At 47.0% G+C, this 71,783-nt stretch overlaps 1 protein-coding gene across 1 annotated transcript; it reads right to left on the reverse strand.

Annotated features, from left to right (window-relative positions):
- Positions 1 to 31,540: 31,540 nt before the first annotated feature.
- Atp1a1 (ATPase Na+/K+ transporting subunit alpha 1) lies at positions 31,541 to 60,466 on the reverse strand. Its single transcript, XM_021195628.2, has 23 exons — positions 60,167 to 60,466; positions 50,628 to 50,738; positions 49,873 to 49,932; positions 47,976 to 48,179; positions 47,385 to 47,498; positions 46,734 to 46,868; positions 46,508 to 46,625; positions 45,839 to 46,107; positions 45,147 to 45,345; positions 44,387 to 44,496; positions 42,412 to 42,546; positions 41,728 to 41,920; positions 40,358 to 40,533; positions 39,326 to 39,462; positions 38,231 to 38,381; positions 37,553 to 37,721; positions 37,275 to 37,429; positions 36,658 to 36,781; positions 35,299 to 35,444; positions 35,043 to 35,173; positions 34,543 to 34,644; positions 32,414 to 32,505; positions 31,541 to 31,908 (listed from the first exon to the last, which is right to left on the reverse strand). Exons 1-23 carry the CDS (start codon positions 60,176 to 60,178, stop codon positions 31,880 to 31,882), a joined length of 3,072 nt encoding a protein of 1,023 aa, XP_021051287.1. The 5' UTR covers positions 60,179 to 60,466; the 3' UTR covers positions 31,541 to 31,879.
- Between the last annotated feature and the right edge of the window lie 11,317 nt (positions 60,467 to 71,783).

Raw genomic sequence — 71,783 nt, forward strand, 5'->3', positions numbered from 1 at the left:
GCAGAGGCCGGGCGTGGTGGCACGCACCTTTAATTCCAGCACTTAGGAGGCAGAGGCAGGTGAATTTCTGAGCTCAAGGCCAGCCTGGTCTACAGAGTGAGTTCCAGGACAACCAGCCAGGACTACACAGAGGAAACCCTGTCTCAAAAAAACCAAAAACCAAAAACCAAAAAACAAACCAAACAAACAAACAAACAAACAAACAAACAAAAAAAGCAGGCTGAGTAAGCCATGTGAAGCAAACCAATGGATAGCACCCCTCCATGGCCTCTGCATCAGCTCCTGCCTCTGGGTTCCTGCCCTGCCTAAGCTCCTGTCCTGACTTCCTCCAGTGATGGACTTTGATCTAAATGTGTAAGCTGGACAAACCCTTTCCTATTCAACTTGCTTGTTGGTCATGGTGTTTTGGTTGCAACAATAGAAACCCTAACTAGGACAAGCTGGTACCAGAGTAATGGGGTATGGCTGTGACAAACATGACTATGTTTGGGGGAGGATTGTGGAAGGACTATTGGAACTTCGGTCTAGAAAAAAACATTGCTAAATGTTTACAACAATCCATGTCTTATCCCCTGTTCATATTTTAGTTCACATTAAAAGACAATGAAAGCCGGGCATGGTGGTGCATGCCTTTAATCCCAGCACTTGGGAGGCAGAGGCAGGCAGATTTCTGAGTTCAAGGCCAGCCTGGTCTACAAAGTGAGTTCCAGGACAACCAGGGCTATACAGAGAAACCCTGTCTCAAAACACCAGAGAGAGAGAGAGAGAGAGAGAGAGAGAGAGAGAGAGAGAGAGAGAGAGAGAGAGAGAGAGAGAGAGAATGAAAATCCAGAGCATTTTCTACTACACGGTACACCCATATGTGCACACACACAAACGCACACACAGGCACGCAAGCACGGTATGCATGACCATTTCAGTTTTGACCCTGGGTGTCCCAAGGGGGCATGCACACAGGGTAGCAAAGGTGAAGAAGTACAAGGAACACCCCAGTTGTCAAGTGGTGAGTCCATTTTAGCTTATAACTAGCCACAGGAAACGCTTCTGGTCCTTTTAAAGCCCTTTGTAAAATCTGCTGTCTAGCTTGCCCGGAGCCGTGGAATGTTTTCTCTCCAGCTGAGCAATAACGAAAGACGGTGAACTCAGGCCGACTGGATGCTCCCACAGGAGCCCTTCTTGGCCGTGGTGTTTACACAGGATGAGATCAGAGGCTCTGCTACTGGCCCAGTGGACAGAGTGTCCAGCAGAGCACTGCAGGGTCTGTGGCATTGGCTATGGAGCCTGGTGGTGGGAAGGTGGTCCATTTAGCTCAGGGGAGAGAGATGGCTTGGGTTTCCTGCCTCAGTGGCTAGAAGCAGCTCTGTGCACAGTGCCATGTGTTCTCAGAAGGGAAGAAAGGAACATACATGCAGTTACGTGCAGGCCCCTTCTCCTCCCTTCATCTGCTCAGCTCATATCTGTGGAGGCTTTGGTAAAATGCTGGCGTGTCTCAGATCTTGTCCTTAAAGAGAACAAGTCTAGGTGGGAGAGAAAGAAATGTCGGCAACTGGACTGCGGATCTGGGGTCTAAAAGCCAGGGAGAAGGACTAGGTGAGACGTAGCAGAAGTTGGAAAGACACAAGGTTGACTGGAAGGGAGGGTATTCACAAAGTCTCCCTGGGGGAAGGGCTGTCTTAGACAACTGGGTATGTGAAACAACTGCACTAATCACAGCATACAGCTTGAGGAATCCTCACAAATCAAAGTAAACCTGGGTAGCCAGCACCAGGGCGGGAAATGATGGCACACGCCTTTAATCACTTGGGATGTAAAGCAGGTAGATCTCAACGCATTCAGGACCAGCCCTACATAGTGAGACCCTTTCTCAAATAAGAGAAAGATGGTGAACTGGGGCCTGATTGATGCTTCCTCAGGAGCCCTTCTTGGCTGTGGTGTCTACACAGGCGGCACCAGTTACTTGTTTACTTGTTATTGGTTACTTGGGTTTTTGTTTGTTTGTTTGTTTGCTGTGGCCAGATGCTTGAGTAGAAGCAACTTAATGGGGGAAGGATTTGTTCTGGGACATGGTTTAAGAGGGGAAACACTTGGTGACGGCAGGAAGGCGTGGCAGCAAGGCCTTGAGGTCACATTGCATCTGCAGTCAGGAAGCGGGGAGAGATGAATGTTGGCGCCTGTGCCTTCTCCTGTTTGCCTTTCTATTCTGTCCAGGGCCCTAGTCCACGGAATGGTGTGGCCTAGTTAAGCCTCTCTGGAAACTAACTCATCAATGACTCATCTCTGCGGGCGTCTCCTAGGTAATGCCAAATCAAGTTGACAATAGTTAACCATCGGTCGGTCACCTCAAGATCATAGGACCCACATCAGAGATTCCAGTGTCAGACATCCTTAGAATCCTTTTAGACTTTAATAGTAAACACAAGTTAAAGCCAGTTCTCGCAGTTACAGGGAGCCATGAGGACTTTCAGCAAGTGTGATGACTCATATCGATTGTCAGCTTGACAGGATCTGGGGTCACTTAGGAGACAATTATCTGAGCATGTCTATGAGGGAGCTTCTAGATTAGGGTATCTGTGATGAGGTGACCCATCCTAACTATGGATAGCTTCCTGAGACGGCCTGGGGCCCAGAGTAAATAAAAAGGAGAAAGTGACCAGATTCGTATTCATCCCTCCACTCCCTGATTTGATGTTACATTGTAAACACAACTTTACCAGCAACCTAAAACTCTTGCTGCCAGGCTTTCCCTACCATGGCCGACTGTGTATCCTTAAACTGCAAACCAAAACAAACCCTTCCTTAAGGTGTTTGCAACAAGAGAAGTAACTAATACCACAAGGCAATGGCAGAGTTTTGAAAAGATGATGTCGGCCGGTCTGTATCCACAATGCCCCCAGGGAGGGATCTTAGGATGTGGTGGTGGCAATCCAGAGATGCCCTGGCCTGAAGCGGTTGAGGAGACCATCGGAGGAGGGAGCTTGGGGAATAAATTAGCTAGACGTGCTGGTTCCTGTCAGATATGGATACTGAGAATGTAGAATGACTCAAGGAAGGTTCCCTGGGCTTCTGGCTTGAGTGGACTCCACAGAGATGAGTGAAATTTGCAGGCAGGAAAAACAAGGTCAAATTTTTGTCTGGTTCACTTATCTATGCTGACACCATGCAGGCACCTCTACAGATCTCGGTAAGAACATTTAAGCATCCAGCAGAAGTTTTTGAAGCACTGCCTATATATCTGATACTGTTCCAAGCATCCAAACCAAAGGGGGACAAAATATGGAAAAACTCACTGTTTCCCAAAAATATGAACCTTTTGCTCTTTACAGATCATTACATATTAATTCAAGGAAACAGTCCTTGTTAGGTTAGCTCCCAGAGATGCAGACATGGGTGGGTCATGTGGAAGGGAAGAAGGAAGAATGGAAATGGGTAGTGGTCTGTGTTATTGTTAGAGTCATACCATGCTCCTTACGGCACCCTTATACACACCATTGTCTACTTTTGTCAGGGCAGGCCTGTTGAGGCAGGGTATTAAGTGCAGCCCTGGCTGTCCTGGATAAGGACCAGCATAGCCTATAAATCACCAAGCTCCACCAGCCTCTGTCTCAGCTTCCAGAGTGCTGGGATAAAAGGTCTCCTCCTCCACCGCACCTAGCATCTTATCCGCATTTTTATAGGAAAAAGAAAAAGGAATCCTCTCAGGAACCAAGTACTTCATCCTGAGGCTCAGAACTCTTAAGTCTCATTGTGTAAGCCTAAAACTGTGTCTCTCTGCACACTAGAGTCAGGACTGTCAATCCCTCATCGTCCTTTGAGGAAGATAGGGCTGTGAGTAGCTTGATTTGGGGCCCAGGGTTGACGAGCAAGCCGAAGACAAAGGCAGAGGTGTTGAGGTAGGTGCTTGTCCTTTGTTTGCCTGTCGCTCTGCTCCCGATGACACACATGCAGCCATAGCCACCCGAGAGGATCCTGTTGTTGAGATGAGGTTCAAAGAGGTCAGCCTTAGGGTTAAGTTTAGCTGTGGACAGTTGTTTAGCCAAAGAGCCAAGGATAAGACACAGCAGGAGAAAAAGGAGAATGAACTGGCTGTTCTATGTTTTGCCCAGATAGACCTTGGGCTGTTTAAAGCACACCAACCTTGACCTTGAATGCTGGATTTACCTTCTTAGGAGTTGGTTTGGTCTTGGGGGAAATCTGCAAGTGAAGTAAAGATAAGCACAGATGTCTTCAGCAACGTGTGATCAACAAAGTTAGAGAGATTTGCTTTGAGGGGGGAGGAATAAAACATCAAGGAAGGACTGAAGGCCCATATTACATCCAGAGAAATCGTTAGCCCGAGTCTCACTCCTAAGGCCTCCAGAGCCTTTCCCAGGAAGAATTAATTGAGCTCCCAAAGGATCCTATTACAGGGGTTGTCAGAACCTGTGCTAAGGAGGATATGAGTGATTGGATTGTCCAAAGGACGGGAACTGAAGTCAGAAAGGATGGAGGGCACACGGGACGAGGCTTAATAACCACAGTGCTGACACCTGCTCTCAGAGGGCCTGGACCTCCTCATCTAAGCAAATGTACTGGACCAACGTGCAGAGCAGGAGGAGGGCATGCCCCCTCCCACCTCCCTTCCCAGGGTGCCCTGTCTCTGCTTTGCCCTTCTCTGATTGGGGGTTCTTGCTGGTCACTAATGCAGCAGGCTCCTGTGTGGATGCTAATCTCTCCCTCTCAAACCCACTGCCAACTAAGGGCAGTTGGAATCCTTAAAGGGAATGTGTCCCTAAAACAAGGCCAAGGAAAAGGCCTACAGGCTGAAATGCAGGAGTGTGACTGCCTGCTGTATATTGTACATACTGGACAGCCAGTCAGGAAATTGGCCTGGAGTGGCTGGTGTGAGCAGGAACTAGAGAAGACAACGGAGAGATAAGGAGATAAGCTAGCTGAGCCTGCTGTGGGGGTACCTTGCTTCCCTCATCTGTGCAAACCTAGTATAGCATCAAAGCACGGGGGGCAAAGTCTAGCTAGGTCTTGTGTCTCTGAGACTTGAGGATGACCTGCTGGCCAAATGGGCCTCTTTCATATGAGGAGCATCCTTTGGCTCTCTTCCTTCTCTCGCAGAACTTCCTGGTGGTAGCCCCAGGGATTAGCTGATGGAAGCTATGTTCATTTGTCTTTCAGTTCTGCATGGACTGTAGAGTAAGCAGCTGGTTGGGGAGTGCATACTGAAACACATCTTGGGACCCCACAACTCCAGGTCCATATAGGGCACCCAAGTAGAACCTTGGAGGAATGTGGCCAGGGAGGGTCTCATGGCTCTGTTTTCATCAGCGTCATCACCACCATAATCAGAAAGGCACATTTCTTCTTTATCGTCATTTTTCTTGTTATTGAACTAGAGGGTCAGTGGATGAAGCCTTTATCAGGGTTTACCATTAAAGACACATGGTTCTCAATAAGAAAGTGCCAAGGAAGGAAAACATAAGGAAATGAAGAACTTACTGACGTTCTCAGGTTTTTGTTTTTGAGACAGGTTCTCACTCTGTATCCCTGACTAGCTTGGAACTCTCTATGTAGACCAGGCTGGCCTCAAACTTACAGAAAAATGCTTACCTCTGCCTCCCAGGTACTGGGATTAAAGGCATATGCCACTCAATTCTAAGTTTTTAAAGCCCAGACTTACAAATCACTTTTTCTGAAGTACCTTCTTGATTTCCAGAGCTGGTCAGGGGGTCCCCATACCAGTCCGAGAGAGCTCTTTGTTTCCTATCAGCAGGACCTACTGCTGGATCATAGAATAATTATCTGTTCAATTGTGCTTCTTGCTGCTAGAGACTCAGTGAGCTCACAGGGGCAAGGCTACCTCACTCTCATGTCACCCCAGCACCCAGTTGAACCTCAGTCAGGATAATCATTAAATGAGCCAACAGCCAAAATTAACATCCACTCTCTCTCAAGTATTGATCACAGGCAACATGACTAGATAGTTTTGTGGATTTGATCAGCAACAATGATGTCTCTGGAGAGCAGCAAGAATCAAGGCTGTGGTGCGAGTAAACATTAAATACCCATTACACCCTGTACAATGTCAGCCCCTTTGTTAGCGTGCAGAATATACCGGATGGGAGGAAGTATGTCCCACATTGATTTAGCTTACAAGGTGATTCCAATTAAAATCAGGGGGATCGGGGAGATGGCTCAGGGGCAAAGTGCTTGCTGGGCATGCATAAGGACCTGAGTTTGGATCCCTAGCACCCAGTAGATACCAGGCATGACAGCACACACCCATAACTCTAGCACTAGTGGTCAGAGACGGGCCGATCCCAGGGAGGCTAGCAGGTCAGCCAGTCTATACATGATAGCAAACTCTAGGTTAGTAAGAAACTCTGCTCCAAGAATAATGAATAAGGTAGAGAAACAATTGTGGGAGAGATGTGGTCTAAGCCCCTGATATCCACATGTACCTGCCCCGGTGAATACACTTGCACACACACACGCATATAACATACACACACACACACACACATGCACACACACACACACATACATGCACGCACGTATGCACACACACACACACATACAGACCTAAACTCATAAAGAGCCTACCGGATGAGTTGGAGCAGGAAGGCAGAGGAGGTTGTGGGGCAACCCTCCCTCAGAGCCACCTCCAAGCAGCCAAGACAGTTATGTTGATGCTCAGGAAACCTAAGCAACGTCTGGAGTACTAGGCCATCCAGGGCCATCCAGCAAGGCCCTGTCTCAGACACCAAGCAACAACAGATTCTATGTGCCAGTGTTTATAACAGCCATATTGATAGCAGTCCAAACCTAGGAACATCTGAGATGTCCTTCAGTGAGTGGTAAAAACAAGCTGTGGCACATCTATGCCATTGAACAACACTCAGCAGGGAGTTCTGGGGTGATTCTGAATATTTCTTTTGGCCATAGTTACTTGAACGGCCAATTCATACACACAAAGACTTGGGCACATCTCCAAAGATTTACACTGGGTCAAAGAAAAACAAAAAAGAAACCCCAAACAATACACAAAATAGAGGGCACATCAGTGCTTGCTAGGAGCTAAGGAACAGCGGGGTGTAGAAGCAGAGGAGGCATGAGGAGGACGTCTTGTGATTTGTAGCACTCTGCTTCTTGGTTGTTTTACAAGATTACCTCTGGGGACATGGGATAGAGGCAGACTCTCTATCATTCTTACTATGATGTGAGATATGTATTATCTCCAAATACAAGTTTAAAAGGCTGCATGTAGAGGCACTTCATTTGTGAGGTGTTCTGGACAAATACCTGAAGATGGAGCACGGATCCAGACTTAGGAGTGGCTTCAGCTGTGACTGCAAAGACATAGTGTGAGGGGACTTTTCTGTGCCAATGGGACATTCTGAGTCTCTCCTAAGTCCATACAGGTATGAAACTCCATAGATCTGCATACCAAAAGAGAGGAAACTTTAATATATAATCATTAAAGGTGAAGAGAAATGTAATGATGTATGTACCTCCTTGATATTTTATATAGCTCGGCTGTACAGTAACCAAACACAGAAGCTGTAACAGCAGGGGCAGCTGTCATTATCACTGTCATTGTCATTGTCATCCTCATGTTTCACTGATTATTTTATTCGAACTTCACGGTAGCCTGTGAGGGAGCGGTTCTCAACTTTCCTAACGCTGTGACCCTTTAATACAGATTCTCATGTTGTGATGACCCCAACCATAAAATTATTTTCATTGCTACTACATAACCATAATTTTTCTATTGTTATGAATCATAATGTAAATGTCTGATGTGTAGAATATCTGATATACAACCCCCAGAGGGGTAGCGACCCACCGGTTGACAACTTCAGTGAGGGGATGAGGGCAGGGACTCTAAACCCCATCTTATCCTGAGATCAGCTCAAGCCTCAGGCTTGGCTACAAGTTTGTTACCTGCTGAGCCATCTCACTGGCTCCGAAAGCCCCATCTTATGGTGAGAACACGAAGGGTTAGAGAGGATAATCTCTCATTCAAGATCTTACAGTGTAAAGTTGTCTTCCTTGGAAGGAGAAGCAAGTTTTCCAGCCGTGACAGCGGATGAACCTAGGAGGCTAGGGGAAGTGGCCATTGTGCTAGTCAAAGGATGTTTTTGTTACATTTAGAAAAAGATGCCCTTCCCAAAGTAGCTGAGCCATCAGTGGTCCTGCCGTGTGACTAAGCGGGATAGCAGGCAACACCCTGGGTGCTTCATCTGTTGCCCTTGGCTTCGGTACATAAAACCATTTGCTTCGGAAACCATCAGTCGGGGTTAGGAGACAGTCTAGTGACAAGTCTTTGGGAATCATGGGAACGGTGGTCTTACCATGGGGCTTCTCCTGCTCTGCAGACACACTAGCAGCTTGGGAGAGTGTCAGAGTATCCCTGTGCCTAGAAGCTCTGTTGCCCCAGAAATCCAACTGGCACCATTCCCAACCCCCTTCAGAACCTGTCACCTCAGTAAGGCTAGCTAGCAGAAAGTTCACTGAGGTTGGGGAGGACATGCTTTGGATGGCCCCTGTCCCTGATTCCCCGAGGTGTGGACCGGCTCTCGAGGCCCCTCAAGCACCTGAGTTCTGAAACTCTGACTTCTGAGAGGCCTAGTCTGCAGCTATCAGGGACCCCTGGGAGCCTCACAGGCAGGGCTGGGGCCAGCTACCCACTCTGTGCTTGGTGACAAGGGGAGCCACAGCCCAAGCAGAGTGGGTACTAGAGGGACTGCTGTATCATCTGATCCACAGCCGCTTGATCGTTTGACAATGTGCGCTGGAGACATGTCCACGAAGAACGTCACTGAGGTGGGGGAAGAATGCGGCCGTTGTCTGGGCCCAGAACACAAAGGCGGGTCTGTGCACACGTGGGCACTCCCGGCCCTGGCTGGATCAGCTGCTCTCGTTTCCTCCTTTGCCATCACAATACAACTACAGAGATACAGCCTGCCCTTCAACCCCCGCCCCAGGAGAACCAGGCAATGGGATTTCTGCCCACTGGGTGCCCGCTGAGCATAACCAGCGACTCCAGCCTCCCAGCCCCCCTTGGCTCCCGGTGAGTCTAGAATTTCCGTTGCCTGCCTCTCCCTGACCTCATTTGCTGTGCCCTCTCAGCTTCCTTTTCTCTTGTCCTCCCAGGCACGCGTGTGAGGGGCAGATCCAGGGCGATCTGGACGCTGCTGATTACCAGGGAGCCAAGGCTGGAAGCTGAGACCTTATCTACTGGGTGGTGGCCAGCTGTGGTGCAGGGTTACTCCAATGCTGGGGAGCAACAGCTGTCCTGGCCTACCATCGTCATCCTAGGACACTAGACAAGGGACATTCTAGTCACAGTCCCTGCCATTGACCAGCATGAGGACAGAGCGAGACTGCCTGAGATGTGGTGGCAGGCACTCAGCATTCCATGCAGCAGCAGCAGTCAGGTCCTTTGGCCCTGTGTGTCTCAGTTTCCCGTTGATAGACATCCAGGAGAATGTTCTGATATGAAGGGCTGTTGAGAGCTGTCTGTGGACCTTGAAGCAGTCTTCGGTGTGGTTAACCCAGGGTAAGCCCTGAAGCAGTAATACATATACCAAACATCAGCACCCAATGTCCTTCATTTGTTCATCAAGGACTGAGTACCTCCTACTTGTCAGACACTTGATAAGTCAGTGAAGGAAAGAGACAAAAATCCCTCCAGCAGGAAGGTAATCTCTCTCCTCCCCTCCCTCCTCCCCTCCTTCCCTCCCCTCCTTCCTCCACTTCCTCCTTCCTCCCATCCCTCCTTCCTCCCTCTCCCATCCCTCATTCCTTTCTTCCTCCTTCCTCACTTCCTCCTCCTCTTCCTGTTTCTCCTTCTTTTCACAGGTTCTTACTTCTAAATGGAGAAAAGTAAAAGCTCTGAGCCATAGTAAATGAAAGGGCCCAGAGTACACGAGAAGGTAGTTGGGGCTTGGGGCTGAGAAAGAGGGCTCTGGCATCAGGAGTCAGAGAAGGCCAGGGTTTAAGCCCCGGACAGTCTTTGGTGATGATGTAAAAGTCTAAAGGAAATGAAGGAGGGTGCCAAGTGGGTTTCTGGGGGAAGAATCTTCTAGGCAGAAGGGATCACTCCTCACTCCCTGGGGAGCAGCTTACCTGTGTACCTGTGGATTGGGAGGAGGGCCATTTCACTGCATAGAAAGCAGGAGAAAGAACTGAAGGATCGGGATAAGGGTATAAAGGGATCCGATAACACGAGACACTTGAAATAATACGTTATGTCTGCACTGAACACCTGACAGAGTGGCTTACATAACAGTGCGGTGAGTGCCAGCAGCTAGGCTTCCTTACAAGGTGCCAAGGTCCTTGACTCCCCTAACAGGTTCTTCTGATTATTCTTGGTGTGTGTGTGTGTGTGTGTGTGTGTGTGTGTGTGTGTGTGTGTGTGTGTGTGTGTGTGTGTGTGTGTGTGTGTGTGTGTGTGTGTGTACTGGGTGCCTTCCCTCTTCCCACCCTTCCCATCACCAAATTAGATCTCAGCCATCTCTTGTCATTTGCTTGCTGGCTTACCTGCAGCGTTCCTGGCGGGCCATGTGAACTGGCAGTCCTGCCCCTTCCCTCACCAACAGAGAACCTGCTGATGTCCTTGTCTCCATCCTCCTACTTGACCCTTCCTGACTGGGCTTTGTTCCTCCTCTTACTTGGCTCTGTCCTGAATTCAGCAAAAACCCAACCCACTCCTTCTCTTAGTGGGTATGTAGGAGGTTCATCCATAAAAACCCAATTCTTGCAAAAATCCAATGGCAACTCCCAGGGCTAGTGATGGTTCTCCTGTTTCTGGTCCTGCTATTTATCATAATTATTTGGAAGAGTAACTTGACGGGTGGATAGTACACAAAGAACTGTAAGGTTACAGATACCCTTTGGTTTGGGAATTTCATGTTTCATGTTTCAGCTAAAGAAAATAAATCCGATTAGAGAATACCCCACACAGGACTGCAGATGTTCAGTTGGTAGAGTGCTCGCCCAGTGTGGAGGAAGTCCCGAGGGATCACCTGCCTCACTCAGGGATCACTCAGGAGGTAGAGGCAGGATGACCAGGAATTCACGATTATTCTTGGCTACTTAGGGAGTTAGAGGCCAGCCTGAGCTACATGAAACTTAGAGAGAGAGAGACAGAGACAGAGACAGACAGAGAGAGAGACAGAGAAGAGAAAGAAAAGAGAGTGGATATTTAGGAAAGAAAAAAAAGGAGTAAAAAGAAAGTGTGAATTTGTTCATGTAAATAAAAATGTGCATCTTAGAAACGTTTATAATATGGAACACAAATGGTAGCAAGGACTATTTAAATATTTGCTAAGAACCAGAAGAACTAGGCATCATTACGTTTTTATAGTATTATTATTTTATCCAATCCTCTCCCTGTCTCTTTAAGAAAAGAACAACAATTACCTAACAGAGAGCTACAACTGCCATGTGTTCATGTAAGGATTCCCTAGAGGAACAGATCGATATATTTTACTATATTAAAAGGGGATCCATTGGACTTGTGGCTATGGGTGAAACCGCGCCATATATTAGATTCAAAGCTTATACAGCCTTCTGGAAATGCCGGCCCAAGCCCTGCAGGCTACTGGCCTCTTTGGTGCTGTAACTGTATCTTTAAAAGGCCATTCCATCATTCTGTCAAACAATCGGCTTCAGGATGGTGGGGAACACAGTAGGGCAAATGAATTCCCTAAGAATGAGCCCACTGACGCACACCCTTGGCTGGAAGGCTGGTTCCCTGGTCAGGAGCAATGTTACTTGGAATGTTGTGACAGGGGATCAGGCATTCATTAAGCCCACAGATCTTCCCATCACGGAGGATTAGAGTGTGTGTGTGTGTGTGTGTGTGTGTGTGTGTGTGTGTGTGTGTGTGTGTGTNNNGGATTAGAGTGTGTGTGTGTGTGTGTGTGTGTGTGTGTGTGTGTGTGTGTGTGTGTGTGTAGTTTTTATATATTTGTTAAAACACCTTTACTGCTGCTCAGGACAAAAGCAAAGATCACCCTCTGTGGAAACTTGGAAATGCAGACATTTACAGAACTTCAGCTGAGGCTTTTTTTCTCACCAGGGAATGGAGTTCAGACAGAGAAAGGAAGAACACAGCGGCCATCTTTGTCGAACTTAGCTACCATCCAGACATTATCTTGTAGTGATTACAGATTGCAGCTATTTCTGGAGAGTCTGTGGCCAGTGCAGGAACTTCATGTATTTGGCTATGTCCCTGGGTGACTTACCACCAGGTCAATGTCAGTCAATGTCCTGGCTACCCAAACTCTTAAGTTCCTCTGGAAATCATTCCTAACTGTGGCAAAATGGTAGCCACTATAAAAATAGGTGAGTGGTAGTGGTTGACTCAGGAAAAGAGTTGACGTGAAATTACGCTTCAGAAGTGAGCTTCATTAAGAGAGACTCTCACAACCACGGGAGCCTTGAGGTGAGAGAATATAATAAAGAGGCAGCATATCATATCTGCGATGTTGTGATGGAACTTGAGAGGGAGACGTGCCCAGAAGGAGCCTGGGAGAGCATAGGAAAATATCTGACAACATCCTTTCACGGTGACAGGACAGGCTGTGTCACAGGAGGCATAGAAGGCAGAACTGTACATAGGGGGTGGGAAGCCACAGCGTGTCACAGATTCCTTATGCCTCAGAGAGAAAATGGCAGAGGGTCATGGCCTGATTCTTTCAGGTGTGGGGATTTGGCTTCTTATAGTGAGACGTTGTGAAGATGGTCCCCCATATAAGTTATGGAGGTCGCCTTTGCCAAACCATTCCACTCACTGACCCCACTGAAAGCAATGACAGCATCTTTACTGAGGATTTGGTTTTGAACAGCAAATCTACTTAAGTATTCCAACTCCCCTGAGCCTTTGAATCTCTTCATCAAAACTAAGCTAGGGGTACTAGACATCTTCAAGTGAACAGCAGGTCAACCTGTATGTCAAAATCAACTGCCAGATGCTCAAATATACTCTTTCCACCTTCTTTTTTTTTAGACAAAAATTATTTATTTATTTATTTATTCTTGTTTATTTTTATTTAATGTACAGATATGATCTGTCTGCATCATGTATTTTTCTGGTACCTGTGGAGGCCAGAAGAGGGTGTTGGATCCTTTGGGATTGGAGTTACAGATGGTTGTGAGCTGCCAGGTGGTGTTGAGAATTAAACCCAGGTCCTCTGGAAAAGCAGCCAGTGTTCTTAACCACCGAGCCATCTCTTGAGCCCCCTGGGCACCTTCTTTTAATTTCATGAGATACAGCACGAAACCTAGGATCTCTGCTTAGTGAGCCATATGGATAAACTCTTCTGGTCTAGTTTTATGTTCTTCTCAACATGGCACCACGCCCTCAAGCCTACTCCTGCCCGCATCCCCCAGGTTTGCATTTGAATGGATTAGGAAACTCATTAAGTTTTTTTGGGTATAGTGCTCCTCCTCATGGACCACACTTCCTATACAGGTTCGGGGGCAAATGTGGGTGGACATGGTTTGGAATCATAGATTAGTGCTACTTTCAACATTGGTCAGCGACGCCTCCCTTTGCAGTGGGCACCAGTTAGTGTGGAGACTCATAACTGGCCTAAAGGAGACATTCTATCGTTTATCCATCGTTGTGAATGGGCCTGGTGCTGTTCTTGTGAACCAATCCCCTAATGAATAACGGAGCCAATCACTGGGTAAGTAGGAGGGTCTTCCAGGTTGAGTGGAGGAAGAGAGGAAGCAGGAGAGAGTTAGGTCCTTTTGGACAGGGATAGCGTGAGGACAAAAGGTAGCTACAAGTGTCTCTCAGTTTCGATGGCAGATCCATCAGGATTCTCATCCCCAACAAACCAACTGAAGAGAGAAGCGAAGAGATTTAGTCAATGTGGACACATTGGGAAGAGTAACAAATAAAGGAGTCCTCAAGTTCATCTTCTAGGTTCTGACATAAGGTTCAGCTTTAAATAGAGGCCAGAAGATTTGGCTAACAAGCAATGGGGGAAGTGTGTATGCGTGTGTGTGTGGGGGGGGGGGAGTCTGGCAGGAAAGGAAGGGAGGAGAGACAGGCAATACCAAGGATGTCAAAATTAATTTAAAGAATTAAACAAAAATGGCACCCTGCCCGTCATTGCCTCAGCATTATGTCAGCTCTGGTCTGGTTGGCAAGGTGCCCTGATAAGTTGTCAGACTGGGCATACTCCCTTCCTGGGGGGCAAGGTCCTCCTCCGACAGTCATCAGGGCTTCAGCCTTTCGCTTTGGGTTCCTGGGGACCCTGTTCTTTAGGTCTGTTGTTTCAGTAGTCTGCTAATTGAAGGAAGGGAGAGAAGGGCACCTCTCTACACGCCCCCCTTTCTTTCCTGCCAGGATGATTACAATGTAACCGTCTGCATCATCTCCGGGGTTCCATGGGACACCTGCACGCAGAGAACCTCTGAAGTGCCTGTCAGTGAAGGCCTGTGCATTTTCCTTAGTCATTGGGCTGTGCTTCCCAGAACTCCACATGGCAACTTTGGAACTCCAGATGTGCTTGTACAGATAGTGTGCCTCTTTACAGTACCCCTCCCCCTTTAAAGCCTTTTCAGCCCATTCATTTTCGTGGGACTGCTGTGTTTACTGGTCACATCTGCATTTGAGTCTCCCTGTATCTTTCCTCAGGTCAGCTCCAACACTATTAAATGGCAGCAGAACTGCCCACCACCCTGAGAGCAAGCTGACTCTGTCCCTCAGTGCCTCAGGACTGTGGAGGGAGTAAGGGAAGCCCAGAGAATCCTCAGCTCCTATGTTCTGTTCAGCTGAGCCTCTAGTGAGCTTTCTTCTTTAGATCGTCTTGCTTTTCTGCTCAACATAAAAACCCTCCAGTCCTTAATAGCTATATTGGTAAGTTGCAGAGAGTAAAATTGGATCTTTGAGAAGAGAACTGTTTTTCTTGTGTATGACTTTCAAAGGTCTGCTGCCCTTTTGCCCAGAGTTCTGTATGGGCAGTGGCAGTTTGTTTTCCAGAGGGACACATCACCTTTGTAATGACAGGCACATGGAGTGGGACTCAAGGCCCTTGGCTGGACACCAGGTGATAGCTAATTTTTGTAGAAGGGAAGATGAAATAAGAAGTCCTTAGACTGCACTGTGTTTGTCTGCCTGTTCTCAAATAAAATTAAATGAAGAATTCCTGCCTTATCTATGGGTTAGTGAAATCGTTCCTGTATTATGAAGAAATAGCTTCATCTCTTAGATCTTCAGTGTTATCCCAGGATTGTTAAGTATCTTTTGATTGTTTACCTTTGGTTGGGGCTGATGGGATGCTTCAGTGGATAAAGGTGCTTGCTGCCAAGCCTTTTGACTTGAGTTCGATCTCCAGACCCTACTTGGTAGAAGGAGAGACTCGACTCCTGCTCAGTTGGTTACTTGTTACTTTATGTTTCTCCTTAGCCTCCATCGGATCCTTAGCTGGCACACAGACATAAGTGTATCCATTCTATAAAGTGAAGCTCTGTTTAGGCCTGAAACTATGTATTCTACTTATATTTACCTGATTAATTACTGACTCTGCAATGAAGATAGTCATTGCAGGACATAGTCTGTGAAGTTTCTTGGATTCTCATTTGCTTAAGAAAACAAATGAAGATCTTAATTCAATTTTTATGCCAGAATGTAGCCTTTGTAAGGCCCTATTACAATCCTCCTGTGTCCTGACCCACTCTCCTCTCAGGCTTGCTGTTGGCTGTCTTTCCCTCTCACTGTCCCTGTCCCTTCCTTCTCGCTCCCTCCTTTCCTCCCTCCCTTCCTCTCTCTTGTCTCTTCTCCTATCTGCAAACCTCTCTTACTATCTCCCCTCTTTCACTTTTTAAAAAGTATTAGATGATGATTTATTTATTTTTAGTTTTTGTATATGGTATTTTGCCTGCCTATATGTCTTATACCATGTGTAGCCTGCAGTGCCCCAGAGGCCAGAAGAGGGTGTCATATCTTCTGGAACAGAAATTCCAGACAGTTGTGAGCTACCATGTGGGTGCTGAGAACTGAGTCAGGTCTTCTACAAGAGCAGCCCGTGCTCTTAACCTCTAGGGTACCTGCCCTTTCCCCACTATCTCCTCTTTGAACTAAGTTCTCCTTTGAAGTTTTCTATCCCACGTGGTATCTGAGCTCTGCTCCAGTCTCCAAGGTTGCTGAGGAGTGAACTTACTTCTGATCCTTTCAAGTCATATTCCATATGTCTTCAAATCTAAGATGTACATGATTGCAGGAGTCTAGAGGCCTTAGAGAGGATTGAGTGAAGATGCAGGATTGTAAGAGTGCAGAGGGTTTGTCAGGGCTTGATGTTAAGGACGTTTTTCAGCGTGACACACTGTGCATCTCAGAATCATGAACTGTATTTGAGTTTTGAAGGGAGTCTTCTTCGGGCGATGCTGCGGTGGCTCCCCTGGTAGAATGATGCACATCGTGGTGGGGAGAAAGGATTGAGTCACAGGGGGCTTTGGCTGTCTATGAGTTTCCCATTATGGCTGAAACAAAAGATTACAAATTTAATGACTTAAAACAACACAAATGCTTCAGTTTGCAGCTTTGTAGGCTAGAACTTTGCCGTGTCTCTCACTGGGCTAAAGTGGAGGTGCTCGCGGGTTTGCTTTTATTTTTATTTTTTAAATGGAAAAGAATTAGATTTCCTGTCTTCTCCTGTATTGGAAGGCCTTCTGTATTTTCTGTGTATAATCTCTCTCTCCTCTGTCAGGGCAGAATGCTGCTTCTCCATGACCCTCCATAGCCATGTCTCTCCCTGACTCTCTTTGCCTCTCTCCTTCCCTCACAGTGACCTTGACGTCTTTATAGCCAGTATAACCTTCCCATTTGAGGATCATCTGATTATCAACTTTAATACCTTAATCCCCATAGCTATGTAATCCTCATATTCACGGGGTCTATTAGAACACAGACATCTTTGGATGTCATCACTGTGTCTGTCAATCCTAAAAATAGAAGTCCCAGTGTGGCAGGGCTTGTGAAAATCAGGGGTGGGAGGAGACATGAAAGAAACCAGTCATAAACTAGCTCCTTCTGAGTTGTGACCTTTTCATGTTGTTTATTAGACAAAGGAGCCAGAGAGCAGCAAATGAGTATTTGCTGTAGGGTTGATATCATGGACATGCAGAAGTGTGTACAGAGAAGGCATTGTCTGTACTGTCAGTGCAAAACAGTCTTCAGAGCATCCCCCTGGGCTCAACAGAACTGGAAGGAAAGGAAAGCTGGAAGTGGTGTGTGTGTGTGTGTGTGTGTGTGTGAGAGAGAGAGAGAGAGAGAGAGAGAGAGAGAGAGAGAGAGAGAGAGAGAGAGAATGGGTTGCAAAGCAGTCTCAGTGAAGACTCCATTTGACACTTTGAATGGGGGTCAGGGAGCCAGACCTTTGTTGAAATGAGTAGTGCAGGGACACATTACTACAGTAGCTGGAACTAAAATACATCATTTTCTCTATCTTCTCTGCTCTTGGTGACTGGGCATAAGCAGCTTGCTTGTGGGCCTCACCATTTGTAAAGTGGAATTAACAGATGCGCTGTAAATACGAACAGAAAAATAAGCATACAGAATTGAGCATTTATCCAGGACTTGGGCGATGGCATCCATTCCTCCTTTCCTGCGATAATACGTAGGTTGCCCTGCCATTGACAAGGATTTTTTTTTTTTTTTTTTTTTTGCAGCTGCTTTTTATGAATGTAAGGAAACAGAAGGGAGCCACCAAGCAGGGAGCAGAAAGGAGCCAACCAAGCCAGGCATCCAGCAAACTGGGGACTGTGCCAGGGCCTCCTGGGCGCTCCTACCCTCTCCTGCTCTGTCTGTTGTTTGTGCTTGTGCACTCCTAAGTTGCTATGCCCAGGAAACTACACACACACAAGTCTAAACACTGCTCAGATAATGCAAAAGAAGCCTAGTACAAGCCCACAGTGGAGTCCCGGCAAGCCAGCCCTGCTAGCCAAGGGAGCCCTGTAGCCTTTAGGTAAGGGTGGCGGAGGAGGGGGAGTTCGGAGTTAGCTTCCTGTAAACAGCTGACTTTTGGGTCTACTTAGGTCAGCTGCTCCGTTTTCTCCAGTAAACCAGACTTTAGAGTAAGAGAAGGGAACACTGGCACATCTTTTCTGCTGCACAGAGGAAGAGTGTTTGCATTGCATTTAAAGGGCACCATAGTACCTGCCAGCCACATGCAGGAAGCCCTTTGTGTGGTAGCCATGGCGCCTGCCCTATAATCTCACTTAATCCTTATTTAACCCTCAGGGTTCTGTCCACTTTACATATTGGGAAGGAAAGATACAGAAGAGAAGAGAAAGTGGCTGTAGGTCACAGGGAGTAAGCAGGAAGGCTGAGTGGGAGCCTGGTTCCATCTGGACAGTGTGTTCCCGACAGTGACAGCGGCACTCCTCTGTAAAAGGTGTAGTTTCTTCTTTCAGTAAAAGACTTTCTTTCGGGGCCTTCATTTCCAGGGTCTCTAATCAAACTTCTGGGGAACATATATTCTAGATCCACCCACTCTTCTTGAGTCAAGCTTTTTCCTAACCTTTATATTTTCTCCACCCCCCCCGAACAAATGGGAACTCTGTTCTTTAAGAATATTATCTGTTTATGGGGGTGGGGGTGCTCCTTTGCCCATGCTTATGCCGTGGGGTGTACATGGACATCAGAGGCCAGCTTACTGGAACCAGTTCTTTCCTTCTCTCTTATGGCAGAGTTTCTCTTTGCTGTTTCTGCCATGCTATGTGCTCCAAGCTAGCTAGACAGTCTCCTGCCTCTGTACCCTATCTCACTGTAAAGCTGCTAGGACTACAGATGTGCACCACCTGTCCCAGATCACCAGGCTTACCCAGCAAGTGCCTTTACCCACCGAGTCATCTCTAGCCCTCCCCAACCCTTTATTCATCATATGTATGAAATAGATGCTGTTGTGTACACAGAACTATGTTTGATTGGCTTTGGTAAGCGAATTCAAGGATAAGTCGCACACTACCCAAACCCTCAAAGCCAAAGCTGGGAGCACAAGAAGGCCTGGCTCTGCAGAGATATAGTACCGACGCCTGTGTCCTGCCCCACAGGCAGCCCAGCCTAAAGAACACACGGATTCTTGTCCATGCTTCCCCCTTTCTATGGCTCCAGATGTTGTATTTAACTTTAAGAGGTGAAACACTGCAGTATAAATGTGGCCATATCCCAGGTGTGTGTATGTGCGTATGTGTGTGTGTGTGCACACATGTGAACATACACATGCACACCCATGTATTTATGTGTAGAAGCCGCCTCTCAGTGCCAGCCAAAAATATCTATCAAGCACTTCATCAGTGCTGGAAATTGAGGGCACCATATGTTTGCATTTCTAGGTCTTCCTAAGAATTATATAACCAGCCCCAAAGCCAAGAGGGCAGGATCAGGGCCAGCCATGGGACATATCTTTAATGAGAAATGCCAAGGTAGGCCTGACCTTGAGGAGATCTAGCTTGCCAGCTCATGGAATGTTCCCAGCCTCGGGCTTTAAACAACAACGGTATTCAGAGGTTGAATGCTCTGTTGAAAGCAATCTGTCCCCTTGCTTAGTCTTGGGGACTTATCAAGGTGAGCCCTGGCCCTCCGAGGCACTGGGTATCGGGTTTAGAGCTGGGCAGTGCTGTCAGTAATCTTCTCAGCCATCTCTAATTAGCAGGCTCTGGGCCCCCCAGGGTCACACAGTCCAGGCAGAAGCAAGATAAGCAAGAGCTCTAGTCTCCCCTCTCCCAGAATAGTACCCCACCCAGAAAGGCATCCTGGGAGAAGAGAAGCAGAAAGGTTTTCTGGGAGGAAAGCCACGGGAGGCAACATAGCCAGCGCAGAAAAGCTTATCAAGGCCTCCCTCTGTGCTGGCCCTCCGCGGAGGGAAATATCTGATTGCTGCAGACCCATCATGGGCCTCTACAGCATTCTTCCCTAGAAATCCCTCCCTCTTTAGCCTCCACTTCTGCTCTCTCTTACTTGACGTGTTACATACATATATATTTTTCAAAAGATATATTTATTTTATGTATGTGAGCACACCGTAGATGTCATCAGACACATATCTGTAATTGGACCCCATTACAGATGGTTGTGAGCCAGCACATGGTTGCTGGGATTTGAACTCAGGACCTCTAGAAGAGCAGCCAGTGCTTTTAACTACTGAGCCATCTCTCCAGCCCATGTACACATTTTTTAAAAACGATAAATACCAAAAGATAAATTGGTCATCTGCTAAGATAGCACAGCACTAGAGGGCTTGCTTAGTGTGTGTGCAGTCCTGGATTTGATCCCTAGCAAAACTCAGCAGCTCTCCCTGTGGGGGTGGGGGAGACTACCTATAACTTATAAGAAAAGACTGGGAGTTTGGCAAGATAGAGAAAAATAGCAAAAAGAACTGAAGAAAGATTTGGCCTTCCCACATTCCTTCAACCCTCCCTCCTCCCCACCACCACTTCTGTCTGGCATACATCCAGGGGAACAGAGGGCAGATCAAGGGACCAAGGTGCATTTACCAGGCAACCAGCAGGGGCTTCTCAGAATCCACCATTCTTTTTTTCAAGAAGCCTCCTTCCAGTCCCAGGGCATGGTTCAGCTCTTCCTTCAGGAGCAGCCTTTCATACAATTACCACACATCATCTTGAGGCATGATCATGACTCTGTCTTCCCCACTATACTGAGTAGCAGAATGTGTGCCACAGCCTATGACACAAGTGTGCTCTGTAAAAGCTGTTTAGTGAGAGGCAGTCCATGCTGGTCACTTGTTATGTTGCCTTATAGTGGTCTAAAGCGGGAAGAAGGAGTGCTTTCTCCATTTGACCAACATGAGAACGGAGGCCCAGGGAGGCCAAATATCACACTACCAAATGGAAGTAGAGCTAGGATCCAGTGAGTTCATAGAGCCAGTATTCTCAGTCACTGCACCTTATTGTCTTGCGGGAGGGATGGAAGCCACTGGAGTTGAGAAGCCCTGGATACTCCCAAGCCAAGTAGTGAGCTTGATGATGTAGGATCTGGGTGTTGTGTGGCTGAGAAGAGAGGCCATGATCAGAGACATTGAGAATGGAAGAGATGAGTGTAGTACAAATAGCCACAGATAGTCTCTGTGATGGTTTGTATATGCTTGGCCCAGGGAGTGGCACTATTTGGAGATGTGGCCTTGTTAGAGTAGGTGTGTCACTGTGGGTGTGGGCTTAAGACCTTCACCCTACCTGCCTAGAAGCCAGTCTTCCACTAGCAGCCTTCAGATGAGGATGTAGAACTCTCAGCTCCTCCTACACCATGCCTACCTGGATGCTGCCATGGTCCCACCTTGATGATAATGGACTGAACCTCTGAACCTGTAAGCCATCCCAATTGAATGTTATCCTTATAAGAGTTACCTTGGTCATGGTGTCTGTTCACAGCAACAAAACCCTAACTAAGACAGTCTCCAAGTGATTAATGGTCCAACCCAAACAGCTTCCCTAAACTGTTAAGGGGCTGATTGGCTGAGGTTCAATCCCTTCTCAGGAGAATCATAAAGGTCTCTTCCCTTCAATCTCCCCATCAATTTCTTTTCCATTTGAGACATCTCATGTAGCCCAGGTTGGCCTCCAACCTTCAAGGATGACCTTGAACTCCAGATGCCTCTACCTCTGCATCTCAAGTGCTTCCATCACAGATGTGCGCCAGCACCTGCAGCTTCTAAACTCTTCTTAATCACTGGTTCTCAGTTAAGGGTGATTTTGTTCTCTAATACACATCTGGTAATGCTAACCCACATCTGGTGGTTTTAACACATCTAGTGATGTTTAGAGATAATTTTCACAGTCACAATGTGAATGAGGTTATGTGCTGGTCAATCTTAACTTGACCGTCTTGAGACATGGGTAGAAGATTGTTAATAAGACACCTCTGGGTGTCTGTGAGGATGTTACCAGTGGGGGTTGGAGGGACTGCTCTAAATGTGGGTAGCATCATCCCCTAGGCTGGGAACCCAGGTGAAATAAAAGAGGAAGGAAGAAGAGCCCCCGTAGCACAGCATGCTGCTCTCTCTCTGACTTGGTGGCCAAGAGGCCAAGGGTGGAACAATTTTGTTCTCTTAAACTCTTGCATCACAAACACTGCCTTGCTACATGGAGCTGGCTTCAGGAGGAATGGAACCTCTGAAATGGTGAGCCAGAGTGAAACTCCCCCCCACCCCCACCCCGCCAATAAACATGGCATGGGATTCAAGAGGAGAATCTTCCACAAAGAATTTTCTTCAAATTGTTAGAAAGGCCAAGACTGAAAAGACCTCCTCAAACCATTTTTCTTGTTTGTTTGTTTGGTCTTATGTTTTGTCTGTTTGTTTAATTTTTAGGAAATATACCTATTGAAAAAAGAACTTTAGCTGTAGCATGACAAAGACACTGCCAATATTTATTGCATATTTACTGAGTGTTATGATCAATGAAACTAATTCTTACATGAAGAATATCACATTAGGTACCATTGGATTTGAGAAATGGCAGTAATGTAAAATATAGTATACACAGTTAACACACACACACAGTAATGAAATGAAACAAATGACTATGCCTTTTCATTTCATACACATTTACATTGTTAAGACAATATCTTAATGGAACCATTTTCATGGTATAATAATATCCTGCCTTCTAAATCACTTGATGAATAATTGGCAAAAGTTCCAGTGGTATAGATTTAAACGACCAGTAGACCCTATCTCTCTTTTGGGAGAGATATTTAAATAGAATTCAGATAGTTAATTATGCTTTAAGGTAGCTTAGATTGCCATGTGCTAAAATTCTGGGTAGTGTATTAACACAATCATACCCAACTTAGTAAGCATGTTGGTTTATTCAAAGCTGGCTTGCTATTTTCTCTCCCATTATTTCTTACCTTCTTCATTTATAATATACTCACATATACTGTTTGCTAGACTGCAAAATGACAAGTCCAGGTGATAAGGAAATGGGAATGGGAAATTTTCACAAGATCCATTGTAGGCATAAATCTTTTGCAACCTACTTTTAATAAGTATTCAACCTTTCCTTTTGCCCACCACCCAGCAGAGGTGGTGACAAAGAAAAGTTATTAGGATATGGGGGACGTAGACCTGTTCAGTAATACTTCTTTGGGGGGTGAACTTGATCTTCTTTCTCAGCAGTTCAGACCCATAGAAACACCAAATATGACTCAGTAGCTACAGACCAGTCCTCTAGGCAGGCAGACACCACACACGAACCAACAGCTGTGTTCAATCATGAAGAAACTGAAAGGTTTGACAACTGGTCTGAGGTGAGGCTGCGGAAGCAGCAAGCTGCCGCAGGAACCCCACAAGCAGTTCTTGGGAGAGTTTCTCTCAATGGTGACATTATCACAAGTGGAGCTCAACAACGCTATATAAGGTGAACCAATACGTTTGTGCCATTATTAGTGAAGAATATGGAGGTGGAGCAAACCAAACAAATGCTCAGTGCTCATCTCCCATTGTCTGTGGGGTCATATTTATACTCCTTTATCACAGGTCCTTTCATGTGTCTACTATAGCAAAACATCCTTTCTCCTTTGTCTGCTCCAGCAAAACATCATTTGACATAATTGACTTTCCAAAGAAACTAGAAATTTCCACTATAATTCATGTAACAAGCTATGGGCAACCAATGGCTGTGAAGAGAGGGAGAATCAGTGTTCTCCAGAGATGGGCTTCACCGTAAGTGACCAGGCTAAGGACATATGAAGATAGGCACAGGCAACAGTAAGCAAATTCAGCATGTTGTTCACGCACACATCCCCATATTTCATATGAACATATATGTAAAAATAATAATTATAGAAGGAGAGGTCATGGATTTGATAGAGAGTAGGGCAGGGGATGCAACGTGGCTGTCCTGAAACTCATTATGTAGACCAATCTGATTTCAAACTTTGTCTGTCTTCCAAGTGCTAGGATTAAAGGCATGTGCTACCATGCCCAGAACAAAGTCTAATTTTTTAAAAAAAATTTATTTATTTATGAGTGGGTGTGTGTGCACATGCACCATAACACATAGTGTGCATGCCAGGTGCCTCAGAGGTTAGAAGAGGGCATCAGATCTGGAACCAAAGTTACAGATGGTTAAGAACTACCCTATGTGTGCTGGGAACTGAACCTGGGTCTTCTGCAAGGGCCACAAGTATTCTGAGTGGCTGAGTCATCTCTACAGCTCCCCTTACACCATTCTGTCCATGGGATATGCGTCTGAAATTTCATCCACTCTGCTTCCCCGAGTGCCAGTCTCTCAGCTTCCAGAGGCTCTGAGTACCAGGACTTGGCACACACAGGATGCTGTCGAGTGGTTCCTGAGTGCTGGGCTGGGCAGTCTCATGCCATGGCATTTATTTGATAGCTTGCTGCAGCCACCCCACTGCGTTTCCACTTTCTGGTGCTCAGTCCCATCTGTGTGCTAGGTGGTATTTTACAGCTGCTCTGGGGGAAAGCCCATTTTGCCCAGCCCATGGTATTTGACAATTTCCATGGTGTAACTATTCCAACCTTTGTCAGTTTACGTTACCAAGGTGAAGTTTGCTGGCTTTCCAAATTCATAAAACTAAATAAAACAAATGAGCTGCTGCCGGTGCAAGCAAGCTCCCCCACCCCACTGTTTAGTTCCGAGTGCTTAATCTTCTACATTCTCTCTTCAGCCACAGGAAAGCTTCATCTACTGAGTCAGTGGCTTGGTGAAATCAGAGTTGACTCTTTACCCTTGCAATAGTGTGGTACACTGAGTTATTCCTACTCTGGGAACCCCCACCCCATACCCCCACCCCTGTCTATGAGCAGCTCAGTGGTTTCCCCCACTCCTGTCTATGAGCAGCTCAGTGGTTTCCCCTACTCCAAGGCTGACTTCAGGAGTGCTGGACTCACTTGGAGAGCTTAAAAGAAGTTTCCCTCCCTGCCTCCCGTCCCCCTCCCAAGACCTGCCCCTCTCCTTTCCTGTCTCCCCCACCTTCTTCCCTTCCTTGCCAAGGTCTCGGTATGTAGCACAGACTGCATCTTGAACTTCCTATATAGCCCATGATAGAGAGCCTTGAATATGCAATCCTTCTGCCTCAGCTACCTAAGTTCTGGAATTGCAGGTGTTCACCATCACACATGGCTAAGAATGTACATTTTTTCTAGCAAGTCCACAGGTGGTGCTGATACTGGCAGACTAGATACAGTTTTGAGAGCATGACCTTAAGGTAAAGGCTCTTAACATTGGCTTCGAGTTGGCTGAAGTCCCCTGGGAATGTTAATAGTATGACGCCTGGCTTCCACTTTTCAAGGCTAAATTTCTCTGTGTGGTTTCAGGGTACAGTCAAAGAGGAACCTGTGCTAAGGAGCACCAATGTTTTCCCCACCACTCAGCTGTTGGGTTTTGTGACATAAGCATCGTTCTAAAGGCACAGGTGTTGAAGATGAGGTCCAGTCACTAAGTGGGGGCGGATCCAGTCCTGAGGACTCTGCCTTCATCAATGAACTAATCTGTCAAAGGATTCGGAATATGGTGGTATTATGGAGAGGTGGTGAAAAATTCTAGACATGGGGCCTAATTGAAGAAATAGGTGACAGAGGGTGTATTCTCATACAAGATGCTGTATGTTGCCTTGCATCTTGCTCAATCTGTATCGTGTCAGCTGAGGAAGGCTGGTTTGATACTAAGTGATTCCCTCTGTGTGACAAGAACACACCTTAACCTCTGGCCCACAGCAATGGAGTCAGTTGGGAACTGGGGCCCTGAAACCATGAACCACAATAATGTCAGGTGTTTTGTCACAGGTACGTGGAAAGATGAGACAATCCCTCTCAAGACAGAGGGAGACTTGTTTTGTGTGAAAGGGTGTCTTAGGCGGGGTATCTATTGATGTGAAAAGACACCATGACCATGGCAACTCTTATAAAGAAAGGCACTTGGTTGGGGCTGGCCTACAGGTCCACAGGTTTAGTCCATTATTGTGCCCTTCCCTCAGCCTTAACAGGGCTAAATCAGACCTTGTTTTGCCACAGTAGGGCTAGCCCACCTAGGGTGGAGTCTATTGTCCTGCCACCTCTGTAGCTTCCTGCAAGAAGCCACTACCCGCTGAGCTGCTGTGCTTGTCTTCACATCAAGATCCGGGCAAAGTGTGTGTGTGTGTGTGTGTGTGTGTGTGTGTGTGTGTGTGTGTGTTGTTCCCCCCTTTATATTCAGCCTCAAGAATTAAACATTGGGCTTTGATCAGAAACTTTGTCTCAGTCTCATTCTTCTCTTGTCTGTCCTTCCCATCCATCCCCAGCTTTCCTTTCGGGAGCCCAGTTCTATTGGCTGCTGGTGGTTACACATTATTGTTATGGTGATAAGCCCTGTGGCCCACAGCCCGCAGGCAGGCAGACAAGCCAGAGAGCTAGCTGAGAGTTCTATATCTGAATTGGCAGGCAGCAGGAAGAGTCAGCCCCCTCCCCCCAGTGACACACTTCCTTCAACAAAGCCACACCCACACCATCAGGGCCACACCTCCTAGTAATGTCACTCCCTATAAGCCTATGGGGCTCGTTTTCATTCAAACCAGCACTAAGGGCTTGTGGTTGAGCTGAGGGGAGACGCATGTTTGTTAGGCTAACTCATACTCCATTTCCTCCAAGAGTCCCTTGACTGAACCTCCAGGAGGTTGGGAAGTGTGATTCATCCGGCTGCTACAGAAGGACAGCGATGAGGCTGCTAAGCAAGTGACTGTCTTGTTGCCAGCCTCACTGCTGTCTGGGAACAAGCACACCTTGGGTGGATTTTCAGCTGGGGGAACCTACAAGTACTTGTGCTATGTTAAGAGTGTAGGAGAGTTCAGATGAAGGGTGAGCGTGTTGGGGGTAAAATGACCAATGGTGATTTGAAATGTTTTTATATCCATGCCCACAGAGCCTATGTCAAAACCATGTTTTATAGACAGCTCTCAATACTTCCCATCCACTCAAGTCACTAGCCTTTCCAGACTTCAGTCTCTCACTGTGAAGGTCCACTTGCGTTGGTTCCATGGGATTCGACATGATAAACCACCGCAGGCAGGCAGTGTTGCAGACAGGAGCAGCTGCTCAGTGGATGTTGGTTCCCCTCCCCCGTGGGTGCTAGTGCTCTGGAATGGAAGCAGATGGCCTGGGGATGCACGCACATACACACACACACACACACACACACACACACACACACGGGGTGAAGAGCTGGCTTCGAGGCTTTCACTGTCTGCTCTGGTGGGGGAGACACCCCAGAGAAGCCTCTTACTGTAGTAAGAGGGAGGGGGGTGGGGTGTATGTTCCCAGGGCAACAGGTGGCACCCATGCCCTTCCTGTCTGTCATACCAGGAAAAGTTTTAAACCTTGTTGTAGGTTTTTAATGGAGCCATTATTCATACTATAAAAGGATTCCTCGCATACTGAGCAGGCTCTTTAGACATTTCTGCTTTCCTACACATAGATTAACTACACTGAGTCAGAGCTCCAAATGTAGAAAGAGAAGGGAAGGGAGGGCAGAGGGGACAGGCAGACAGGAGGAGGAAGGGACCTCTGCCTTTCAGAAAAGCTGGTCTGAAATCCACAGTGTTTAAAAAAACGAAACAACAAAACCAAAAATCACCATCAGGAGCCTCGGCAAGGACAGCAGAACAAAAATTGACTGCTAGGGACCAGTTTGCAATGCTGAAGCCCAGAAGCCATCCTCTGCAACCTGTAGGAGGAACCAGATCTACCACCTTCTGTGGGAAGGCCTGTCCCAGACTGACTGCCCTGGGGCCCAATGGAGAGGAAGGCCGAGCTGCTCCGATCATAACTGCCTGCCTTCTCGCTTCCCGGTTACACAAGTCCCAGCCTGATTACTCAGGTCCTGGGGGCAAATTCATCTGAGCAACTGTTCAGCAGGCTGTGCTCAGTGTCCAAGAAACTGTGTGTGCTGCGGTCTTAATGCCAGCTCTAACTCCCCTGTTCTTTGTCCCTCCTAAAAGCACTGCCCTTCTCTGGTCCTTGGCTTCAGCCCTGGCTCTCTACCACACAGTCAAAACTTCCCAAGCGCCTCGTGGGCTAGAGACAAAGCATTAGCATCCCACGTGCCACGCCCGAGTGTTCTGGGTATGCCTTGGGAGGTGGATGTGTCACCTTCTGTCACTTGTCAGTGGCAAGGCACTGGGCAAGTCACCTCACAGTGCTGAACTTCACGTTGTTGCTTGTTTCACTTAGACCATTGCCTGGTCTGCGATAAGCGTGATATGTAACTATTGAGTTCCACAAAGTAGGAACACCAAACGTTCCCCCTAATTTTACCTTCAGGGAAACAGGGTTGGGGGAACATTTATCTAACTCTTAGGAAGGCCCAGGCACTTGCCAAGCCCTCTCTGCAGGTTATTTGATTTTTGCAGCAACCTTGTGAGGAGTGTGTAATGGCCACGGCGCCTGACCCGGAGAGAGGCTTGTTGAGCCAGTGACTTGCCTACATGCAAAGCCAAGGAGCCAATACTTCCATGCTTACCCAGAGATACCCTCACCGCCAGATGCACAAGGGAGGGAAACTTTCCCTTAGGGTGTGTGTGTGTGTGTGTGTGTGTGTGTGTGTGTGTGTCTCCAACAGGAGACCCTGTCCCTGTGAACATCACAGCATGCTGTGTGTACCCCTCAGGGGAGTCAGAGTGGTTTGGGGGGAAAGTGTGATCCCTCTCCCAGATTTGCCCTTTGTTTTCCCTTCTGAGCAACATGGCGCTCTGAGCAAGGTCTCTTTGCCCTTCTCTCTGAGTAGAGCTCTGGCCATTGTATGACTTGTCCTTTGTGAGGCACTGAGCTGTGCAGAGTTCACAGTGGAAGGTGACCACATAACACACTGGGAACTGTAGTTGCCTCTGTACTTCTTAGAGGATCTTGTCTTCTTCATGACTTTGACATGGTTCCCCACTCTAACTCTGTATCTAGTTCTAGACACCTGCTTGTTCTTAAACTCCCTGATTTCAAACTTCAGTGTTGAGATAGAGGGACCCTAAGTCACAGGCTGGTGGCAAACTGGGCACAGATCAGATAGGCTAAGCTCTTCCCCTTGAAAAGCAGTGGCACCCATGAGCATACATTTAAATATTGTAGCTGCATAGGCATTGTGCACTTTTCTATATTATATGCTGTAATTATGTACATATATAATTATGTAATATATGTAATTATGATATATAGTATAAATAATTATATAATATATACACACACATACACACACTCACACATACAGATATAAAATGAGTAGAAGTCATTCAATTACTACTTAGCTGTGCTTGAATCTGGGGTATCAGAAAACACCAAGCCTCTGCCCACGGCCGCCTTGTCTGTGCCCACATCCTGGTGATTGCCTCAGCATGGGAAGAGGTCTGTAGTTCTACATTTTTGGCTTGGACAACAGGAGATGGATGCATCACAGCCCAGATTTTGTTCATTTTTCAGGTACTCCAATAGGTTTGCCTCTTAGGTAAACTGCCTAACTTCCGAATACATGAAGATGTCCAAGATGCAGGTGGATTTAGGGAGGAACGATCAGATTAAAGGCGGAGATCACCCCAGCAGGAATACAGAGCCAGGGGAGAGAAGGACAGACAGCTATTCCTGTGAGGACCAAGGAGCAAGGGGCCGTGAGAAATGAGGGGCTTGAGTGAGCCGAGATGGCTGCAGGACAGGAGGTGTTCTGGAAGTGGTACCTTGGGTGGCATGTGTGCTGCTGAGGCCAGGGAGGACCAAGGAGTGACCATGGCTGGACAGTCTGCTCAGTGTGATTTCAGTCACATGGTTTCAGGGGGCTGCTGTCAAGGGGGGGGGATGGAGGAATCAGCATTCCAACTGGGAAACGAACAAGGAAAGCGATGGCCACAGGGAGGGGTGGGAGCTCAGGATGTACAGGGCCAACAAGACTCACATTCAAATGCCGAAAAGCAAGCAGTATACAGGCCAAAGCCTTGGGGAGCACTCAAGAGGGTGGTCAGGGCAGGCTCAGATGCGCCTCTGTAGGGCACAGTTGGCTGGTTGGTCACTGACATCATCTTAGGCACTGTTACTATGAGGGGTCAGAGATTCCTCATAGGCTCATGCAGCCTTAGTGTGAGGAGGAGTTAGAGCTTAGTCACCGGGGTGGGAAGCCCCAGCCACTAGGAGACTTGGTTTTGGCAATAGCTTGCCCTAAACCGCAGGCTACTTAAGCTTCTTTTTCTACATCCAATATTCGACTACAACTTATCCAAGGACGAATAATCACTAAACAGAAAAGGGCAGAAATGTCCTGGTGGTCAAGGGTTGGAGACTCAGAAGCCCTCTTCCTTCTGAGGAGCTTCCCAGATTAGAACAGCAGAGGGGCTCTGACTGGCAGCAAGCTGTCCTTCCATGGAGGGCCTAAGGTTTCAGACTGAGTCAAATTCCTTGTCTGTAAATACCCCTGACCTTCATCATAGTGTGCTCTCACTGGCTAACACCCAGGTGTGACAGAAAATGAACATACAAAGTGTCAAGGTTGGGACCAACAGGCTTGTGGTGGTCTATGCTCACTGGGACATCTCCCCTAGAGGACCCCCTAGAGTCTCCTCAGCCTTGGTGGGGACCCTTCTAATCCCAGGGTCTCTTCTTTCGTCCCAGTTTCTATGTTGCTTAGAGAGACACTTTTATAGAAGATGACTTGTTTGCAAGCATTGATCAGAAAAGAGCCTGAGGCAGGAGATGGACGATGGTGCCCTTGCCAGGATTGAAGCTGTGGTGGTAGCAACAGGGGACATGTGACATTTGCTCTCCAATGCCCAATTCAGAGCAGCACAGGAACAGGATTTTGATGAGCTTGACTTCTCAGACAAACACACAGATCATCTGGTGGATGAAGGTCACTATTTGGAACCAGAGGTGACCACAGCTCGTTATACTCCCCTCAGGAGAGGCAATGAGAGCCATTGTTAACAGCCCTGCTTAGCACTGAAAGCCCCTGAATGCAGTGCATGTTCCTCCACATGACCCAGAAGCACACGGAACCTTTCATCTTTTCAAGGCCTCCTGGCCTGTAACCACTTCCTGGAACTGCTGCTGATGGCGCTAATTTAGGGAAGGATTTATGGACGGAGTACCAGACCCCACAGGCCTGACAGCCATGTAGACGTTCCCATGTAGACAACCGGGCTCTGAGGCACTTGGAGTGGGCTGGATTTGGAGAGGAGGCAGGAAGGAAGGGCCTGAGGGACTGAGATTTGCATAGGCCTTGGCTGAGGGGTGAAGCCAAGAGCCAAGGAACAGGTGGGGCCATGGCTTCGGGACCCAGGGCAGTGTCCAGGAAAGTGGGTCAGGGGAGCTCATGGAGCAGAAGAATAGGAAGTTTCCTCTTGGCGCCTGGCTCTCAGATGTGGGTGTCAGTCACCTGGGGAGCTTATTAACCGCAGCTGACAGCCTCGTCAGGGCTGCACTGCCTTTCCTAACAAGGCCCAGGGGATGCTTCCTAGCCGCTGGCCTGGGAGCCACCTGGAAACACCACACGGCTTGTCACATGCAACCTCTGCCACAAGAAGGGACAAGGACTCAGAAGCAAATTCCATTATCATAGCCATCTTTATTTGTAAAAATCCAGATATAAAACGTAATCTTTCAGTCTTTCCAGGTTTTCCTTTTTTACAAAAACAAAAAGGCACGTAGAAACCTTGCCCGCTGTTGTCCCCATCCACGGTGTTTCTCAGGCAGCCCTCCCCCCGCCCCGGCCCGCCCCCCCCATTACAGCTACATGCTTCATTCCAGGACGTCTGCATCCCCACATGCTTTGGTGCTTTCCTACCAGGGTAGAGTTCCCAGCTCCAAGACTTGAAGTACACAAAGAGGGGGGAGGGGTGGGTGCAGTGTGTGGCACAATGTTCCACGGCGTGCAGGGCAGTGGGCTAGTAGTAGGTTTCCTTCTCCACCCAGCCTGAGAGAGAGGGAGAGGGTCATAGGTAGTGAGTCCTCTTTTGGGAAAAACCAGGACAGTGACTTCCTAAGGATAATCGTGTGTGTGTGTGTGTGTGTGTGTGTGTGTGTGTATATACATGCTCACATGCATGCATATGTGTACCTGAGACCTCAGATGTAGCTAATTAGCTCTAAGAATATTATTATTATTACGTTTATGTCAAGGCTTTCTCTACATATGCCTTGCATTTTTTTTTTTGGTTTTTCGAGACAGGGTTTCTCTGTGTAGCCCTGGCTGTCCTGGAACTCACTCTGTAGACCAGACTGGCCTTGAACTCAGAAATCCGCCTGCCTCTGCCTCCCGGGTGCTGGGATTAAAGGTGTGCGCCACCACTCCCGGTTTGTCTTGCACTTTTTAAGGTCTTAAAACCCACAGTGTATTTCTACCTTAGTTCAGTTCTGTCTATGGAAGCATATCTGTAACCTGATGGGAGGAAGTCCAGCCCTGCCTGTTGCCCACTTACCGCCAGGGCGTCGCCTGATGATGAGCTTCCGCACCTCGTCATACACAAAGATGAGAAGGGAGTAGGGGAAGGCACAGAACCACCACGTAGGTCTAGAAAGTAAATTAGCACTAAGTCAGACACACACGGAACAATTCAATGGAAGACAGAGAAAGCATCTATCTCCAAAGTGTCCAGGAAACCAGCAAGTAGCTGACCACATGGATTCATTCACAGAATTAAAAACAAACTGCCACACACACACACACACACACACACACACACACACACACACACACACACACAAAAGAACAAACCATTAGAAGCTCTATTCTATTGCTAGCCCCAGAGCCAGAGGCCAGCCTACATTTCATGCAGGAAACCTGTTCACCTTGAGCCTCCTTAGGAATCAGGCTGTATTTTCTGTTGACAATCTGAGAGTGCCTGAACATTTTCCTTCACCCTTTCCTAAAGTGCTTAAGTTCCCAAGTACATTTGTCTCCTGCCTTCGAATTTGCAGACAAAGCACTGCCAGTCTGAGCCAAAGCCAGTTTATTCAGACCCTGAACTTGGTCCTCTGATCATGGAATCGGGGAGGACCAGCTGAGCCCTGACAGATGACAAAGGTCTTCAGAGAGGGAGCCTGGAGAGGCTGCCACATGGTCCCCAGCAGAGACATAGGCTCCGGGTGGCCTCCCACAGGCACCAGGCTTCCTTGACTACGGGCTCCTGGATAAACAAAGGAGGAAGGATGCCCTGCCAGCTCTGTAGTCTCCGCCCTTCCTATGTGCCCTGAACAGCAGTGGGAAGGTGACTGCAGTGCCTCAGCCAGGAACAGAAGCCCTGACCAAATGGAGAAGCTGCCAGGAACGAGTCAGGTCACAAAAGAGTCAAGGTGCCCAGAAAATGGCAAGGTCCTGAGGCTCTGCTCTTCCTCACTGGGACTTCCCAGAGGCTGTGTGGCAGCCTGTGACCTCTCTGTCCCTCTCTCATTCAACAAGGCTCAGGCCAATACAACCCAACTTGGACGCTTCTTACATCTTATAATCTATGCAGGGTACTATGGAACCTCTCACAGTGACCAAAAAAAGCCATAAAGATTATTATCAGGAGAGCGGAAACAGCAACCCCAACAAAGAGATGCTGCAAGGACTTCAGCTCAAAGGGACTATCAGGATTGATGGGTTGGGTGGGAACACCCTTACCAAAGATGTAGGAAGAGAGAGAGGGCAACAGTGAACTGACCTACTATGGCCTTGGACAGGCTGTGAAACATACCCTGGAGGTCTGCCCCACCTTGCACCATAGACTCTGCACTTGATGAGGCCAGAGTGTTTTAATTCTAAGATGAGATCAGTGTATGGAAGTGTTGGTAAGAGGCCAGGAAGAGGGATGGTCCAGAAGAGGCTGAGCAATGACAGGGCCGGGTGGAATTCAAGAGACTGGTGCTCTCAAAGGATCTGATGTTGGAAGACCGTCCTGTTCTGCAGCTCAACATGTTTAATCAAGTTGTAGCTGCTCAGCCTCAACCAGTTACTGGACAGCAGCAATTGTATGTGGAAGTTTCCACTGGCTGCCAGACTGGATGGTGAGCACTGCGTATAAAAACCGAGACCTAAGAAAAGCGCAAAGTCATTCGCTATGTTTAAGGCTGGGCTGGGAAATTAGGAATTTAAAAAACAACTTGGGAATTTAGTTTCTAAACTGCGCAGCTCCACTCACAACCGACTGTGAGGTCAAAGGAGCCACAAGTTCTGTCCAAACTCCTTTGGAGTCTCCCGAAAGGTGGACAGGCGATATGTGACGGGGAGAAGCAAACAGGACTTGGGCCTGGGCCTCCAAGACCTACAACAGCTCTAGGTGGCTCTAAGGACAGCGGGGACTTACAGTAGAGGACCCGAGGGCTCAACAGTCTGCTGTTGAGCAATATCAAGGAAGCGGAGCCTGTGCAGTCTCACCTTTAGCCAAATCCCTGGCCCGGCAGATCTAGATTTGCCGGTCTGGTTTCCTGGCAGGTCTGGCTTCCCTATCTTCTAGTGCGGAGGAAGCAATACACACACCACCCGGAAGCCAGGCAACTTACACACGGCACGAGGGGAAAAGCCACACAAACTATGTCCACACTCTGGAACGCAAGAGGCTCAGCTTACTTGAGGGGATACATCCTAAGGGCTGCCCCCATCCCGGGGCAGTAGGATAGGAAAGCAGCAAGGGCTGTCTCTTCAAAGAGGCCAAATATCAAGATCTTGTTCCTAGAATTCAAGGGAGACAAAAGTTTACAAGTTGCAGACGCAGATTTCTCTGCTAGTGCTGTGTGTTAGGTGAGACAGTATGAGCGGTCAGCAAGATCCTGAGCTGCAGGATGGGGGTGGGGGTCTGCGCTTTCTTCTCTGTGGAGTGGAAAGCATTTTGACACTGTAACACCTTGACATCTACAAAGTCCAGGCTTGAGAACTGCAGGTGGTGGGGAGAACCAGGAACAAACAAGCACACCCCCACCCAAGCAACCCTTAAAGTTTAAAACTTTTATGCTGGGCTCTATTCACAGGTATTCACCGGCTGGTGGAGATCCCAGGAACGAGGTCAGGGATGTCGGATGCTGAATTTATTCTGAAGGTTGTGTAAAATTACCAGATCCTTCATAACTTACTTCATTCCCTGCTGGAAGACAGAATTCCTTCTGGTCTTGCAGATGACCAAGTCGGCCCACTGCACTACCACAATACTGACGAAGAACGCTGTATGGCAGGTGAACTCCACGATCTTCCTCTGCTCGTAGGTCTGAAAGGGGAAGCAGGCACCTCAGCCCCGACTCTTCCCCAGCTCACAGCTAGTGGCAATGCTGCTGGTTCTCAGGGTCGGAGGAGCACTGGCTTCCATCCCCCCCCAGTAAACCGCTCACTTACCCACTGCTGCCCGTAGCTGTCCTCCACATCGTTGATCCAGCGGTCATCCCAGGTCTCTCGGATGCCCAACAGGTGAAAGGGCAGGAAACCGTTCTCAGCCAGAATCACAAAGTAAGTGAAGAAGCCTCCCAGGGCCTGGATCATACCTAAGTTGGAAAACCTCTCTGAGTGCCAGACCTCACCCAAGGCCCCTTCTCCACACCCATGCTCCATACCGTTACCTCAGCAGCCCCAGAGAATTCTGGAGCTGGGGACAGAAATGGGGTGGGATTCCTGGATCACCAACTGATGAAGGCCCAGGAAGACATGCCAGCCATGACTGTCCCTTAAGTGCTGAGGGATGGGAGGGAGTGTGGGGGACACATTGGGCTCAAGGCCACTCTGCTCTTAAGAGTAAGACACAAAGGTCTTCCTTTAAAAACACTCATCTCTCTCAGCTGCTGTCAGGGCACAAACCCAACAGGAAATCAGTTTTCCTACTATTTAATCTAAAAAATTGTAATTTTATTTTTACTTCAAGACATCTACACACTGCCACTTTGCCAGACATTGAGATACAATATTTCATGGCCACCCCTTTTCTCTTGCCATCCAATCCAGTCAGGACACCCCAAGTTTCCCAGGACAGAGTCATCATTTTCTCAAAAGTAGGTCTTCCTCAAAGATCTGGGGTCTTGCTGCCAGGGGTCGACTAATGACCACTGGTCATAGTTTCTATACGATGCTAACCCATGCCTTCTCTAGCAACTATTCACAGACCTAACTGCTGGTCAGTTCCAGTCACTCTTGGTGGCTTTCGCCTGGTTCTCTTGAAGGAGACAGGCATTAAGAAATAGGGCATTTGGGTTTTTCCTGTCTCCCAGCTGCCCTGTTGACTGGTCAGTCTGCTGGAGCAGAAACCAGTGGGAGATGGGGGTAGGGAGAACCATCATTTGGAGAGGATTCATGGAGCAAACAGGCAAACTGATAGGGTTTTATGATGTCAAACTCTCCATCCCATGAGACAGAGGGATGTGCCCCTCCAGTCTCCCAAACCCAGGGAAAGTGCCCGAGTTGACAACCCAGGCACTGATATTGTACAGGGCTCAGTGAGGAAGGTTGCCACCACTGTTAAAGAACTACAGTTTTCACAAAAGCCACCAGTCAGGCAGCTGAGGACTTTTTTCATGGCAGAGACTCCAGTCTGGTCCCCATCTCCCTCCACTGCACACTCAGAACTGAGCCCAGAGCCTTACTCTATGGCTGAGTTCTCTCCTCATCCGTTTCTCTTCAGTCTGAACCCTGTCACAGTTAACCCCAGACAGAGCACACCCCTCCAGGCCCTTCCTAGCACCTGCCTCACACAGGGACAAGGCTCACCGATCTGTCCATAGGCCATGCTGATCAGACGCTCGTTCACAAGTTTGTCCGTTTTGGGGTTTCTGGGCTGCCTCTTCATGATGTCGCTCTCAGCCTGTTCATAGGCCAGGGAAATGGCGGGAACCTAGGGGAGGTGAGAAGGAACACACGTGGGTATTAGGAACTACTTACTGTAAAACTCCCGTTCCCTCTTTAAAAAGAAAGATTTTATTTCCGTGTGTGTGTGTGTGTGTGTGTGTGTGTGTGTGTGTGTGTGTGTGTGTGTTAAATGGGAGACCTGGCAGGCTCTCTTGACCACTCAGCCCCCTCTCTAGCACCTTGCCTTCTTTTTTTCTGAATGTATTTCTTTTTGGTACATGGAAAAATATTAGGGAATCCATTGTTTTTTAAAGTAAATTATACAAAAGTGAGAATTTTCTTCTGGTAAAGTGAATGTGGACAACTGTCCTTAGGGCAGCTAACACGAAGCCAATGATGCTGAGGCTGGAAAGAAACCAGGCCATTCACTGAGAACCTCTCTTCAGATGCCAGACTCACAGGTCCCAGGAACCAAGCCCTGGTAGCAGCATATGGGTACATGTTACTACTACTTGGCTTGGTTATAGACACCCACGTACCATGTCAGTGCCCAAGTCAATGCAGAGGATGGTCACGGTCCCCAGGGGCAGTGGAATGTTTGCAATAATAAATATCAAGAAGGGGGTGATTTCCGGAATGTTACTGGTTAGGGTGTAAGCGATGGATTTCTTCAAGTTATCAAAAATCAGACGACCTGGAAAAGCAAGATTGTTTTTATTGTAAGGCTTGAAGAGACAGGCGGACAAGAACCTGAAGACAGGCTCGCTAACTGCCCACTAGGACAAGCTGTCGGTGGGCCTCTTAAAGGTGTTCTCACCTTCCTCTACTCCAGTCACAATGGAGGCAAAGTTGTCATCCAGAAGGATCATGTCAGCAGCTTGCTTGGACACATCCGAGCCAACAATCCCCATGGCAACCCCAATATCTGCCTTTTTCAAAGCTGGAGAGTCATTGACACCATCCCCTGTGACAGCCACAATGGCACCCTGTCCAGAGAAGGAGGAGGCGGGGAGGGGGTTAATAAAGCTCATTTCTTTGCAGGGATGAAATGAAGGGAGACACACTCAGCAGGTTACACTCTTCTCTCCCACTGAGGCTGCATGGACCGAGTCTTGGAACCATCTTGGCCAAGGAGTCACATGGACCCCACCCACAATGACAATAGGGAAAAATGACAACAAGCATATTCTCCCCCATGTAACCCAGGAATGATCTTGGTGAATAGCACTGTGGTAAGCCCTGTCCTTGCAGCACAGCAATGGTTAAAAATCAGGGGAGGGTCTTCTGGCAACCTCCACTTCCACTGAAGATAGGAGGACCCACTCTGTTGTTCCACGAGATTTCATCAGGGCTTAACGCTGGGCTACAGCCTGGCAGAATCCCCCTTCCTATGCCTGGAACTCCCCACCACGCAGGGAGCCTGTTCTCTCTACTCCGGCTCTGCTTTCACCGGACCCCGGAGCCTGAGGCTCTGTGGCCCTTGCAGCTCACGGACCTGCCGCTGGCAGCCCTCCACGATGATGAGCTTCTGCTGAGGAGAGGTCCTGGCGAAGACGATCTCTGTGTGGTACCGCAAGATGTCATCCAGCTCCTCAGAGGTCATGTCCTTCAGGTCACTGCCGTGGACCACACAGGCCTTGGCATCTCTAGAATTGGGACCAGGAAAGTCACAAAGGTCACCTGCCCATTCGCCCGCACTTCCAAAACAGAACCAAGACCCAAATGACTTCCCCGTCCACTTAAGAGCTGGTCCTGTTCAATATTTATAGACTGTCACACGGATCACCTCATTCAAGGCTCACAGCCACCCATGGGAGGCCAGCTTGCAACCTCCCTGTCCCCAACTCTATCAGACGGACTGGAATAACAGACACGCTTTTAGAAATGACGGAGCTGAGAAAACCCTTTTCTAAACCCAAATCAGGGCGAGGAAGCTCTAGACCACAACAGAATGAAAACAAAACTGATGTCTCCACTATATGCTTTTTAATTAATGTGTGTATGTATGGATGCATCCACGCGTGCATACATGTGGATGATGTGTGTATGCAGGAATGCATGCCAAGCCACACATATAGAAGTCAGAGAACAACTTAGTGGAGTCATTTCTCTCCTACTTCCATATATGCTCCAGGGATCACTCAGGCCATGAGGCTCACGAGGCGAGCACCTTCACTGCCCGAGCACCTCACTCATGCTCTACTTTGATGGCCTCTCCCTTCTTTGCTGCCCGAGCCACCTGAACAATTATCCTTTCTTATTTATTTCTTCAGCGTGGAAACTGACGAGGCATGAACAGTCCTGTGGCTAGTCTAGACTATTTATCATCTGACATCTCCAGTTCCAAGCACTTTGAACATCCCTAAGCTCTACTTCCAAGTTCAGCAAGCAGGATTCCCTCCCAGCCTCTTATATCATTACATCAAGAACTCAGAACAGCAAGCACCGTGTGGGTTAGTGGGATTTCTCCCTATGAACAAGGCCACTCACTTTCTAGTAGTGCGGGTGCATTCACTACTCCCTTGGTGCAAGCCAAGAAACATATCGGTCCAGAGCCAAGAAGGGACTATACTTAAGCTTTCTGCCGTACCTGGGGTTCACCTGGTTCACTGGAATGTTGAGGCGGGCAGCAATGTCTTCCACAGTCTCATTGCCTTCCGAGATAATGCCCACCCCCTTGGCAATGGCTTTGGCTGTGATTGGATGGTCTCCTGTGACCATGATGACCTGAAACAGTAAGTTGAATGATATGTATCAACTTATTAAAAATATAAACACGTATTTACAGAAAGAAACCACAGCCCAACACCAAGATTTTATGACACATGACCACATCTATACTGCATATATCGTATCTTTTTACAGAAACATAAAAATCAAATTCTACTAAAACCATTAAAAAAAGGAAAGAAAACCTAGTATTGGTTGGACTATATATAATGACGTTTATATTGCTGGTTAGCACTTTCACACTTGCCTGGTTCTAAAGGACAACAACTACAGATTTTATTTTGATTATGTGTGTATGAGTTTATGTCAAGGGATGGGGGACAGTGCACCAAGTACAGGAGTCCTTGGAGGTATCAGACCCCTTGGAGTCCGAGTCATGGGTGGCTGTGAGCTGCATGAGGTGGGTGCGAATTCAGGTCCCTTAACCACTAAGCTGTGTCCCCAGCCCATGTTTAGAAATGTATCCTTAAAAAAAAAACAATGTCCTAATATCAAGCTTCTCAGAGAGGTATTCTTGTAGGCATGAGGACAGCGGAAGAGGGGTGTCAATTCAGCACAGCACTGAGCCCCTCAGAAAAAGACAGAGACCCAATCACTGAGAAGTCAGTTTAAAACACGGGGAATGTGCCATTCACCGCATTTCTAAATTTAAACCTCAATCTTTTTGTCTTTTTCTTGTCATTTGTGTTTCTTTTATCAAAGACTAAGGTGCTTCTTTACCTCAACCTGCATATCTGCTCTTTACCCAACCTTTTAAGAGTATCTGAGAGAGAGAGAGAGAGAGAGAGAGAGAGAGAGAGAGAGAGAGAGAGAGAAGCTGCCTGAACCTGGGGCACTGTTCAGACCAGGACCCACGGCTCTGTGATGGAGCCAGGAGACACACAGGCCCTACCTTAATCCCAGCGCTACGGCATTTGCCCACAGCATCAGGGACAGCAGCTCGAGGAGGGTCAATCATGGAGATAAGACCCACGAAGCAGAGGTTATCCACGGGGAAATTGACATCATCAGTGTCAAACTGGAAGCCTTCAGGAAACTGTTCATCAGGCAGGAGGAGGTGGCAGAAACCTACGAAGGAGAGCGCATCCCTGTTAGGTTCCCAGTGCCTTAGGCAGTGAGGGTCACTGCAGCCCTTCAACATCAGAACTGTCTAGGGCTGGATGGTAGATGTGAAAGTATATGAATAAGACAGTCTGTGAAAGAACAAAGGTGGCCAGAGGACAGACTCCACCAGAAAGTATCATCAAGGGACAGAGAACTCAATGTGGGGACACTGAACTGACAACACTAGCTCTTAGCACCATACCACTGGGCTGCTCAGTGTGACGAATGATGTCTAAGTACCTTATCTGGGAAACTGAAGCCATCTCTTCCTATCTAGTCACTGTCACTGAGCACCAGTGTGGGCTTCTCTGATGACGAACATAGAACAGACATCCTGCTGTAACCGTATCATATGGTTCTATCATTCTAAGACACCCCAGACTGTGCCTTCAGTGCTGTGTGACAGTCACAACAGTCTGTTCGGTGGGACAGAAGACACCGTGCAGGCTCAAGAAGAGCAGATCCTTCTTACTCGGGGTTGGGCGAAGAGAAAAAGCAAAATGACCTTAGAGAAGACCGCAGTCCTCGGGTTGGGCAGACACGTGGGAGAGACACTGCCTGTGGGTGAGTTTTGCAGGAAAAGGTGTCTGACTCAGAGAACTAGACCAAGTGATTGGTTCTCAATGATATCACCAGGAATAATCAAATAACGGATTTGTGTCTATCAATATAAAAAATATTTTTAGTGCCATTTGCACAAATAAACTGGAAAGAGGGCAAAATAAACTTCTGAGCCAAACCTCAGCAGTTGCTAGGCTATGGCAGTCAGCAGCCTGGCTTTCTGGTTTGCTGCTGGTTCTATAAGTAGAGTGGTCACTTCCCACGGACAAGACTCGTCATCCCAGGTATTACTTAAGCACACCAAACACTAGCAGGTTCTAGCTAAGCTTACAGGCCACGGCCCTAACAATGAGGTTAGATAATAAACTGCCACCCTGACCTCTTGCTATACAGAACTGATATCATGAAGCCACAGGTCAGTAAACCATCAAGACTGTCTGCTAAAATGATCGTTATTTCTCCACCAACGATTGCTTTAAACAACATAAGGCATATCAAATAAGCAGGGTAGCTCCCCTAAAAATGAAGAGGACCATCCAGAGGACACAGAAATTGCTGTGGCTGTCTGACAAAGCTGTGCTCAGGAGCCACGCCTACCTAGCACACGCTCTCCAAGGCCCCCCAGCTCTAGGTAGGCATTCTGAAAAGCGTCTTTCAGTTCTTCGTCCAGTGGCTGCTCCTTGCCGTGGAGGAGGATGGAGCTGCAGCGGTCCAGGATCCTTTCTGGGGCACCCTTCATCACTAGTAGGTGTTTAGGCTCAGATGTATTTGGGTTCTTGTGAATGGACAACTGTGAAGATTATTCAGAAGGAAACATCAGGTGGCTGCATGCGGCAATTCAGGGAGAAAAGGTAGGCTTTCCTAACTAGTTACCATTTACTATAAAGCAAGTAAGATCTCCTTTCAGGACCTCTAAATACCTCATGATACATGTTGAATGCTACAGAAGGAAAAAGCACTTACTGCATGCCTAAGTTCATGTGTGAACACACATCTTACATGTGCATGCTCACAGAAACAATCATGAACTCTTAGACAAGCAAGAGGCTGGTCAACACTTGTGAACACGCAATCTCACTCCCCTTCCAGCCCCCCCCCCCAACTTCAAGGTCCCCAACAACATTCTTAGAGAGGTTTCATTTCTCCTACTGATATTCAAATAAAAAGGAAACTCCCAAATTTAAAGTCAGACCTTGTGGAACCTGAGTTTGGAATGTCTCTTCCTCTCGCTCATGTCTCTAGCACCCCCTCGTGCTGCATGAGCGTCCCTGACCGGCATACCTGGTACTTGTTGGTGGAGTTGAAGGGGATCTCCACTATCTTGCTGTATTTCTCCCTCATCTCCATCACGGAGCCACAGCAGACTTCAATGCACTTTAAGAGCGCCGACTCAGAGGCATCTCCCGCTACTGCCCGCTGGGAACAGAGACATCAGCTGTTAGTGACCTGGAAAGGCTGATTCACAAGGCACCCCCGGGAAGCAGAAAACTCTGGATGTACTCCAATCTTGTCAGTGGCAGAGAAAACAGGTGAGAAGTGACCCGGACCAGGCTGTTCACAGTGCCCCAGGCTCGAGCCTAACCTCCTTCTGCATCCACGCCAGCTTCAGGGGAAAGGGTTCCTGGAGGCACCACCAACACACCTCCCTACCTACCGCAGTCTAGCTTAACCTTTCCCCGGGCTGCTAAAAAGCCCCACGTTCAACACTATTCACAACTGAGCACTTCTGGTTATAAGTCTGGGGAAAAAAACCAAACCAAACCAAAAGGAGCAAAGATTTCTAGTATCACTCACTGGCCCAGCCTTTAAAGTGAAATGGCTTAGGGTTCAGAGCCGGGCGCAAACTATCAAGGGTAAAGCAAAGGGCTCCATGCTCTAAACCTAACTCAGTTGTGCAAAATCACCTGAAGGTTGTGAGCTGGAAGCTGTTACCAGCTCTGGCAGTAGCATAATCAGCTGATATTTTAGTCACTGTCTTTGTTTGGGGACACGTACCTATGTTTTCTATGATCTACTTACTCACATGGCCACATAGCTGTTTTGACCTACTAAGCATTTCTCCTGTAAACAACTTTGATACAGGTGAATATGTGCGAGCTCTGACATGCAAGCCTGGGCACACAGGTGAGCAAGTGAATTCTCACAAGGATAGCAGCCCCGTGTAAGGGTGGTGGTGGTGATGAGCATTTGAGAAGGAAGGAAAGAAGGAAGGAAGGAAGGAAAGAAAATCCAAGTATGGAGCAGAATAAAATGACTTGCAGAAATCTTGCCAGGGAGGGGTAGTAAAGCTATTATTTTCACAGCTTAGCTACCCAAATACTTCAAACATCTCGATAATCTTCATTTTTTTTTTTTTTTTTTTTTAAATCAAGAAAGATAGAAAATGTCTCACTCTGAGGTAAGGCAAAACACGAAGCAGCCACCTTTAGTGTGACTCCCAAGATAAGCAAGATAAGCATCATTCTTAAACCAACGCCAGGCAAACTGTCTTCAAAGAATAACTAAGCCCAGCCTCACGAGCCGCCTCAGTTACGTCTGAGCCATACTCGCTTTGGCGACTGAGTTTATACAGAGAACTCCCACAGGCAAGCAGCGTCACAGAGGACAGATGGGGTCTGGAGCCTCACGCAGCAACTGGACATCTCTAACTTGCGGGTTTTGTGGGACTCCAGAGGCACCTGAGCAACAGTAAAGTCCCAGCCATGCTAAACTGTGTGTGAGTATTCCAGAGAGGCTGGGATTGTGCCCTAATCTTATTTTTGCATCATTAGTAAGCAAGTTAAGAGTGGGTAAGATAAGGGAAATAGCTAAGCTATTTTAAGAACATAAATGGCTTAAGGGATTTACTGGAATCTAGTGTATCTGAACATGCAAACACAATTAGAATCAGTAGGGCAGTCTCACTGTCCCCTTGGTTAGGTGCTGTCTGAGGGGCAGGGGTAACCTGGTCTACTGAGGCTTTTCACCAAGAAAGACTTTCTCAGGTCCGATTTTCACTTTCTGTTCTCGTTTTCCCCATCAGTATGGACTGTGGTCACTGAGAGCACTTGGAGCTCTAGACAACACAATCTTTGCTATAAGGAGCGAGGGTTCCCACAAAAGACCTCAAGCATTCTGCAATGAAGCTGTTTTTCTACATACAAAGGCAAGGTGCTGTTTGGAAAGCAAGGTGGTGTTCTTATGTGCTAACCACACCCTTATCCCCACCCCCACCCCCAAACAACCAAACAGGCCAGAGCACTCCTCAGAGGCATACCTTAAGAATAGGCAGGTTTTCTTGGTTAGCCTGAAACACTGCCCTGTTACAGAGACCAGCAATTCTGGACAGAGCGAACCAGGTGGCTGACGTCTTGTCAAAGGAGACACCTGATGGAAGGAAGCAAGAAAACATGATTTTTACGTATGTATTCTCTCTCTGTGTGTGTGTGTCTGAATACTCGCATGAATTTATGTGTGTCATATGCATGCTGGTTCTCAGAGAGGCAAGAAGGCATCAATTCCCCAGTGACTGGAGTTATAGGCACTTATGAGCAGCCTGACACAGGTTCCAGGAACCAAACCCAGGTCCTCTATAAGATCAACAAGCATTCTTAACTGCTGAACCATCTCTCCAGCCCAAGACTTGCTCACTATGTAGATGGTACCACATTACCAGTTTTATTAAAGTCTCATAAAAATCTGAACTGATACATCCCACTTCCTAATTAAAGACATTAGCTTCTAGTGGTTCTTAATCATGTGCATAGGGTAGATTCATTGGTCTCCTTTCTCCCTCTCTCTCCATCCAACAATAAATATTAAACCAAAAACCAAAACAGTGTCATGGGCTTAAAACAAGCAAGTAGGGCAGACAGGAGGCTCAGAGAGTGAAGGCTAGCCTGATGATCTGGAACCTACACAGCAGGGGACCTCTGACCTCCACGTGTATGCAATGGCATGCTTGTGCCCACATATGCACAAAATAAATAGGCCAAGGTGAACAGGTGCTTCGGCGTTAAGGTGGGCTCCAGCCTTACCACTCTGATTCTCCGTGGTGTCAGCTTCATGGATCTGATTGTCAAACCACATGTGGGCCACTGTCATCCGGTTCTGAGTCAGAGTCCCTGTCTTATCTGAGCAGATGGTAGACGTGGACCCCAAGGTCTCCACAGCTTCCAAGTTCTTCACCAGGCAGTTCTTCCGCGCCATGCGCTTGGCAGTGAGCGTCAGACAGACCTGCAGACAGAGCAGGCAAGAAAGGGACATCACTCATCCAGGCTGGAGTGCTACACAAACTCCACCACATCTTAATACAGAAGAAATCTGTTTAGAATTCAATCCCTCCAACCTTCTCCCCAAGTCATGATGTCATGAAGATGGCACTTCTTCCCATCTCCAATAAACAATGTTAAAAACAACAACAACAACAAAAAAAAACAAACAGAATTTATCAAGTCTATCCTCCATACTGACCTCCAAGTTACTATATTCCTCCACTGCCCTCAGCTGGGTTACATGATAACTTAAAAACATGATATGCTTTGGGGTTTCTGATAAACCTGTGCTAAGGTTTTCTCTGTCAAAGTTTACCATGTGACATGGAACCAAAGACTGCACAGACATAAATATAGACGTTGGCAGCTCCCTGTAAGCTCCCTCATGGCTGAGCCCTGCACCCACACAAGCTGATCTGAGCGATGACAATTGCTGCTGTCCCCGGGCATCTTACCGTGACAGTGGCCAGCAGACCTTCTGGCACGTTGGCTACGATGATACCAATGAGGAAGATGACAGCCTCGAGCCAGGTGTACTCAAGGATCAGAGAGAGGATGAAGAAAGACACCCCCAGGAACACGGCCACACCCGTGATGAGGTGGATGAAATGCTCAATCTCTTCAGCAATGGGGGTCTGGCCGCCTTCCAGCCCAGAGGCAAGCGTAGCAATTCTGCCCATCACGGTGCGGTCCCCAGTGTACACGACAATGCCACGTGCGGTTCCTTGAGAGAAGGGGTGTGGGGACCTTGTCAGCCAAAGGCCAGAGAATGTGCTTGGTTTCAGAGAACACACACATGCAGATTCCTGTCCTTTATTTAAACAGAACCAGCTTTCTGGGTAACTTGCTATCTGTTTTAAAGCAGAGTCTGGTGACAGCATTGGTACACACTGCCAGGAGAGAAGTCATACTGGCCTATTGCTATCAGCACAGACAACCGTGTGGATGAAAGAAACACTTCCTGGGCTTTCCTGGCAGCAGGGGAAGCCTCTCTGTTCTGTGCTGAGGAATGCTGTCAGAACAGAGCCAACAAAATGAGGAACTGTGCCCCGCCCCCTCTCCCTCCTTCTGTTAACACCCACAATAATACTCAGACATGCCAAAGAGAGCCTCAAATAGCCCACCTTCCACACAGTTGGTTGAGAAGAAGGCAATGTTCCTCGTCTCCAAGGGGTTCTCGTTTGTGAAATCCGGGGACCGAGTCTGGGGTTCTGATTCACCAGTGAGTGAGGAGTTATCCACCTGTATGTGAGGAAAAGAGCATCAGGTGATTCCCCAGTCTCACCGTGGGCCACTGTGCCCAGGTCTACTGAGCCGAGCTAGCCAAGAGAGGTCTCCAGATTCACCTACCTTGCAGCCATTTGCAGATATGATTCTGAGATCAGCAGGGATCCGGTCTCCCCCTTTCACCTCCACCAGATCCCCAACGACGACATCCTCTGCATTGATGCTCATTTTCTCTCCGTTTCGAATCACAAGGGCTTGCTTCAGAAGGGAAGACAGTTGACACCATTAGAGGGAGCCCAACAAAGCAAGGGTAAAGCTCAAAAATTAAAAAAACAAGTTATAAATGCACTTATCCCAAGTTACCTGGGTCTACAGCAAAGATATCGCTCATGTTTATATAAAAACACTGCAGCTCAGCGGTCAACCTAGAGCTGTTCTCACTAGACACTGCCCTTGCTCTCGCTTAGACAACATCACTTGATACTTGGACTATCTTTTTTTTTTTTTTTTTAAAGATTTATTTATTTATTTTATGTAAGTACACTGTAGTTGTCTTTAGACACTCCAGAAGAGGGCATCAGATCTTGTTATAGATGGTTGTGAGCCAGCATGTGGTTGCTGGGATTTGAACTCCGGACCTTCGGAAGAACAGTTGGGTGCTCTTACCCACTGAGCCATCTCACCAGCCCGATACTTGAACTATCTTAATGTCACACTAACTTATATTGTGAGAGCTGTCAATCTCTGAAAAGGGAAGGATGAAGCAGTGGGTACCTGAGGGACCATGTTTTTGAAGGATTCCATGATCTTGGAGCTTTTTGCTTCTTGATAATAGGAGAAACAGCCAGTTATGATGACGACAGCAGACAGCACCACCCCGAGGTACAGCTAGAAGTAAACAGACAAGTTAGGCCCCAGAGGGAATAGTCAAGGTAGTCAGACTGAATAGAAAAACACATCTGGAGGGGGTCACAGCTTCAGAAATAGGGAGCTTGTGTCTTCACATTTATCCTTCTAAAGCCTGTGGGCAGGAGGCTCAGAAACAGAGGGAGTTACAGATCCCTGGCCACTAACTTAATGAGCCTTTTCAAATATCCTAGGTGAGTCTATTTTTCCTGCTTCATGAAAACAGTATCTTTCCAAGAACTTCTAAAGGACAGACTTTTCTAGGCAAGTCCAGTATGCCTAAGTGCAGAGTTGAGCTGTGCCATCAGTGGGAGGCAGAGCCAGGCAGACTTCAGCAGAGCTGCAGGCACCCTCAGGCCTGCAGAATGACCCAGGGTGGGAGAGGAAGGGACAAACTTGAGCAGGGACGACCAGATGGTCTAGGAGGCGACAGCGCTACCGTAGCCACACAAAACTCACATCATCGTTTGGCGGTTCCTCTTCTGTAGCACTTCGGATGCCGTAAGCCAAGAAACAAAGAATGGCCCCAATCCACAGTAACATGGAAAAGCCTCCAAATAGCTGCCGGCAGAATTTGACCCATTCGGGAGTAGTGGGAGGGGGTGTGAGGGCGTTGGGGCCATCCCGGGCCAGGATTTCAGCGGCCCTTGCAGGTGTTAATCCCTGAGGAGTAGAGAGAGAGGCGTACATCAGACAGAGCACACTGGCATTTATAAGCCATCGCGCTCTTCCAACAACAAGAAATCCATGGAAGAAACAGGCTCTTGGCTGCAGAGCCAAGTGAAGCCTGGTTAACTCCCCCCAAAATAAGCAGGGAACCTCAAAGGTCAAACAAACCTCATCCCCTAGGAGCCCGTGATACCCTAAGACCTCATCTAAAACTCCCCTTAAAAGGAACTGCGGAAAATCTGGATCAGGCCAATTTTTATACGGAAAAGATCTCGGTTTTAACTAACTGGTTCGGTTTTGCAAGTCAGGAGCTCTGAGAGTTTTTCTGTACGTTGATTCTATGAGGGGGAGGGGGAAGTCTAAAAAAACAAGAGAGCAGGGAAATCTTTCTGCAGGAATCTAAGTCTTACTGAGTTAACAGCCAAGTTGTAAGTACAGAGAACTTCATTCTCACAATGGTAATGAAAACACTGGGCCCGGCGGTGAAGGGCTCACCCACACACATACTTCAGCTAACTCCTGGGAAACCTGTCAGTTTAACGGTGCTCACTGGAAAGGCCACTGCATAGCCGTCTGCATGGTCTAATGGGCCTTCAAAACTGTCTCAGTGGCAGACACAAGACTCACATTAAGAGGAGAAAACAGGATTACTCTTGGTACTACTAAAATATCAGCTTAAAGAGACAGAACACACGTCTGTCTAAAGTGTGCTTCTATGGACGTGATGTCTGTTATTTTTAACTCTGGTGCTACCTATTCAGTGCGAGGAAAGAAGAAACAGCAGGAGAGAAAAACCAGTGAATTATTCAGCATCCTCATCTGTGTCACACGCCTGCTGCGGCACCCACTGCTAGCTCAATAAAACAACGACCTAACATCTGAGCCCCATCCACACCCCAAGCACTGGGTTGGAGCCTGCTTCATGTAATGACCATCTCTTACAGGCTACTAAACCCAGTTTACAAAGTAAAGGGACCGCAGTGTCTGAGTTGACTGACTCGGGGTCCTGGATCGCCCACAGACATAAGAATCTAATAAAAACAATAAATAGGTGAAATGCTTCGAGAAGTTGGCTTGCCCACAGCGAGCAGAGGGTCTGACTGAGCAGAGCCGAGGCCCTCTCTCAGCACAGGGGCAGTAGTTCCCAAGGCCTCAGACTGTTCACTAAAACAGTAACATCCATCTAAGTCACTGTACCGATCGTGACTGTGACAGCAAATACCATCTTTTCTCAGACAACTTTTCATAGCAGTGGTAGAAAACTTAAAGATACAAAACACATTGTGGAGGGAAGGTGTGTTTTGAGACTTGTACATAAGTTGTACCTCAGGGTGAGAGAAGTTCTGACACACTAGGCTGAGAAAAGTACAAAGACACTAACTGCTAAAAACCCAACTAGCAGCTGCTCGATGTCTCTCAAGTTTTACAGATGTAGACAAATAAAGTGAAGGAGCCTGGCTTTGGAACCACCTTCAAAACCGGGCGCTCTGGAACACAGGGAAACTAATGTCCACTCCAACAAGGTTTCAGGGAAGAAATGGCCACATACAAGCCCAAGTTCTGTGCATGTCATACAGCCAATGGCGGCTGGTAGTACAATCCTCCTAGTAAGGTCAGACCTAAGGTGGAACACAATACCACAGGGAAAACTATGATTTGCTATGGCAGGCGTCAAACGGGTACCTACTCGGCTCAAGTCTGTTCCGTATTTACGATGGAGTTCATCCAGGCTGAGTTTATGGTCGTCCTAAGGGAAAACAGAAAATTAAAAAAAAAAAAAAAAAGAATTATACACCCTAAAATCAAAAGGAAAAAAGCACCCTCACTATTCACCCCTATTGAAACTTTCTTCCCACAACTGCCTAGGCTAAGCATCACCCTCACGACTGTCTCCTGAGAGAGCTTCCTTCCTCTCCAATGCTTCCAATGTTGGGTGACATTTGCTGAACTGAGTCAGAGAAACCCAATGCCTCTTGGATGTCTAGGACTGCGGCTCTCAACCTTCCTAATGCTGTGACCCTTTAATTCAGTTCTTCACGTTGTGGCATTCCCCAGCCGTGATGTTTTTTTCACTGCTACTTCACGACTGTAATTTTGTTATTATGAATCATACTGTAAATAAATATCTGATCTGCAACCCCGTGAAAGAACCACTTATCTAGATGGGGACCTCATCTGTCCAGGTGGCTATAGATGGGATAAGTCACAGAAGCCTCCTTAGCTTAAAGAAAGCAAAGACTGTGGTACCAAGAACACTTCCACTGTTTATGGAGGGGAGAGAGATCTTGCTTAATCCTTTAATAGCTTCTAGAATGGAGACTCTTCAGCACCAACCCTGTCAGTCCTCTGCCCTAGGCTGGTGCAGAAACATAAACCCACAGGGCTCAGGTGCAATTAATTTTTAGGAAAACCCACACAGCCAGTTTTCCTTCCAGCACTCACCATAGACACTTCCTTCTTGAGCTCATCCATATCCCTTTCCTTCTTGGCCTTTTTGCCCTTTTTGTCACCATGCTCCGATACAGCAGCAGGCTCATACTTGTCTCGTCCAACCTACAGACGGGAGGAGGAGAAGGGAGAGAGGGTGTGAGCTCTGTGTAGCACCTGAGAGGGAACTCAAGGTTGTGCAGTGTGTGTGTGTGTGTGTGTGTGTGTGTGTGTAGGAATGGAAGCTACAGGGACACAGTGGTTTGGAACAGTCACAGGGTTAATATTCAGCACAACACAACCTAGCCTAGGGGCTTATACTGGGAGGCACCTAAACAAAGTCATCTATGGTGGATTACTGCCACTAAAGACATCTTGTGTCCACCCTGGGTTATACAGAACAATGGGGAAGTTGTAACAAGCTTCAAACAGCCTTGCTAGGGCAACCCCCATTTGGAGTGAACAGTGGCTATAATGTTAAAATCCCTACTTTGCAGTCTTCTGCCTTGCCTACTGAAGGAATGAAACCATGTTTCCATTAGTAATCTTGAGGCCAGTCCAGTGTCTAAGTTTGCACTGTCAATCAGACAGACACTGAAGTCCTGGGCCCTACTAGCCACCAGTTAAAGTCTGAGAGAAGTCACCAACTCCCTAAGGACCAATTTCCCTTTCTACAACATGATAAGGACAGACAACACAGTCAGAATTCCTGAGGATTTAATGATACATCTAAGTGCCAGTCACTCTGACATGATGATTAAATTCTTTTCGCTGCGAAGTCATTATGCACAGTTTAAACACCATTAATGTTCACATAAAGATATTGACCATATTTCATTTTTTTCAGAGAGAAACAAAACATCTAAAAGTCCCTAAAAATTTTTAAATACGTTACAAAAACAAAAAAGAAGAAAAGAAAATGAAAGAAAGGGAGTCTCCACCCCATTCTGTAACCTAAAATAAGATCTCCCCAAATGAAAGGTCCTGGAAATGTTTTGACACAAGCAGGATGCAGAGAGCGCGTGTGCGTTATCGCGTAATTCACAGGATCCACCTACGCCTCTCCAGACTGGAGGGAGTTCTAGAGAAAATGTTGATTCTATAGTTTAAATTTAGATTGTTCCACTCTCTCACCCTGTTAGAGTGCTTGGCCGGTCTATATGAAACCAGAACTTGGTACTCTAAAGCCAGGCAGTGGAGAGGGCCTGCAGGCCACCTCCTGGGGAGGGGCTGGGGTGGGAGAGGCTGCCTTACAATGAATGCTTGGTAATGCTGTTGCTATTATTTTGTGGGTCTATTTCCTAACTTTAAGTGGTGCGTTAAAGCTAGTCAAGCTATATCCGGGAACTCTCCCATCTACATTGGGTTTTGTTGTCCCAAATGAAGATAAAACCCCAAAGCGTCACTTATAGTTAGTAAGTAGCAAATAAAATACAGCCTTCACTTGACTTTGGAAGGCTCCAAAGAGAAAGCCTGCTCAGATTAGTGGGTGTTGGAGAAGTAGGTATTTGTGACATTATTCAACACCATGTGACTTGACAAATGACTTCTTCCTTGAAAGCAGGGCACTTGAATCTTCATCTTATCTGCAGAGAGGAGTTGGGCAGAGTGGAGGACAGTCAACATTCCTAACATTCTCTCTCTGCTATGGAGTCAGCACAGCTCCAAGGGCCTCTCTGAGTGGAGCTGTGTGCTGGAGTTAGGATGGAGCGCATTTCTCTGCATATCTGACGGTAAAGTCATTCCATAGCTGCCTTTACATATGTGGCCAGATTAAACTGATTTTTTTTTTTTTTTTCCAAGACAGGATTTCTCTGTGTAACAGGCCCTGATTGTCCTGGACTCCTTTTGTAGACCAGTCTGGCCCCTGCCTCCCGAGTGCTGAGATCAAAGGCATGCACCACCATGCCCAGCTTAAACAGACTTTTTAAATACACCCAAAACAGTTTTAAGCAAGTCCCATTTCACGGAAATACGCTTCCATGAGGAGCAGTGTTAGAACCCCCAGCCTCACCGTCTGCGTACTTTGGTTATTCTTAGACTTCTCACATTTTCCACTGCAAGAGGGAGAAGAGACATTGGCACAGCCAGCCCTCCCTGGATACCGTCCAACGTTTATCAGCCATCACAAAGGCAGTGTGTTGCCTGTACCTTCACAGCTATAGAGAGTAAAGTTGAGGAATCTACATTTTCTAATAGCCAAACTCCTTTATAAATTCATGCTATTTAAGGCACTTTTAAATGGGGACAGCTGTAAAAGGGACATGGAAAGTATTAACATGTAAAATCACTTCTTCAAAATCTTATTTTTTCCAGTAGGCAATTTTTGTTTAAAAGAACTAGGCATAAGCTTATCCGATCAGTTCTTGCCCACAAGTAAAACAATAATTTAATGTTAATTCTTCCTGGTGTGGGTCAAGAGATCCTTAGGTTCCTATGGGCACTAAGAACTGTAATTTCAAAGCTGAAAAAGTATGCGTTTGTGGTGTGGGGTAAGACAACATTTTCCTTATTTCTTTTAAAAACAAAGGTCACAGCAGGGAGTGGTGCGGGTGTTCCCTCCTGGGCTCCGCTAACCTCCCCGCTTGTTTGGGCACCAGGCATGGAACTTCTCCTTTCTTAATTAGAAAAATGAGATTGCTTCTTCACTCAGCACCACACAGCAAGAGTGACTAACTCCAGCGGCTCCCTTTGAGTGTCTCTGAGCTTATCTGGAAGGGGCATTCAACAGGCTGTGCCATCCTCAAAAGGGCAGTTGGTTGAAGGGGAGTAAGCTAGGTTATTAATCTTTTCCATTCTAATTTAAGAACTAGGAAGTTATAGCAAGGCATTATTTACTCCATGTGACACTTCAAGGCTGGGTGTGTCATTATTTGAACCTGTGTCCTCTAGATTCCACCTTCCCAGAGATTCCTAAAGCTACTGTGCGCTTTGGACACGTCGGAGATGGAAGGAGAAAACCCTGGACAGGAAGAACAAAGGACAAAATAGATATGTGACAAGACTTTATGTTGGCCCTCACAATAAGGGAACAAGAAATCCCCATGACCTTTTAGAGTGGAAAATGTTCCTTCCTCTTCTTCAGTTAATTCATCACTTACAGGAGGAAATGTGTTTGGGGAAGGTAGAAGACAACTGCAAATTTACCAATAATTACAATAACGATGAGGATCATACACCCACATAGTTCACACACACAACTTACACCTTTCTCACACATACACACTCTCATACACACTCACAGACAAACTATCACACATTCACACACACAATTTCTCACACTTTCACACAAATACACTCATAGTCATACACCCTTTCATACAGTGGCACGAGCACACACACACACATATACACACATGCACTCTGCAGTGAGATTTAAATAAGGACCTACCTCCCCAGTAGACTGCCACTTGATGCCTACACAGGCATCAGCACCGCCTCTGCTGTGCCCTCCAGAGCACCCACTAGCACCTAGGGGTGCCTTCTAAGGCTTCCATTCACCAGCAACACCTCTGGTTCTACAGCCAGAGAACTCAGGAGGCCCTTCCAGACTTCTGAAATCCCCTCTGATTTGCCCAAAGGGTACTTGGAAGTCTAAGATGCCCACTCCCATTAGCGAGGTCAGTGGATGGTGCTTTCTAATTCTGACCCATGTCATTACCCTAGCACTGTCACTTGCCAGCTACATGTCCTTGAACAGTCAGCCTTAGACACCTGCTTTGTCACAACTATTAACTTACCTAACACATTCTGATAGTTTGGTTAGTAAAATCTGAAAACAGAACACCTAACAAAACAAAGCAACCCCCACATTGTTTCCAGAACTGAGAACAAAGGCTTTTGACTAGCAAGAGAGGCTACCAACATGGCAAAGTAACTGCTCCAAATGTTGCTGATTCACAGCTGGCCAAGAGGGCTGTGGAGATGGCACCTTCAAACTCAATTTGGCAAACTACAATTTGGCAGGGAAGTCAGACACAGCCTGATTCAGCTACAGAAGGCTCTGCCTAGTTTTGGCCAACTGTTAGTATAAAGTGGGGGAATATCCCCCAATTTTCCTGGTTCTCATATCAAAACCTCAAACTCAGCTCTGTCTGAAAAGGTCCTCTGCACAGTGCTACACAAAGGTCACCGTGATAACCCAGTCACTACACACATCATTGCCATTCCTTGCTTCCTATAGAGGTAACTTTCAGAAACAGGTTAAAGAAAGTATCAATCTGGCCTAGTTTGCTACATTTCCAACTGATCTTCAGCCTCAATGGCTTCCTGTAGGTTCATCTTTTCTAGCTGGGGACCTAAGGGATGTACCAAGCCTGTGCTAGGTGGGAATTGGCAAATGGAAGACAATGGATAAATGGTCATAGTCCTTTAGCTGTTCTCCAGTCCTCAGTGACACTTTTGGAATAGCAATTCTCTGCAGAGGAAGTAACCAAGGGACACCCCAACCCCATACCATGCCACAGGTCCCTCCCCCCACTCCTGAAGACATGCATGCTGGAAATGTACTCCTACGAAGCCAGAGCACTGGGTCCTTTGTGAACCCAGTTCAGTCCCTAAACTTGGGCTGTATCCATCAGTTACAGGGCCGAGATCAGCCACTGGGTTCCCTCATCCCATGGGAACATCATCTAACCTGCCTCCCTGGTGAATTCTTAAACAACCCTGCCAGTCCACCCTTTTGGCCACAGAATGTATTTATTTGGAAAAAATAAAAATGGTATGTGAAGAATCACTATATTTTAGATTTTCTTCCTCTTAAAATGTATTTTTTTTCTTCTACTTACTAAAAAGCACCAGCCCCATGGGACATTTGATCTCTCCAAGAGACCTGAATGAATCAAAACGTTCTGCTCATGCCTTAACACTCTCCACCTGCTCTCCCCTATAGCCCTCCCTTTTTGCCTCATCACTCTGGTTTGAGAGAGAATAGCTTAAAAACTGGAACCAGCACTGCAGAGGGGCTGTCAGTTTCCAGGAAGTCCAGATCACTCTTTGATAGGTGGTTTGGAGCCTAGGAAGCAAATGGGCTGCTGGGTTGAAGAGGGCAAAGGTGCTGAAGGCCTACAGAAACACAGCTTGGTGCCATGGACAGAGAGCATGCAGACAGACAGGTTGTGCACCCCAACTGCCCCAAGGCTCTGAATAACACCAGGATAACAGACTGGAAAGATAAACACCAGGGCCCACGGATGACAAACCGTTACAGTGATTACTAGTCCCAAATAATGAAGGCTCCAAAGATAAGCCTGAGCCACCATCAATCAACCTTTCAAATCACCAGCAGAGAATATGTGATTTCTGTTACTAAGTGAGGTTTGAGTAAAACCTGCTAAGAGACAGTGCCCAGATGCATTTCATTGTAAAGTCACAAAGCAACGAAAGAATGAGGTCTATTGGATTTAAAAAAAAAATCCCTTTGGCTCAGGACCCAAATGAAACCAAATCAGGGTGAAAGAGTGTGTGTGTGTGTGTGTGTGTGTGTGTGTGTGTTTTCCTCTTTTCTAATTCACAGAACCTGTTATCCCAACTCCCAACAAATACATGTTAAGAACGTCTCATGGATTCCTGACACCAGATTTCGGCACAGCTAATGAGGTGAGTCATATGCAGAGAACACTCTCTGACTCCAGCCAAAGAACACACTTCCTCTCATACTCTCAATTCAAGGCAATGTGAGAAGGTTCAGACCCTCGTTAGTCCCCACCCCAAATATACATAGGAACAAGAAGTGTTTAAAGCTTGTTGCATTGTAACCTTCCCTTTACTTCACAGAGTACCCATTAGCCATAGTCTCAGAGTAATCTAGAATTAGACAGGGCTGGTGAAAGTCTGCCCAGTGCTTTGTTATGCAAACCCAGCCACTCTGATTACTGGGAGCCCATCTGATCTGACACTCGGATTTCTTCTTCAGGCCTGTTGGCTGGCAGGGGGCCTCCGGGCACCAGTGTTCTAGCTGAGAAACTGCCGTTTTTTCCCTATGGCACTTTTAAGAAATTAAAAATGACCACTGATCATGGTGAAAGTCTTCACTTGAAACGTGGATGTTGACAGAAAGTCTAAGATGCTGCTGATTGGATCTGCTTGTGGGACAGTGACACAGTGCCCAGTCATGTCAATAAATACTTCCTTTTGAGGAGCAGCTAACAGGATTTCTCATTTTTTTTTTCCCCTATTGTTAATATTTCTCAGGGGAAAGATAACTGTCCCACAGCTTTAAAAGGGCCTGGGCCTGAAGAGCAGCCGTTTAAGCAGGTCTGTGTCCCCCAGCCCCGCTGACTTAGTAAGCCTGGGCACACTGGTACAGCACTCATTCCACACAGCACACAGATGACTCCACTTGATCTCGGGGCGAGGACTATACATCTGGCCAGACCAGAAACCAGAGCTCCCAGGCTGTGCTTTTTCAAAATACCTGCTTGTCTTCAAATGAAGCAAAACTTTAACTTAGTTCTTCATAGAGTCCTTCAGGGCTGTTTAGTTAATGGTTCCCTCTCATTATTGAGGTACTCCTAAAAGAGAAAGTCACTTCTCCGTGCACTTGTTGCTAAGTAATCCTCAGGCGCTGGGTTTGAAGAGCTCAGGGATGGATCAGTGCGAGTGCCAAGTCTCTGCTTTAACACGGGGCCTGCTCTTTATTCTTAAATGCGATTCTAAGTTTTAGCCCTCAGCTGGATAAACACCCTACTAGACCTCTATAGAGCTTTTTTTGGGTGGGGTGGGGGGTGTTTTCTATCATCTTGGGTTTATAAAGAGCAGCCTCCCCGATTCTTACTCTTCCACCCCAAGGTGAGTCACCACTGTTACAAACTTGCCAGCAGAGAACACTACAAATTAACAAACTGCCAGCGGCCAAGAACACACAGCTTTATAGTAGGGGGTGGGTGTGTGTGTGTGTGTGCTGATAACCTTCCAGGCAGGGAACTGTTTCAATCTTACAAGGTGGAAACAACCTCACAGCTTCTTTTATGTTTTCCTGGATTTCCAGGACCAGCCCCAGTGTGTCCTGTAAGCGCCTTACTGGTTCCTGTCTAGGCTGGGCCACTTTCCATTGGGAAGACTCTGCCTCACAGGGTTTTGAGTCTAAAGTACTAGCTTTATAGCAGCCAGTGGCTATTTAGTCACACTTTCGAGTTTAGCTCCAAAAGGGCAGCTGATAATGTTACCCTACAACCAAGATTCCTGCTGACATGTGTACCTTGTGTCACCTCCACCGGAGCCTCTTTCCCTGCCTGGTCTTTAAATCACTACCCATAAGCTAGGATTTCTTTTCTCAGCATCTAAGTTAATATTAAACCAAATCCAGGACTGAAATGAAAGGCTAGAGAGACTCTCCCTTCTTCCACCTTTTATAAGCTTTAAACAAACAAACCAAGTCTCCTACATTTCTAAACAATTATGATGTGCACCTTTGGTGAGCTAAACAGTTGTGGGTGGTAGGCCTCATGAGGATTTAAGCCGAGTCACTGGCAAAAAACACTGAATAAGGAAAAAGGAACAAAATTCTATTTTATCCAGGAATGATTCAGCAAGCCGGACTTTCATTTTTCTTACCAAATGTTCAAGACCCCAGTTTTGCTAGCTAGGAAGAAACATCTGGAACTATCACCCACACCTAGACCCTAGATGGCACTTGAGAAAAGGGGTGGGGTGTGTGTGGGGGGGAAGATCACAATGACCTTAAAAATTAGCTGCCTTTAAGCTTCTTGGTTAACCAATTATCAAGAGGGTTTTAGTCATCGCTCCACCCACATTTTAATCCCCATGTGGAAAAATCCCAACATTTCAGTATGAAATATTCCTCTGACCAGTTTGCCATTGTAAGTCACAGAGAAAGACTTGCACTCATACACGAATGCACGCAGGCAACCTAACATTCAATTTATAGAGTACTCCAAACACTAAGTGCGCTAGACATCTGTTAGGGTCCATGAAACACTTAGGTTGAACTTGACTAAATTCTCAGGTGAATTGCTATTTGTAGCACTTCAGTGCCTATGTCCTAGGCCTAAAGGCGTAACTCAGACTTAACTGTCTCCTGGATTATTTATTATTATACCCCTTCCCCATTTCTTCTGGAGGATAACTTTAGAGTTCTGCACACAAAATGATGCTTCAGAGGCAGATGTTATGTGTAAGCTGAGAGCAACAGGTTGTTCAGCACCTGTTGTCACTAAACAACCATTTGACCTTGAACAAGTCGCTTCACCTTCCTAGGCTTTGCACTCCCTAAAAGCCGCTCAAGGTCTCCAAATGACAAAGATACTTTTTGAAGGGATAGGAGATAAAAGATGGGGCTTTAAGGAATAAATGGTTTATAGGAACGGCTTGGATGGCATGTAGGATGGTGTGACACATAGATCGGTTTCCATTGTGGAAAAGTGGAGGCCAGGAGGGAATCAGTTCTTTGCTAGGATGCTGCATTCGCTGAGCAGCCCACACTGGGCACTGCCGGGGGGTCTCTATTCTCTCTTCCTGGCCCACGTCTTATATAATCATCTCTTTCAAGTCTCCAAAACATGTACTTGTTTCCCTCTGGCACCATCTCAGTATACAGCCGGGTGCCCTAGGACCTGCAGAGTGTCTGTCTACAGCTTGTCTGCTTGGTCAGCCCTGAAGAGGGTGGAGTGGACTCTCCCACCTGTATTCTCATGACTGGCGCTTTTTCAAGCTAGGAACTGATATTTTCAGGGTTATTTTTGTAAGCTTTTATCTGCTACTTTGAGGTCAGGAAGTAACTCTTCTGAGGTGGATAGCAGTAACAGAGGTGGGAACCCAGTGTTGTTCGTGCCCGACTCCCTCATTCTCTTCGGGAACCGCTCTTGGGTTGAGACAGCAGTGCAGGAAACCCGCATGGCTTTTCTAACACCATCAACTGCCCAGTCTCCAGTCCTTTGTTAGACTGACAGTACCTTGCCGCCCTGGAGGGTCAGCCTGGCCCCTTTTAAGAATTGTGCTCCGACATAAAACCATGTACCCCTTCCCACCGTTAAGACGATAACACCAGTTACCAAAGGCACATCCTGTTATGGACAGTGGTCCATTTTAAAGTTCTCAAAAGTATACCTTAAAGGCTATCTTTGGGCTGTGAAGTCACACCCTTTCTGGCACCAGCTTCGCTGGGCTGGTTCGGCCGAAGGGGAAGCCAGTTTTTTTCCTTTGGGGGAGGGCGGTCGCCTCTGCGGGGAGCTGGCCGAGCCCCAGCGCCTCCAGGAGAAGGGAGTCTCGACCCGGAGGCTGCCCTCGCCGGCGCCGGGCCGCGGCGAGGATCGCCACCGCGAGGGGGCCCTGGCGGAGCTCCCCGGGGGAAGGGGAGGAGCGCTCCTTCCCCTGGGCACGGTGGGAGGAGGGAGAAAGGAAGCGCAAGGCGCGCGGTAAAGGCGACCAGAGGGCTCAGGCAGGGCAGGCGCCCGGCTCAGAGATGCCGCCCCGGGTGCTCCTCCTCCCGGGCCGCTGCCCGCGCTCAGCACCCGCCCCTCCACTGCCGAGAGCCCGGTCTCTAAGCCGCTTCCTCCCGCGCCCTCGCCCGGGGCCCGGGCTCGCCAGACACTCACCCCCTTCCCCATGGTGGCGGCGCTGCGGGCCCCGCGCCGGGTCCTGTGGCTGGAGACTAGAAAGAGAAGAGAGCAGTTCCCGGCCGGGAGAGTGGAGCCGGGGGAGCCGAGAGGCGGGAACTAGGGCTGCCGCGGGAGGAAAGAGGGAGGACGGCCGGCGCCCCGGACCGAGGCCGCCGCTGCTGCCGCCGCTGCTGCCGCCGCTGCCACGTGTCCGCCTCCTCCCGCCGAGGCTCCGCGCCCCAGACCTAGCCGCAGCTCGAGCCCGTGCCTCCTCCTCACTTCCTAAAATATGCAACCTGCGTGATGGCTCCGCCCACGCGCGTACGTCACCGTTACCGGAGCAACCTGACACCGGCTCCAGCTGGCTCCGCCTCTGCCTCTAACCCCTCCCCGCCGGGCCCCGACCGCGCTATCGGCTGCCTGCCCCGGGCTCCCGGCAGGAGGGCGCCGGTGCCTAGGACGCGAGTGTCTAGGTCTCTCGAGGGCTAGGGAGCGCGCTCGCGTGCAGAACACTAGGGACTTGAGTGAACAACCTGCGGAGTAGGGTGCGGAAGGTCCACAATGGGTGCGGCGCAGTCGGGGCTAGCCTACTTGCTCAGTGTAGCTTTTCTAGAGCGTCCGGGGTCTCTAGGGGCCGGGGTTGGACAGCAGCTGCGCGACTCCAAGGAAATCATCTCTGCGGAATGCAGGCCAGCACCCATGGGCTGCGGATGGTGCTTTCCCTTTGATTCCTTCGTCCTGGGGTCCTCTGACCACTTCTCACTCCACCACTAGAGAAATGCTTCAGAACATATACACACGCGCGCGTGCGCGCATCACTCACATTTCCCTTTCCTTATGACCCCCAAATGACTATCAAAAAAAAAAAAAAAAAAAAAGGCAGTAAGAAATTCATTCACAGCACTGTATGAATGAAATCTTCTTGCAAAAGAGGGTGGGGGGTTAAACTGCTTGTTGGAGAGATTCTCCTTTTTATGGTTGAGAAACCTGAAACCCAAAAGAACACCCATCTTTAGTGAAAGAGGTGGCTCAAGCATTTTGAAGATCACTCTGCAACTCGCACTTCCCAACAGCAGAGTCCCACATCATCTACATCATCCCCACATCATCTATGGTTACCCTGAGAGGCTCATCAGTCTCCTAGCCAATCTCATCCCACTCTTGGCCTGGCAAAGTTGCAGGGCAGGGCTTCTCCTTTCAGTGGCTAAGCAGGTGCTGTGATGGCTGAAACTTAACATTAGAAACAACAAAGTATTATTGTTATTATTATAATATTATTATTATTATTATATTACCAATGTCAGGAAAGCAAGCAGTCTGGGAAAGCTTGGGATTCAAAGAAGAAACTCGATTTCTATCTCTGAAAATACCTAAAAGTAAGGAAAACACTAACTTCTTAGATCTAGATCTATCAACTTCGAGTGTCAATGCTTTGTAGGATGTAGAGCTTGCAAAAAAGGGGCGGGTGGGGAGGGTAAGGGAAGGAGAAACACCCAAACAACTAGGCACTGTGTTATCAGTTCTTCCATAGAACAATTCTCAGTACTTAGAAACAATGTTTGCTTATATAACTGTTGCTTATAGCAGAAGGCAGCCTTTATCTCTTCCAGCGATCTACAGAACTTGATTAAGTCAGTTTGGGACTTAGAGAGAACAGGAACTATAAGCAAAATTTAAAATTACGATTCTGGGGAAAGACCCTTCAAATCCAGAGCACCTGTACCAGCCCTGTTAGTTTAACTGAAGGCCACAGAGTGCTGGCTAGACTTAAGAAAGTGCATTCCTGGGCCTGGCAGATCATTGCTGCTGTGCAGGAGGCTTTGCTTGCTGAAGACCTTACTTGAAGATGAATTACCTATAGGCTCTGATCTAAATGGGAAAACACAACAACTAAAATATAGAAAGCACACGCCTGAGCTGTGGTCCTCCTTACTCATCCACTCACTCATCAAGATAACCCTGATAGGTCAAGACACTGCTTTATCTCCACAGCTGCTTCCTTGCAGCTTGGGGTGCTGACAGTCTCTCAGGAGACCCTGGGTTTCTAGCTGTGTTCAAGGGTGGAGGAAGGGCAAAATAAGTATGGATGTCTAATTAAACCCTGTATTTTGTTCTTGACTTCATACAATAGTTTTTAACCTGACCTGGAGTTCTTACATGGCTCCAAATGGAGCAGCGAAACTGTCCTCCATTGTGTGTGTGTGTGTGTGTGTGTGTGTGTGTGTGTGTATGTGTGTGTGTGTGTGTGTTGTATGGGGTGGCTTTGAATTTGGAAACTTAAATCATCTTTGAACTTCATACTTTAGTGTCTGAACATAGATCCAATTCCCCATGGAAAAAGTGATGGAAAGACTCTGCCTTGTTGAAATGGAGAGTTGTGAATATGGGTAGAGAACCAAGTAAAGGTGATGGCAGTGCCAGCACTCAGAAGGTAGAAGCAGGTGGATCTCTGAGTTCAAGGCCAGCCTGGTCTACAGAGCAAGTTCCAGGACAGCCGGGGCTACACAGTGAAATTCTGTCTTTAAAAAAACCAACAACAAAAACAAAAGAAAAAAAACAAAACAACAACAACAAAGAAACACCAGAACTAAGTAAAATCAAGGCATGGTTAAGATAGAAGTGTGGAGGTCTCAGGTGTAAGTGGTACACCTTCCGAGGAAGGTGATTGAAGGTCTCTTCTTGAAAGGGATTTCCCCCACTATTCTCAGGAGAGATTTCTGAATGAAATCTTAGAAATCAAAGATACACATGCTCCTCTTTTTATGATGATGAAACCGAGATTCAGGGAGTAATGAACACTACACCTCCCTCCTTCTTAATCTAGCAATGCTTTAAAGCTGCTAGCTTGGAGCATAGTTAAATGGATGGGCGCGCAGACTCAACATTTGCAGACCTCAGGGCTGCCAGGTGTGGCTGTCTCCAGGAGGAGGTTCTGATCCCAGCTAAGAAGGATTGACCCAATCACTGTGAACAGAGTCAGCAGATGTCTGAAAAATATGATGCAAGTCATGGTTCTAAGCCAAGAACATTAGCACTTAGAGTGAGCACTTGCAGAGTTGAATAAACACAACATTGCAGTTAAGGACTTTAGGAGATAGCTTGGAGTCCACAGCTAATTAGCATTTTCTATAGGAAGCAAATATTTGGGCCATCAATGAGCTAAGAATTTGGGATGATGAGTTGCCTTGGCCCTGCTTGCCCTAGAGTTAGCATGTAAACATGCATTAAGTATCCCTCTTTATATTTTACCTATTCCCAGGCTCCCCAAGAGAGCCCCTCTCCTTCCTTCAAACCAACTGTGTTTATCTCCTGAAAAGTTCCATTTATTTTTCTCCTGTTTGACAGCAGATAAATTGTTGCCTGCTTGATTTTAATTTTAAAAATCACATTTTTTTTTTTTTTTTTTTAGGTGCAGGGCATGCCACAACATACACAACGACAACTTGCAGGAGTTGGTTCTCTTTCTACTTTGTGGGTCCCAAGGATTGAACTTAGGTTGTCAAGTTTGGCAGCAAGCCCCTGTACCTACTGAGCTATTTTAACACCCCACTACTGGCTACTTGAAAAGTACAGTCCGTGCACATAGCTAGCTAGCTATTCCATTTAGCAGAGAAATAAGTCCAGTTCCTGTAAGCTTTCCTCCCAAATTCCATTTCCTACTAAGCTCCTAATTCCTTTTGAAAGCTCCTTGGTGTATCTTTGGAAAGTTCTTTGTGATATCTTCACGTACTAATGCCTATAGAAGGCTTCAAGTTGTAGATCTGGGAATGTTGAAGGTTCAGCATAAAATTGATGACTGTCATAGATTGCCAACCACAACAGAGTCTAAGTTTTAGGTCCTTTACTAACCATCCTTTTAATGAAACTGTCACTTAAATAATTTACTCTCATTAAGAGTAGCATTTAAAACTAAAGTGGTAATAAAGACATTTTAACTGTTTCTTCTGTGTTCTACATTGGTTCCTGAATTTGGAAATCAGGATTCTGTTTTCTAGTGTAGTGAGAATTTTAAAAAAAAAAAAAAAACACAGGAACATTAGAAGAATATTTTTAATTTTAATCCCAGGTGTGAGATATGGGGCTGCTTCAGACTGTCTACAGCAGCTGACTATGATTTGCTTTGTACAGGGATGTGACTTTTGTCAGTGGCATATAGTTTCTGTGATGGTGTGTTGTTTGGAATTGTGGGTACTTTTCAGAGGGTGTATAAATGCTAGGACTCCAGAGGTGGTGGGTCATTGGTTGGTTATTGGTAGAGGTTTATTAAGTCTTGTGCAAAGAAGAAGAAGAAGAAGAAGGAGAAGGGGGGGGCTGGTGAGATGGCTCAGTGGGTAAGAGCACCCGACTGCTCTTCCAAATGTCCGGAGTTCAAATCCCAGTCAACCACATGATGCCTCATAATCATCTGTAAAAAGATCTGACGCCCTCTTCTGGAGTGTCTGAAGACAGCTACAGTGTACTTACATATAATAAATAAATAAATCTTTAAAAAAAAAAGAAGAAGAAGAAGGAGGAGGAGGAGGAGGAGGAGGAGGAGAAGGAAGAAGAAGAAGAAGAAGAAGAAGAAGAAGAAGAAGAAGAAGAAGAAGAAGAAGAAGAAGAAGAAGAAGAAAGATACTAGGTATCTTGGTGGCAGTGAAGATCAAACTTGCCTCCAAGAAACTAGATGCCCCTAATCAGCAGGGAATAGTCTAATGACAATGTCTCCTCCTTTTCTTTGTATCCTTTTCTCTCTTCTACCTAGTGTTAGGGCTCTGGAAAGATGGCAAAAGGGTGGGGAAGGGTGAAAAAGAAAAAGAACCCACAAAGTAGCAAAAAGATAACTACATTCTAGCACTCACCACCCAAGACTTCTACTCCCTTCATCTCCACCCCAAACACTATGAAACAGTATAGCATCCTTGCAGTGAAAAAATTCATTGTTTACATAGATCAACACAGCAAAGAAAAATCAAATGACAAACAGGAAGGGGTCTGGGACTTGGAAATATTCCGTTTCTAGAGTTTCATCTTCGGCCATCTAGATGTGCAGCTTCAGGCAGGCTGAGCATGAGCAAGCCTGAGTCTAGAATGGCCAGCATGGGTGACTGACTTCAGGAGGGTAAACCTTGAGGAAGCAAGTGCCATATCTGGCCCAGATGGATTCACTATTCTTGGCCTGAAAATCTTCTATACAATACCAATCACAAGTGTTGTACGGAGGCTGGTTCTACTGAGAATAACACTCTTCTAGAGATGCCAAGCTACCAGAGCTGGGTGTCAGAGAACATACACATTTTCTTTTTAGGAAAGGGCTACCTTAAGAGGAGAGGATACAGGGCCATCTTGGTGGAGGTTGATTCATTTATAAAAGTCTGGAAGCTTTTGTAATGGTCATAGAAGCAACAGAAAAGTAGGTCAGGTTTGAAAATAGTAACCAGCTCAATTCCTAACAGCTTATGTTTAGCCAGGAGACTGCCATTTTAGTGATGGATGCCCACCCCCATGTGTGAACTCTTCCAAGGAAGTCCCTAGGATGTGCTCTGTCTTTTACTTCCTCTCTCACAAAGAGCCTTCCCCAACCCATAACTCTGGTGCTCCTATATTAGTTAACAGTGATAAGAACTATTTTACACAAAACAACACCTCCTCAACACAAAAACAAAGCAACCAAATGTCCCCAGAATAGCCATTACAGGATCTCCAGGTTTATTACAGAGCCTGACACAATGCCAGGTGCTAATGTGTAAAGACCAAAAGGAATTCTCTCCATCCTTGAAGAACTGAGCATGAAGCATGAAAGAAAGATGCTGGAGGAGACAATTAGTAACATGGTGAGAGGAGCTGGATCTCAAGTCACCAGAGAACGGGGAAAGAAGCAGCCAGATCTGCCAAGGCACAGGAAACATCCCTGACTGGACCTTCAGAGACAGATTTAGGAAGATCAAGGAAACGCAAATCAAAAAGTACGTGGGTAAAATCTTCAGAATATAACCTGGTCTGTGGATGATGGGCTATCACATTCATAATGGTTGGAGCCTGGGTAAGGAGGGCAAGGAGCAGTGGTGACTTGGGGAGGTAGTATCAAACAACCTGGCGAGGATTTAGAAGTCTTCCAGGACTGGAGCTTCATTCTGGAGGCCACAGGAAGATGTGGAAGGGTTTTGAGAAGGGGTGTGGCTTTGCAAAGATTTCTTTGGCAGGAAAGAAACCGTGCTAGGTTTCCACAGTCAGTCTGCTTATCAATGGCCCTCTAGTCCTGTCAAATTCAGAATCTCAAGACATCTGTTCCTTGCTATACCTTTCCGATGGCCTACTCATTTTATTTTAAAGCATATACAAGATCTCTTAATTTCCAGCATGATCCTCATTCTCCACTACTTCCTCCCAACAGCGCCTTCCAAATTGTTGAGGATGGAAGAGAAACAGACTGTAGTCGAAGCTTACGTTTCACAATCAGTTAACATACAACCCCCTAACCCAGAGATGGCTCAGTTTTCTGGGAAGACAGGACAGTGTTTTTCTTCTGGGTTCCTGATACGTGTTGTTAAATGAAACTCCCGAGTAGACCAGAGGCTTCTGTTGTTGTTGGCATTGTCAGAAACCAGCGCTTAATGCAATTGCAGTGACTAAAGAAAATTTAAACCACCTGGCAACCAATCTCACAATAAAGATTGGCATTATAGGGGATAGAAAAAGGAAGAAGAGTCCAAATTAATGAATAATTTAGCTTCAATCGCCCAAAGAGCTCGAGTTGTATTTGTTCCTTGCGGCAATGAATCTTAGTGTTTTGCCTTCTTGAAAGGTTCCTGCCAACTTGACATCTGATGTTTGATTGCAGACATAGCAGTAGAGGTAGGGGTGGTGGAGATAGTGGTGGTGGTGCGATAAGGATGGTGGTGGTGACTGGTCAAAGTGATGGAGGTGCTGATGGAGGTGGCAGAGATACAGGTGATAGTGATTGGCCCAGATGCGGCTGATGGTGGCCCAGATGCGGCTGATGGTGGTGATGCTCACAGTGGTAGTGGTGATTGAAACAGTAACCGTTTCAAGACTAGAAAGAATTATCTTGATTCCAAACACCTACTCAGCCTGGGAGACATAAGGGCCCAAGAAGGATGAAGAGCCACAGATAGTGATGCAAAAGAAGAGGGAGTGCAAGCAGAATCCACTTCTGCTCTCTCTCCCTCCCTCTCTCCTGCTCTCATCCAACCAGCAACTTAGCTGCTGACACACAACTCACCGGTCCCACCAAGTCAGGTGGCATGTGTCACCCCATGCCCTGCCTGTCTGAATAGTTGGTTATTACAGAACATGTTAAGAACATAAGGTTACCAAAATGTCACAGCTGCCATCCAGACAAGACACCTTCAGAGTAAGAAGCCTGAAAACCCAGGGTCCTCACTGTTAGGCTGATACCGAACAGCCTAAGAGAGAAAAATATTGTCGAATTGTCTCCAAATGCAATTTAAAATCTATTTTCCTTTCTCCTTTTCTTTCTCTCCCTGCCCCCGCCCCAAAGACGATGCCATCTGCTAATAAAATTGCTAATTAGCTGGGGAAATCTATTCTATCCTCCTAAGAACAGACCCAAGAGGGAGCTGTGTTACAGGCAGGTCACTTCGGTTCCAGGAACCAGCAGCCACTCCATGCCAGGCAGGCATCTTGCTTGGGGCTAGAACTGCAGGGAGTCAGCACAGGCCAGGGACACACTTCCCTCCTATGGCTCTAATCTCATAAACCAGAAGTGCTCAAACTCAATATATTCTCTTCACCCTCTCATTTTTCATAATGGAAAAAAAAAAAAAAGACACAGTGAAAGTTTTGAATTAAGAAGCAGTTGCCATCTGGGTAATTGAATTCTGCTTGAAGCAGGCCACCTGGTTCACATCAGCTTCTCTTGGCAGGTATGGAGGGATCAGCACAAACTCTGCTTGACTTCTAAACACAGGCTCGCTCACATTCCACGGCCAGTGGAGAGACCTTAATTTCTAAGCAGTGACAGCCGCCTTATATCATGTTACCTCGATGCAAGGGAGAGTTCCCTGGCTGCAGACAGTTGAGAATTATAGCACAAATAGTTGGCCTTGTTGGTTCCTGGTCACACGCTCCCTTTATAAACCCAAAACTGAACCACCAGTTCCCTTTGGCTTCCTGTTTGGACATCCATGTCAAAGACACACAAGTGGCTTAAATCACCTCGCTCTCCTGGAAGAGTCAGGGAGTTGGAGGAAGAGTGCATAGCCCTGGAGGAGTGTCAGCCTCCCCTACCCTGCTGCCTTCTACGGAGCTGCCTACCCCTGAGATGCCTCTGTAGGCAGCACGAGGGGGTTGCAGCCCAGACTCTCCCTCCCACCTCAGAACCACACACTCAGAGAACACAGGCATCAGAGCGCTAACTGTGCGACTTCCCAGCCAGGGCTGTTCAGGCCAAGAATGTCTTGTATTTACATGGAGTGACCTTGCTGATGTCAAGAGGAAGGGTTGGCGAGGACAAGAAGAGCAAGGAGCGGAGCTGCTGGGAACTCGGATGGCCACGAGCAAGACCTTGTGCTTCAGCCTGTTTCTTCTGTTCCCGCAGTGTCTGTAGCAGAGCTAGGTACAGCCAGGTGGCTTGTGCACACAACATGTGGTTTTTAGTTAGGAGAGGGCCTCCCACATTGGAGGAAACTCTCCCCACAGGGAGTGTGAAGTTTTAGGAAGGAGTTTATGGAGTAAGAGTCCTTCAGCAGGAACAACCAGCCCCGCCTCCTTCTACCAGACGGGATAAGGCTGAGGGGGTACAAGGGTTTCCCTGTTGCCTTCACAGAGCCGATGCTTCCCAGCCTCTCTCTTTCTAGCGACCATGTGGCTTCCTCCTCCACAGGGCAACTAGGAAAGAATCAGCTTTGAGGACAGAAATGTTTTGCTTCTAAACAAAACAAAACAACACAACAAAACAAAAGCTCAGAAGGTTATCTAAAGCATGCAATTAAAAAAAAACCACCCCAAATCTTTAAAATGGAATTTTCCATGATGGCCTGGGTATTCATACAGTGCATCTTGAAAGCCCCATTTCTCTAGAGAGATGTATCTACTGGAGTGGTGGTGGTTTGCAGGGTTAGTTCAAGGCCAGCATGGGCTAAATAGCCAGACCGAATCTCAGAAATAGAAAATACAGAGGAAACAAAACAAAAATGTGAACCAGGTATGGTGGCCTACACCTTTAACCCCAGCACAGGAGGCAGGCAGATCTCTGAGTTTGAGGCCAGCCTGGTCTACATAGAAAGTTCCAGGGTGGCCAAGGCTATGTAGAGAGACTCTGTCTAGAAGAAAAAAAAATTGAGAAATCTTCCTTCCTTCCTTCCTTCCTTCCTTCCTTCCTTCCTTCCTTCCTTCCTTCCTTTCTCTCCCTGACACACACACATATGGAGTTATATCTAAATGCATACATAAATGCACACTATAGTTTTCAACTGTGTAGCATTAAAAAAAAAAGCATTTTTCTCATTTCAACTTGATGTCAAAGTAAAACAAAGTTAAAAACAAAAACTTTGCAGGGTTTCTAGGTTCAGGGACCAAAACCATTAGCACCTGGGTGCTGCATGACTTTAATTCTAGAACTCCAGAGGCAGGGGGAATCTCTGTGAGCTTGGGGCTATCCTGGTCTACATACTCAGGAAGAGTCCTCCCTGTTTCCTTCCTTGGAAGATGCTTCTCCAAGGAACAAGCATAGAACCCTGGGCCCTACCTCCCTCGCACCTTCAGGGAGAAGCCCCACACAGCTGGGTGCATTTGCTCCCTTCCATTTCAGAGCTGCCTTTCTCTTGAAGAAGGCACCAACAGGAGCCTCTGAGGAGGATGTGGTGGGCAGTGGCTGGGGTGAGAGGTGATGGGGGATATGCTTGACACATACGCACTGGAGCTTGGGACGGAGAAGTTGGAGTTAGCTGAGGAGCCTGGTCTGGTCAGTACCGACTCCCAGCCGGCTGCTCTCTGATGCCCCGGAAGCGCTGGATGTCCCATCTTAATCTAACAAAGGGAGGGCCACTTGCTTAAATTTAGAAAGCTGTCTTAATATTCTTTCATCCATAGTATCTTGTCCTCAAGCATTGAAGTCTTCAAATTTCCTTCGCAGAATGAGTTTTGTCCAATCAGGCTTCTTTCGCATCCATCAAAAGCAGTGGTTCTCAACCTTCCTAACAGTTTCTCATGTGGTGGGGACCCCCAACCATAGAATATTTCATTGCTACTTCGTAACTGTAATTTTTGCTACTGTTATGAATCGTAGTGTAAATATCTGATACACACTATGTCTGTTATGGGATTCCCAAAGGAGTCACGACCCACGAGTTGAGAACTGTGATCTATTCGCTCACATTTTAAGCCTGGAAGAGATTGCTGTCTCTTTATGCTCCTTTCTCTTGCCAAGTGGACAGTCTCAATCGCCATGTCCCTGCTGCTGCAGCTTCCATTAGCCTTGCCTCTCTCTATTTATGCAGAATGGCCTCGTCTCTGGTCTGGAATTGGCTAGAACTCCATCTTTTCCGCGTTGGGGTCCATGCATGGTACCCAAGAAATCAAATCTTTTTCTTTGGAATATAGGAGTTCTGGGGGAGATACCGAGTTTAGATCCAATTACAAGGATGCTGGAGGGACCTGTGGGTCCCAGGACCCCAGACCAAGAACTGCTTTCTTAGCAATGTAGCTGTTCTAATTCAACATAGGTATCAGTTTTGGTGTTCTTATTTTCTATTTAAAGGCTGTTTTTCTCACAGCATTCCACCAATAATAAAAGATTGGGTCATTGTAGGAGACTCATACTGTGACTGTGGCAGAGGGCTAGCCCACAGCCTCTGTGAACATGAAGAAAACAAGTTTCTCTCAGGAACTTCTTTTGGGGGTCATTGAGACATTGGGGAAATATAAAACACCCAACAACACTTGCTTCTCACCGCAATACATTTCTGGAAGCCACATGGAAAATCCTAAAACTGATCTTCCCTGTGGGATCTGTGTTATAATTGGATGCTGCATTCTTGACCAAAGACTTGGCATCAGATAAATCACAGATACTAAATATGTCACAGAGGCAAAGATTCACAGTTTAAATGGGTAGTTCTCAAACTCAACTGAGCATCAAAATTGTCAAAGGAGATTGAGTAAGAAATGTTGATGCCTAGGTTCCATCTGGAACCAGCTGAAGCCAGATTTCCATGGGTGGGTCCAGGTAACCATTTTGTGTGTGTGTGTGTGTGTGTGTGTGTGTGTGTGTGTCTTTAAGGATTGCATCTTTATTTATCAAGAACAAAATAAAGGGAAAGATGTCATTGGCACTTAAAATATTAGAAGAGCTACATGGAAAAAAATGACAAGAGTAGAGGAAACTGATGTCATCATATTTAATGTTTAAAAACTGCAACAAATAAAAACCATTTAGATGAGAAAATAAAGAAAAGGACAAGTTAATTTTGATTCTCTAAGGAGAAAGTCAGACCCACCCCTACCCCATTTGATGAACAGTAAATTATTGCTTCCAGTATCCACAGTTCCAGGCTGAACTCGTTAGGGTACTAATTCCCAAAGCTGATGAGTAGTCATTGTGTGCCCACGAGAAGTTCCGGGTAGATAAGTCTTGGTATCTAGGGTTTGTCTG

This window comes from Mus pahari, chromosome 4, assembly GCF_900095145.1.
Source record: "Mus pahari chromosome 4, PAHARI_EIJ_v1.1, whole genome shotgun sequence".
NCBI classification, from domain to species: domain Eukaryota; kingdom Metazoa; phylum Chordata; class Mammalia; order Rodentia; family Muridae; genus Mus; species Mus pahari.

Excerpts from the sequence above, each read along its gene's own strand:
- Atp1a1 (XM_021195628.2), bottom strand. Across the intron at positions 39,463-40,357 it reads GCCGTAGCGCTGGGATTAAG|GTCATCATGGTCACAGGAGA; the intron begins GTAGGGCCTGTG and ends TTACTGTTTCAG. Across the intron at positions 37,722-38,230 it reads TGGAGGGCTGCCAGCGGCAG|GGTGCCATTGTGGCTGTCAC; the intron begins GTCCGTGAGCTG and ends TTCTCTGGACAG.